We start from the raw sequence: 72,089 nt of genomic DNA, 5'->3' as shown, positions 1-72,089 counted from the left end.
AAGGTTGCCGGCCACGGCGGCGTCGCAAAGACGGCCAGCGCCTTCAAGTGAAGAGGAATTAAAAAGTCACTCGGCACTTTTATCCTTGTCAAATTGTACTGAATTTTATATATAGTTCAAAACGATTCATATTGTTGATATAGAATATATAATGTAATTTGGTGATACGACTGTTGAGTGTTGATACACGAAGTTCCTTTGAAATCACTAGGAGTTGCTGACGATTTACGCTCGGTCGAAAATATTCGGGTGTTATTTCACTATGAATATATTATTCAATAGTACATTAAAGTTGTGTACTTCCAAGGGTAGAGTATTGAGCAAGCTATTGCTAGAAACGAGTGTGGCGAAGCCTTGATGGCAAAAATTACTTGTAGGTCGCAGCAGCACCGTAACTGCCGCACCCCAAACCCCCCAATTGGGGGGGGGCCGAGCTCGAAGGGGGCCCAAAATTATTTCGTGAATTAGCATAAATCATAGAGTATTTTTTGAACATTTATGCAAATTTTTCAATTTTTTTTCGCGCTGCGCGCGGATTCCAGTAGTCATTTGTCTTTATTATTGGGTATTGGGCCATTACCGCGCCACGACCCACCAAGACATACAATCAAGTTTTGGGCCATATAACATGCGACTCCAAGAAGTGTGCCAGAGCGATCGGCAGCGAGAAAACCTTGGTCGAAAAGGTCTATGCCCTTATGCTGATCGAAGACTTCGTTATATAGCCTATACAAAATACATATAGGTTTAATTGTCCATAGGCGCCTAAATGACTGGCGCCGAATGTTGCTGTCTTTGCAATCTGAACCTCACAAGACAAATATCATCCTGCTGGGAAAAATTTTATGCCAGTGAAGAATACCAATTTGAAATCGTGTGCGTCTCTTAGTTTAGAAGCTCACGTTTGGGCGATTCTATATTTTTTGTTATAGCAGACTGGAAGTCACGAAATAACATCATGTAACGAAGTCATATCAACGGGTCCGCCCGCCAAAGATGTTTAATTATTATTTACGGGCCCTCCCGTTTTCAATACACTTCACTCGGCTCTACCGGTGAATCTAATTACGTGAGTAGAGAGGACAATAAATTGATAGCATAATATATATGCAATCGCCGATCTGATTGGCCGATTTTATCATAAATTATCGAAAATTTTCGCGCTTCGCGCTGCCTCACACTGCAGTACGGATGATTTCGTGACAAACGCGAACAACGTGATGGGGGGTCGATTTAAAGTTTAAACCCTATGAGAGCCCAAGACACACGTTTTTGGGGGCCTGACGAGGTAATGTTTCGTTCCTGCCAATGGGTATACGCCCGAAGATGTTTAATTATTATTGAGTCGTCCTACCTTTTGTAACACACCTCACTCAGCTCTACCGGCAAATCTGATTACGTGAGCAGAGAGAAGATAAAAATAGATAACAATATATATGCAATTTCCGATCTTACTGACCGATTATATCATGAATTCTAGAAATTCCCCGCGCGTCGCGCGCTTAGGCGACAAAAGCTGATTCACTAAACAAACTCCCAACAATATGATAAATAGCATTAAACAGGGTATCGCCGGAGGGGGGTCTGGGGGGCGAAGCCCCCCAGAAGTTCGGCCTATAACCCTATGGGGGGCCCAAGACCAAAGTTTGGGGGGGGGCTGACGAAGTGCTGTTACGGCCCTGGGTCGCAGCGCACTATTGAACTAGTGAACTTAAACTATAGTCGTAATTTCATGAAAAAATTGGCATGATTATATATTGTGGGTAATTTCCGTAACCTGAGGTTACGTTTTGCCTCGCCCACGGTGGATAGGAGGAACTCAAACATCAAAATGACTCAAACATTTATCAAGATAAGTTAAAAACTCCACGATCCCGATTGTTTCAGTTTTTAAATCGTTGGTCGTTAAACTTTTCACATTTGAATACAAATTAAAATTTACCGTGGTCGTAGTAACTAGATTTAGGGCGGGATAATAAAGTTAACTGATCCGGGAGAATGCTAATCATGTGATTAAAAACTGCTAATCGGGACGCATTTTAGGCGGAGATAAGAAAGTTACCTGATCCAGAGGAATGCCAAGCGTGTGATTAAATACCGTTAATGGCGACGCGTTAAAGTTTGAAAAGGTTACGTACGATGGCTAGTCGAGGTGTCCCGAGTTTTCAATCAAGTGGCGTTGTCTGTTACATCATAATGCGAAAACGCGCTATATAGGCTGCTAGTTGTCAATTTGTTGAATGAAACAGCAGCCTGCTGATAATGATACTGCCACTGTAATATCTAGAATTATCATCATCGCGAAATGAAAATCGTGTCCAATTGGTACGGTACAGCTAAGAAACGGATTATAGAATATTGATATCGCTCTGCAATGGAGGGTACATAATTCGTATATTGTTTCGTGAAGCCATTACCTGGGAGACAGACAATCGACACGGTCGTTATCGGAAATATTTGCGCGAAGGAATGATACGCAGTGTATGCAGTTTTTATAGATAACTAGTTATAGTTTTTGCCAGTTTGTTAACTCGTCAGATTAACACCAACTTTATGCGCCGCGATCAACCGGTTTCTTTAAGCCTGGGTTGATAAATCCGGACGAACGCGATAATCGACTTCATTGCTAATCCAACTTTATTGTCTCCACCCTCAAGGAAATGCGGAGTGATATTATAGCGATATCTATTGTAAGTATTATGATTTTGATTATAGCTGCTGTGTCCTTTGCAGACGTGGACGAGTAGATAATTCTAGCTGTCCAATTATTAGACAAATGACAGCGCAGTGCCGGTAATCTAATCCTTATGTAATTTGTGAAATGTTTCTATTCTATGCTCCTATTTGAATTCTGTTTTTGCTGAAAATGCTTCAGGAGAACCGTATCGTGCGAGCGGAGACATTTGCCATTCTCATGCGTATATGAGAATCAACTCTGGTTTGATATGAACGGAACGTTGATTCAATTGCCTAGGATTGATAGAATTGCCTCTAATCCTAATCTAATTTTACAAAGCTGGAAGTATTCTAGTTGTCCAACTTCGGTTCATAGCTTTATAGCGTTGTTGGGATTTTATGGACACTTCGACGTGACTCCTGATGGTTAACTAGTGCGTTTATATGAGTGCTAAAATGCAACATGTAGCCTACACTGTGCATTGTACAGTGTACATCTACAAAACACTGGTCGTCGGCTTAAACCAGTGGTTCTTAACCTTGCCCCCAGCGCCCCCCAGGGGGCGCTGGCGATTTTGAAAGGGGGCGGAAACGCTCAGGGGGCGATATGGGGGGCGCTGGGCTCAGGGGGGCGGTATGGGGGGCGCTGGAAAAAAATGGCTTCGCAGTAGATGATGTGGTGCTAGGACATATCCTTAATGAGTATTCAGAGCAAATTAACACCGAAAACTTCGTTACATATAGCCTTCAAAATACATATAGGTTTAATTGTCCATGGGCGCCTAAATGACTGACACCGAATGTTCCTGTCTTGGCAATCTGAACCCCAGAAGACGTATGTCAGTGAAGAAATACCAATCTGAAATCGTGTGCGTCTTTTAGTTTAGTACGATTGGGCGACAGGGATATTCCTGTTGGGCGATATCCCCGTTGAGCGATTCTATATTTTTTGATATTGCAGACGGTCACGCAATAACATCATGCAACGAAGTCATACCAATGGGTTCGCCCACCCGAATATGTTTAATTATTAGTAACGGGCCCTACAGTTTCCAAGAAACCTCACAATGTTCGCTTTAAGTTTTGATGAGTCTGCGCACACTCAACAACTCACTGCGCTGACCCCTGGACAACAGTGCGTATCGACTAAAAAAGGTAATAACTTCGGATTTGTCGTGCGCAACGTAGATTTTCTGTGCGCAGAGACCGTGTCAGCACTGCGCACGTGCGCAGCTTAGAGGGAACATTGCACCTCACTCAGCTCTACCGGTAAATGTGTTTACGTGAGCAGAGCGAGGATAAAAATTAATCTCAATTTACATGCAATTCCCGGTGATATTGACCAATTCAATCATTAATCAGTGAAATTTTTCGCGCTTCGCGCGACTAGGCGAGAATGGCTGCCTCAGTAAATGGACACCCAATGTAGATACCTAATAGGCTTTCAGCAAATAGAGGACAGCCTAATGGGGGTCTGGGAGTGAAGTCTCCCGGAAGCTTGGTTTATCGCCCGATGGGGGCCCAGGACCAACGTTTTTTTTTGGGGGGGGGGGGGGCTGACGAAGTGCTGTTACGGCCCTGGTAACGAATAATTGTACCTGCGGCACGCCCGAATATGTTTAATTATTAATTACGTGCCCTTTATCTTCCTATACAACAGCTCACTCAGTTTATCGCGACTTATATATGTAATTACCACCTATTCATTCATGCATTATAGAAAATTTTGGTACCTAGGGCGACCAGGCCACACAAACTTTGCTGACCATCGAAATCACGATAGGGGATTCGTGGGGGCGAAGCCCTCAGAAGTTCGGTTTATCACGCTATGGGAGCGCAAGGCAATCGTTTTTAGGGGGTTGACGAAGTGCTGTTACGGCCCTCCCTCTTACTCATTGCCTTTATTACATTCCTTACATTATGAAGTTGGGGGGGGGGGCGCTGGAGCACGATAATTTTTGAAAGGGGGCGCTGGAGGAAAAAAGGTTAAGAACCACTGGCTTAAACGTACCACGAAATAGCGGATGAGGCAAAAACAATCTCGGTAATGTCGCGCGAATAGTTACAAAGCGGCTCTCGTGCTTACAAATCAGAAATTCTCTCAAAACGCCATATTGACGCAATCGCGAACGCTGACCTTACGTGATTACTATGCTCAGTATGCTGAGCATTGGTAATATTTATGTGACGTGTAGACGCACGTTAACGCAACGTGGCAGGCTAGAGTTTCCACGCGTGATTAACGTACTCGTATTACCATGGTGGGTAGGTCCTACGCTCTTAGCGAAAAAAATAAGTGTGTCTTTACACCCGTGTACCACCCGTGATATACGGGTGTGAATATACATACACCTGCAAAACCTACTTCAGACCAACTCTACACCACGGTATAATAAAACACAACATTTTAGGTCAAATTACGCTTGTACGAATGTACGTTTAGTGTTAGGAAGGTATATGCACGTAGGCACGTAGAATTTATAACCTCGACATAATTTTGAGGTGTGAATATACAGTCTTTTCGCTAAGAGAGTATATTACTAATTTGCATGGAGCAATGTTCTAAACACCCAACTATTCATGATAATGTGCTTTTCAAAAGTATCAGAATTATAAGCGATATTATCTTCCCAATATTTCATAGACCAAAGCCAGAAATTCAAGATCAGATTGATTCTTACTTGAGTACAGCCGGCTCTAAAAATACCACAACCACACTTATCATCATCACTGAATCATCGTCTTGTAAAATCATAGCTGTAATAATACCACGGTATTACGATGCACATCTGCGGATCGTTAGATACTCGGCCCTATATTCAAAAGAAGCCGGCGGTTTTTAGTTTGATCGCCGCGCTAATCCTCCCTATTACAGAATGTCGCATGACACATTTTCGTCATTTCACTGGTTAATTTTCCAAACCGCTAAAATCGCAGAACGCAAGGTACGCGTATCCAAAGCATAAAATTTTACACGCGATATCAATACACCCTGTCATTTGGCAAGTCGAGTTACATGAAATAAAGTATAGCGATCGAAAGTAAGGTGCAGACTATATTGAGATAAGGTTGCGGTTAAATTCCTTGAACACTCCGGTGATTGACGCCTGCACGCACATTAATCTTTAGCAATTGAATTGTGAGATTCCGATCCCGTAGGTAAAGTGGCGACGGGCACCTTGATTACAATTAGGAGAGGGACTTATAATTGAAATTCGATGTACTGAATGTGAAACTACAAGGAGTTCATCTAAAAGTGCACGATGTCATTTGCATTACGTTAACACCATTGGTATAGGGAAATGTCGACTATAGCCTACTGCTTTCACAAAATGGCCCCCGCCCGTCGATTTTTCACATTTTGTTGCTCTTGGAAACAGACTTAGACAGCTAGCTAATTCTAGTCGTCTAATTAGCTTAATTTGAGCGAAATTTCGCTATTCTAATTCTAATCTAATTTGTGAAATATTTCCATGCTCTCATCTTAATTCTAATCTAATTTCTGGTTTTCCTGAAAATACTACAGGAGAACTGTATCGTACGAAACGAGCGAAGCTTTCTGTTTTCGCGAATTCATTAATCTAATTTAGAGAACATCATTATCCACCGGTTTTTACTTTCTCTGTATATATTCGATGGCTATTTGGTTCTTTCGGTTAATTTACCGAAGATACGGTTCAGATTGATGGTTTCAAGTGGGGGAGAGCAACATACAGCACGCGGCTCGTAGACAGTTGCCATTCAAACATGATATTGTGTCCCGCGGAGACAGTCTATCGCAATCCTCCGCTACTTGCTTATACTATACGTCAAATTATAGTGACTCTTCGGATCTAGATACTCTACATCAGTGGCTCCCAACCAGTGACGAATTCCCCACTGGTTGGGAATTCAATGGTTTCTGGTGGGGAATAGACGCATTTGTTAAACATTATATACTGGATAGTCTACATATTTAGGGAGACACATGCGCGATACCGATACCAGTTAACTGCTCTGGAATGTATGTATCGAAAATTATAAATTGAAAGTGTCCCGGAGGACGCCTAAATGTTCTCTTTTTTAAAATTTGTCGTCCTTTTCTCTGAAAAGGGTTTAAATGTCCCCAAAAATGCGACTCCGACGCGGCGAACATTAGAGTTTCGTAAAAAATCAGAAGCCGATTCAAAGTGACGGCCTTGTTTCAGTCAACACAATACTATCGATCAAAACATTTTCAAAATCACCAGTTTTCTTCGAGATTTCAGAATTTATAAAAAGTGTCCTCTTTTTAGCATTTCAAAATATGGTATCCCTATGTTAAGGGTATATAGGAGTTTTGGGTAGTGGGGAATACTAGGAATAAATCTGAATTGGGGAATGAAAACAAAAAGGTTGGAACCACTCCTTTACATATATTTGCGAGAAAACATATCGACCAAGACAAGCTGCGTTCCAATTTAACTGATGTTCATGTGCGATCTTTACTGATGGTTTGTACTCTATAGGCCTATGTTGATATATATTGATGGGTTCAACTAAATATATATTGAAACACACAGAATCGAGTCCTCAATGCACGTGGTTGTCAAGCTATTTAGCACTGAATATCGTAACGATAGCGCAATTCATGGATGTTGGTACTGATGGGAAGACGTATATTGGCTAGAGTTCGTCGCAGGCGCATATTAAGTCGCAGGAATGTATTTGCATACTATACGAAACGGAAGCTCTCATCCTAGATTATTCCGACATTAGAATAAATGTAGAACTTTGAAATACACAATTTTAAGTCGAAAGTTTAAATATAACTGTCGGGTTCTGATGTACGAGAATTCTTAGAAATCCCGACTTTGATCGCGCGTATATATGTCGGAATAACTTCGTCAGAAGTCAGATGGAACAGGCTTGCCCGTTGCGAATTAACATTTGAATTACATTCACGCAAAACCGCCAGCCGCAGCCCACCTGTTGATAGTCTTAAATCATATTCTTATGTCGAATGCAAAGAAAGGGGATTATGAGCCCAGCGATTCCATGATTTGCGTCACTTGCTATGAAATCTGTTATACTGTCGAAAAAGAAGCATTAATCGCGGTTTGTAGGTGCATTCTATACTTGATGCTATCTCTACGCCGCAGTTGTGATCTGTACAAGACACGCAGGACAATGCGCTGGTGGATTACAACAAAACTTGGTATCGGCACGAGGTTTCTGTTTCAAAAGCCATTTTCATAACTAACGGACATTATTCTAAGTCAGTTCTTTATCATGTCGCATTTTCGTGAGCAGAAATGACGGGGTAAATTTTAGCATTCGAACGGAGGCGTCCACTGTCTAAAGCTCAAAATTGCAGGATGTATCTTTGCGACCGACTAAAAATGACTCTAGCGAAATAGGACCCAAACTTTGTTTTAGCTTGTGGCACATTAGAAAATTTATAAAAATTCTCGCGGCACACTTAGGCCGGGAAGAGTTGATTTACAAAAGATTGATGTAGTTGTTTATATGAACAGAACGTAAGCAGCAGAAACAATGTTGCATTGTTGACAACCATACCCACATTCCGTCATTAATTCCAAGCAGTCACTCTCGTTTAATGCTTTTAATTCCAATATACAAAGATAAGCCGTTTTCACATAGTCACGAGGATGCAAAAATTAACGCAATTTATATGGTTTACGCACCGATCACGGAATCGAATTTGAAAGCAGACAGCGAAAACTCATCAAATTTCTTTTGCACACGCAGCTTTGTCTAAAATGAGCATTTTCGTAAATCAATTAGCTGATATTCTGCTAATAGATTACTTGATATATTATGATTCCACGATGGGTTTTATTGTCACAAATGCTGATTTATCAACTGTTGAAGAAGCGCTTTCAAGTCGTATGTGCTATAGTATTCAGGCATTTCAAAAATATTTGTGCAGTTCTTTTCCTAAAATCCAAAATGATTCGTGGCACACCTGAGAATCTGTGACGACACAGTAATGTACCGCGGTACAAAGTTTGGAAATGACTTACATAGGACGACATATTGGTACAAACTTCGAAAATATACAGGGGGTATTTCCCGCGATCGTTATGAAAATTTCACTCACAAAAGGGATGAAAACGTATCTCAAAACTATTATGCACTCTTCAAAACAAAAGGTGTTTAGAGTAACTACGTCTGAACACCATACATTTGAACTGGAAGTGGAAGTAGCCGAAAACATATCCGCGACCGTGGGTATGGCACAAGTAGGCTAACAGTACTTGGATAGTCGAGAAAAATAAGAGTATTTCGTTAATGACCATCTCTGTGACACTCAGGATATAAAATACCATCGTTGTAATGCGTAAGAATGACCATTCCTCCTTTAAAATTGGTCTTGGCGTATGGTTATGTATTCACATATGCACACTGTAACATCATTCCCCCTTACTATGCCCTTCGCATAATCCCATAATCCACTTGTAATAATAAATCATGTATGCCACGGAAGGAGCAATCCCTGTTAACAGTTTTAATTTTTGTGAAGATCTTCTCAGAACAGTTGAAACCTTGCCGATTTCAGCTTCAGTTGAGTTGCTACTGATAGAAATTCGTCGACCAGGCATTCCGGAACGTATCTGTTTCAAAAAGATGTCACACACAACAGCGGGTGTATCCGGGATGATCTATCTCCAATTAAAGAGTATCTTGTACTTTCAGATCATTATTATACAATTGAATAATATATTCGCATTGAAACCAACCGGAATATTTTCGTCACTCGTCAAGAGCAGTCGTTAGCAACTAGTAGAGAATTGGAAAGAGCATTGTATATCAACATTCTTGTCACCTAATATATGATGCTGTTGATATACACTGTTCTATTCAATTCTCTACTATGGTTGCTGACGATTTCCCCTGACGAGTGTCAGCGGAAAATATTCGGGTTCATTTCAATATGAATGAAATATTCAATCACCTGCAATTAGTATTATTTCAAATCTGTATGCATACGGTATCTGTAATTTTACCTACAAAGTAGGCCAGTTCCAGCAAAGAGCTCACTAAAATCAATGTAGTTTCGCACCGACTTCAATGATATGACAGAAGTGGACGTTAAATACATGTAACACCCACAAAAATTCACGCAGCAGCGTACCAGCTCAGATTTTTGGCTGAGAACGGCGAAATTACACGGACAAATCTGGTGATCATCTCGTAATGAAGTTTCGCCCTTAGCACTCATCGTTTCAATAATCAAAGGTGGGCTATAGTGTCAATCAGTGAGAAAATATGGTAATGTGTCAAAACAAGAACGGCTTATCCCGTAATTAGGTTGACGTGATACACAGATTGAAGACTGCTTCGGCATTTTCGGTGGTCTGAAAGTGATATGGAAACAATACGCCGTCGACATTACGAGTTTATTTGTTTAGTTTGCTGTCGAAATTTCATGGGATTTCCGTATAATGATACGAGCAGCAACGAATCGTCAACTTCATGTATGTGACGATAGCAGATTGGTAAAAAATTGGGGTGATCAAATGCAGTTGCATTGAATGCAAGTTTGGTCGTGTGCAATGAAAACCCACTATTTATCGAAAAGATGAATTTGTCACACTAAAAACCAGTGGCTCCGATCCTTTACTAACCCGCGAAACTAGGGTTGCATTTAAAAAAAAACGGTGTGGTGTTTTAAAACATTTTGTTTAAAACATGTTTTAAACAGTGTTTTAAACAAAGGCCCCTTTAAAACAAAATTGTGTTTTTTTAAGTTGTAAAATTAGGCCATAATTGTGTAAATACTTTCCAAAAAACATGTTGTATGAGCCTACGGACAATTACCACCCGATCTAACCTACGTATATCGATATGGGAAGGTTGGAACCCTCAAAATAGTCGCTTCCGCAGCAATAGTACAGATATTACGTCGGAGGAGCTATATTTATCCAATATTTTTAATTGTCAATGCCAATCCACTATGACGCCACAATTGAATATTCGTGACGTCATGGCTTTAAAAAATAAACGTAAACAAAACAATGAAAACCATGTTTCAAACAAGGGCCTTGTTTTAAACATGTTTGTTTTAAATACAACCCTACGCGAAACACTTACGCTAATTTTGAAGCCTTCATGGAAGGCATAAAAACCAAAATATACCACAATACACGCCTAATACATTACTATAGATTACTGGAGCACAACATCAACTGTGCATCAACGAAGTGTTAAAAGACCAAAACCATAAAATTTGCTTTTCACGTCTGACGAAAACATGATTAAGAATATTTTTTGAAGTGCAGTGTGACTTCTGAAGTTCCCTTTAAGACAGGGGCGGGAAATGTACGACCCGCGACGGGATTTTGAGCGGCCCGCAGACAGTTTTCGGCCTTACATGATAATGTATAGACTTCGGGTCTACATATGTGTGCGATCAAACATTTTTGACCATGAACATGAACAAGACAAAGCTGAGTTACAATTTAAGTCAGTGGTTCTCAAACTGCGGGGCGGGAAAGCCTCTGACGGGGGCGCGAAGTCGTAGTCAACTGGAATATTTTGCACGCTCCGCGCGATTTACCTTCAGCTCATAAATTTTTCTGTGTATATTCCTCTTTTCATATTGAACAATTCTCTCATCAACATCCATGACTTTCCATGCCATCAAACTATCTGTTGAAATTGCTAGCATTCTGGTTGCTCTTTTTGATATTGTGTGATATCAGGATAAGGGGCGCGCAATATTCTTCTCTATCATAAAGGGGGGCGTGTCTGAAAAAGTCTGAGAACCACCGATCTAACTGATGTTCACGTGCAGTCTTTACTCAGGGTTTCTACGTCCGACATACGGCTAGAGTTCGAAGAATTTGTTTAAAACGTTGATCTATGCCAGTGGTTCTCAACCGCCGGTCCGCGACGACTTACCTTAATTTCAAGATGCAATACGCTGAAAGCTTGTCCATTCATAAAATAAATAAAACCTCAAAATTTAAACTGATTGAGAACTTCGTGAGGTAATATTAGGTCTAGAAACATTTGACTTGAAGTTCAAGCCGTGTCATTTGACGACATGCGAGTGACAAGTACGAGATGACTCGCTAAAATGCGCAGTATGCACGATGATTCGTTTTCCATTAATATTATTCGAGTTGGCGTGGTCGGTTAAATCCACGCCATACTGCGCAAAAGACTGTAAACCAGTGGTTCCCAAACTTTTTCGGTGTGAGGGCCAAATTTAGAATTTCAGAGTACGGTCGGGGCCGCACGAATACTACGGCTATGAAACGGACTCAAACAGTCATCATGGGTATTTCGGAGTAGTGTTATTGCCCTGGCGAGATTTCAAAACTGTACACTCTTTACCGCTACTTATCTGCTGCATTGGATGTCCGTTGAGTGAATCAGCTTTTCTCGTCCAAACGCGCGATGCGCGAGAAATTTCTTTAGTTTCATGACTGAATCGGTCAATATGATCGGGAATTGCCTGTATTGCTATCAATTTTCATCTTGTCTCTGCTCACGTAATCTTATTTACCGGTAGAGCTGAGTGAGGTGTGTTTGTAAATGTATAGGCCCCCTCAATAGGAATTAAACATATCCGGGGGTATACCCGTTGGCAGGAACGTAATGGCACTTCGTCAGGACCCCGGGCTCCCATAGGGTGATAAACTGACCCCGCATGACGTTGTTCGCTTTTGCCACGAAATTAAAGTTTATTGAGACAGCGCGACGCCCGAATATTTCGATAATTCATGATAAAATCAGTGAATAAGATCGGGAATCGCGTGGTTCTCCTCTTTGCCCACGTAATCCGATTTACCGGTAGAGCTGAGTGAGAGGTGTCTTGAAACTGCAGACCCCGTAAAATTAAACATCTTCGGTGGGGCAGACCCCTATAGGTATGACTTCTTCACATGATGTTATTTCGTGACATCCTGATGTCTGCTATATCAAAAAATGTAGAATTGCCCAAACCTACTAAACTGGAAGATCACACGATTTCAGTTGTTATTTCTTCACTGGCACATAATTTTCTTTCCTGCAGGATGGTATTTGTCTTGTAGGGTGTTGAGATTGGCAAGACAAGAACATTCAGCGCCAGTCATTTAGGCGCCTATATGGACAAATAAACCTATATATATTTTGTACATATAACGAAGCTTTTGGTATTTCCAAGTTTTTGGTCAACATAAAAGCAGTCCTTTACGGCCAAGGAGTCACATGTTACATGGCCTAAAACTTTATATGTCTTGGTGCGTTGTGGTGCGGTCATGGCCAACGCTGATATGGCCATTTCTATAAATCTTGCGTGTTTTTTCTTGGGGGAGAGTACCCAATAATCAAGATATGCGGCGAAGTGAAATCGCGCCCAGCGCGAAAAATTTTTGAAGAAGTTACATAAATTTTCAAAAAATATTCCATAATTTATGGCAATTCACGAAATAATTTTGGGCCCCCTTCGAGCTCGGCCCCCTAAATTGGGGGGTTTGGGGGGCGGCAGTTACGGCCCTGAATATAGCACTACCAAATATGCTGCTTTTAGCCGACTAAGCAGTATGCATCTCGGCGTATTCAACCGTGAGTCACGTGATGCACATCTATAGTTATCATAGGGTTACTATACGTCCTCTTTTAAGATGATTTGTCCTATTTTTTGATTGTTTTTAAAGTGTCCACGGAGGACGCCCAAATGTCTTCTTTTTTGAGATTTTGTCTTCTTTTTTGAGGATTTTGGTTACATATAGGGTCAAATTCGACTGATATAGATTAAGTCAGCACTGTAGGAACGCTACGGCGGCTATTTCGTAGCTGGACCGGGCAGTTTTTTTTTCAATGTTAAAGAAAAACTGTATTTTCCGGGAGTTGAGCCTCTTTTTCTTTTTTAGTCAAGCGACCACGAGGGAGAGATTTTCCTCCGGTTTTGTAAGTTATCAATACCTGTCTATATCTATAGCTACTGCTCGTTCAACTGGAAAGTTAGGGCACATTGCATTGAAACAGCAGTGACATAACGTTAGCAGTCTATACTCACAACTTTCCTGCAATTCTATAATTAAAAACCACAGAGGTCAAGTCAAGCAAGAGTATTTTATAAATATGTATTTTATTTTTGTCAATAATCGATTTCCTAATATATTTTTGGGGCCGCAAGAAGGCTCTCTGGGGGCCGCGAGGGCCGCACTTGGGAATCACTGCTGTAAACGACTCTCGGCGGTACCACGTTTATCTGGGAAAAGAAATTTCACCTCGACTAAGCAGACTCACTACCATAAAATCACATGGATCCATCATGAACATAATTAATTACGATCAAAACCCTAAAAATGTCACTCTCTAGCACCATATACTTGCAAAAAACAGCTACAAACTTTACATTTTGGGTTGATATCGATTTTTGAAAGTCCACCGGTCCCCCAAATATTTTTTGAAATTTTACTGGTCCGCGAGGGGAAAAAGGTTGAGAACCAGTGACTATACCGCGGATGTCTCATTTACTTCAACAGCTATTGAAGTATACATTGCGTTAATAAATTCATGGAATACTGGTTTTGGTCTCTATATGCTTTAAACTTGAAGTTTAAAAAGAATACGATTTATTCCTCGTATTGGCGGAAAAATCCGTGATTAACGTCTCGATTCAGGAATCCGGCTCGCCAAGTACTTCATTTTCCTATATCCGGCCGCCGACTGAAGAAGTTTCCCGCCCCTGCTTTAAGGTAACAGTTCAGAAATGCGAGGCTTCACCTTGGAAAGTACTATCGTATTCTTCCGTCGAAACCCAGCAGCCTGATGATACCAATTGTTCGATTACAAATGTTGTTATGTTATGGCGTTTCAGGACGGGGTTTACATTTCGATCCCAAAGCTCCCATGCGACCACCGATATGGCCTGCAACCGATATTAGTCATACAACGGCCGTATCATCACAAATGATATGATTGAACTGTGTGTAGGCTATATATCTTGACCTTCAGACATCCCCAGAGACAGGCGCATGGAACACCGGTAAAGAATCACTTCTATAAACTGGGACATGTCTTTAACTACCAATGACCATCGAAACATATTTTAGAGTCATCGGTAAGGAGTGATTTTCGTGCTATCCCCGCTGGCTAACCGGAACAGCGGTTCTAGCTGTTGGTGTTCAACAGTTCATCTGTGTTTTATCCCTAAATGCTCAAGTTATATATGATAGAGATTGTGTAAAGCAAAATAATATTTATTTTTTTTTTCAATCTCGAGCTCGCCCAAGGATGTCAAAATGGTGCGAAATGCGAAAGTTGTGTCGAGTTGCGCATCCAATTACGGTTTGATTACTTTCGAGTGGTGAAGACAAAATGGAAGCGTACGCGCGACCACTTCCCGAAGTGAATGCACGACATCTCGAACACATTTTTAGTAGGCCTACATATTTTAAATTGCATGGATTCATTCCAGGCGATAAGTGGTCGTGACGTTGGTGTCATAGCACGACCCTATACGAAAAGAGACGGGAGTATTTCTTAGCGTTATATGTTTTGAAATCTTTACAGTTGGTATTAAATGATGCGAACTCACAACATTCACCATTCATTCGTTTGGTTGTTTGTTGATGACTATTTTCATTAATTCGTCAATCCAGAACATACAATAACAACAAAGTGATGGAATTATATATTCATATTGAAATAAACCCTAAAATTTTCGGTTGACGGGGTAATCGTCAGCAAATAGTAGAGAATTGGAAAGAACATAATTTGAAACAATCGTTTCAACAAATATTATTGCTGATATCGTACAATTGTTAATATAATATGTTTTTTCCAATTTTCTACTAGCTGCTGACGATTACCCCTAACGAGTTCATACCGATAATATGAATATATTATTCAATTGTATAATGCAGTTCTGTACCTCCAAGAAGCTCTTAAATATATGAATAGTAATAGAATGTTTGAAGAGCTTCTTTGAGGTACAGAACTTCAATATACAATTGAATAGTATATTCATATTGAAATGAACCCGAATATTTTCGGCTGACACTCGTCAGGGGTAATCGTCAGCAACTAGTAGAGAATTCGAAAGAACAGCGTATATCAACAATCGTAACACAAAATATGACGTCACCAGCACGAAATGTCGAATACGAGAGCGTTCAATGTACTATTTTTAGATGATACACGAACTCTTTTTGTTGACACAGCCTTGGCTGGTGTATTTTGATAAAAGAATGTTTGTATTTCTGACCTTTATGTTTGGCGGCATATAACACAGACTTATGTAGGCTATAGCAACGCATGATACAGAAGTCGCAATGAAATGTAGTCATTTTTAGATCAGATACCCAACTTGGGCTACAACATGTAAATAGGATGCATGTGCACTGAATGAAAAGTAACAAAAGAAGATTTAATAATGATCAGCAATTAAAAATAAGTGATATTCAGACCCTATCAGAAATGGTGAAGTTTCTATGTCAGATCCTGGTCCGTTAATCTCGACTACTGACGAGATTACTACACATGACATTACTACACAATGTATTTCTAGCTTGGCTAGAATGGCAACGGGATGTGTTTGACGTGGCAATGAGAAACAGCGTGTTTTGACGTCGTCATCGGCCGGCCAACAGTAGGATATTCGTCAGAAAAGAATCGTATCGATCATCTCGTGTTTGACATTCAGGCCAATATCCAAACGCTCCGATTACATCTAATCTGTTCGTTCGAATTCACAATATTTCTGACCTCAAGGGATATCTGTCAAAGGCGTTGTATCATCACAAGTTATATTGAAGTGATAGTTCTCGACGAGGGACGATTAGATCTATGGAATTTGTTTTACAATATTCCGTCAAGATATACGGTTGCCGTGCGCTACAGGACTGCAAAATATTTGTGTTGATTGTGTGATTCTCTCTATATAGGCGTAAGATTTATCAGGATCTTGACGCAAATTTCAATGAATTATCAATTGGATACAATCCGGTCGTGTAGACGTACGTGGTGATATCGAACAAGATATCAAAATATCAGATAGGCACGGTTATGATCAGATAACTTTTTATCACAATAGCACGTAGCAAAAGAGATATAATCTGTGATCTAACGTTTTAGATATGTTTTGTGTAATTGGATTACCTGTACGAACACCTGACCGCATTAGAACTATAAAAAACGGGGCACATAGGCTATAGGGATTCGAAATGGGTGTATAAGTTTTGCTGAATCGCTTCATCAATTCCGATAATTTCCGTCTTTCATGCCTTCACTCACAACCGTCATTCTAGTGATCCGTAGCGAGTGATACCACCGAGATCCATCGATACAGCTTGGTTCACAAAAATTCTCCCGGATCAATGGTAATTGCATGATTCTATGGTAAATACCGCGATTTTCCGATTTCGCAACAGATTAGATGTCGTGCATTATTCACAATAACATTCCTAGATTTGCAGGAACATTTTCAGTAAAATCTGGATTAGTCCGATTCGCATATGATGACGATAAGCTGAAAGTCCACCGGGCGATAACATTCAGGTTTTACAAGCAATCGTGTTCAGTTATACGAACTTCAATATGATTATGATCATATTGTTCACTTGCATCTTGAAAATTTCCCGAAAAATCATTTTTCTTAATTGTATGAGGTTGATTGGATATGCATCTGCATTCATATTTGTTGTAGTTACAGAGGCGATCGAAGTACTCATAGTTGAAAATGTCGTAAATTGTTACTCAAGTATAGCGAGTAAAGCGATGTTGCAACAAAGTAATTGCTAAGTATTTTTACGGTTCTAGTTTTGCCTAAAAAACTAAGAACTAAGCAAAATTAGTCTAAAATCATGATCTCTTTAGTAAGCAGTGAACGTGGGCAAAGCCTACTTGATACACCCAGACAAAGCAGAAGCGGGGGCCTACGATAAGTTATCGTAGGCCCCAGTAAAAGTAATTCCTTACTGACCAATTGACTAGTTAGACTAAATAAAGCGCATTCCAGTAATTTAATTCTAGTCTAATTTGGGAAATATTTCTGTATGCTCTAATCTTGCATAAAAAATGTTACGGGAGAACTGTATAGTGCGAAACGATCCAAGATCGCCGTACAGGCATTTGCCATGCTCATGGTTAGGAGAATGAAATCCAATTTGATATGGACTGAACTTGATTATTTCCAGATTTTCGCGCATTCAGTCATTTTACTTCTATAGTTTAATTTAGAAAATCTGAAAATTTTCTGGTTGTCCCACTAGGCTCTAGGTATGTTTTACAAGTAGTACTGTTTGTTACAGACAACAAAAGTGAAAGGCTTCAAAGTAAACAATCGTCATGTCCATCCATCAGATTCCAACCACGATAAGGCCTAGACAAGCTTGCCACACCGAGTTACATATCTTCGCTCGCTGCATCCTTATTTTCTCTTACCCCGACGATTAAAGTGGTCCAAATGAAAACAAATAAAGCCTACCGACAACAAGCAACGAATCTAAAACAATAGAAACAGCAGACGTTTCTAATACGAGATGCAACGAAATGAAAAGGGTTCAAATCTTTCACGAGCAATATTCTGTTAACGTGACAAATTTCTGAAAACTTACTAAAATTAGGATTGAGAAAGTTGTCGACATGTAAACAAGCATGATAACCAACGGAATATTAAGAGACGATATTCTGTAGCACAGAAATTATACGCAATTTTCCACCAAGAGTATTTGAAGAGGTTCGTGGAAGTACAAAACTTCAATATACAATTGAATAATATATTCATGTTGAAATATATCCAAATATTTTAGAATGGCACGCGACAGGGGTAATCGCCAGACACTAGTAGAGAATCGGAAAGAACATTGTAATACATATACATACCTTCGATTGTTGATGTACAATGTGCTTTTCAATTCTCTGCTAGTTGCTGACGATCACCCCTGACGAGTCAGCCGAAAATATTCGGGTTTATTTCTATATGAATGCATTATTAAACGAAGAGTTATATTATCAATGAGAATAATGGTTTCGATTCTTTTTCCTAACGCCGAAGCTTTCACAGCACAATTGGTCCTCTAACATCATCCAAAACATGTATTATACAAGCTACCCACGCTAGTGTAAATGTCGTTTCTGCGACGTGAACAGCCCACACAGCCTTGTCAAAAAGTGCAACGACGTACGTACGGACGGAAAATACCAAATTATCTTTATGCGAGTGCAGAACTGTCATTGTTTTATTTGTGGTCGGATAAAAGATACATATTTGAACTTTCCATAGCCTCGTTACTCTCAAAATAAGAGAGCCTTATATTTTGATTGCCAGCCCTAATTGCAACGAATGATGTTCATGAAATTTTTTTTCATGTCCCTGGATGTATAGGTGATATATCGCAAACGATATCTATACTTTTAATTCTAATGTATCACATGTAATACTAACATCGCAATTAATCCACCGATGATACATTTTACGTCATGCCAACATCCGAGCACTTGAAAACGGGCGTTTTATTCTAGTGTGGAAACGTCACTAATACAAACGGAAAGGATTACCCAGATCAGAGTTTAGAACGGGCGTGGAGTAATCGCGGAGACTATAGTCCTTGTAGTGAACCGGAAAACCCAAATACACGCACAAGTTGCAAGTGACAAGTGCCCGTCAGCATTATCTCGAAGAAGAACCTTTGCAAATTAAGAAGATTCTTGGTCGCCACAGCGTAAGTCCACAGTAAACTTTATACTGCACCATGATTTGTCAAATATACTAGATATGACAGACTATTCCCGAAAGTTGCTTTCTATGACGCACATGAAGTAAAGTTGTTTGGAGACTCTTGGACGTACAAAACTTCAATATGCGATTGAATTCTATATTCGCACTGAAAAAAAACGAATCTTCACGGCTGACACTCGTTAGGTTTGATCGTCAGTAACTAGCAGGAAATTGACGATAACATTGCATCTCAACAATCATAATATTTAGGTTGTAAAGAAATCAGATGCTTGAAACTTGACGATGGTTATATATAGGGCTGGGCAAAATCGAGTACCTGAGCGATTCGGATCTGAATCACGCATTATGCTTCGAGTCGAGTCGAGTATTCGAGTATCAGTCATTAAGACGCAATAACAGAATATAAGATGTCCATGTTCAAATTTGTACCTTTTATGCGACCAAAAAGAATATAATGCCTGTTATCCATCACATTAAAGATTATTTGGTATTTTTTCGATCATACCGAAGTCATTGCACTTTGTGACATGTTATGAGTTGATTATGTTTTCAGAAATATGTTATTTCCAGTATAGTTAGTAGCTTTGTACTATGTGTTTGGTATGCTGCGATACGGCCAATCAAGGTTTGCAGCCTTCCGAAGTGGAAACTAGTATCGAAACTACAATTCTCGTTATTAAATTAACTTTCAGAAGCGTGGAGCACATATTTTAACTACTCGAAAAATTGCATTTTAATACTCGACTCGAATCATATTAATTAGTACTCGATTCAGATTCGAGAACTCGAATCAGTCTGCCCATAAGCCCTAGTAATATATCTAACAGTTGATTTAAAGAGCTTCTTGGAGGTGCAGAACATCTATATTTAATTGATTGACACATTGATATTGAAATAAATCCTATTGAATAGTATATTCATATTGAAATGAGCCCGAATATTTTCGGCTGACACTCGTCAGGGGTAATCGTCAGCAACTAATAGAGAATTCAAAAGAACTGACGAGTGTCAGACGAAAATATTCGGGTTCATTTCAATATGAATATCCCATTCAATTGTATTTTGAAATTCTGTACCTCCAAGAAGCTGTTCAAATAAATGCTAATATTTATGGCTGGCACTCGTCAGGAGTAATCGTCAGCAATGAGTAGAGAATTGGAAAGAACATACAGTGGTGATTTTATACCCAAAATTGATTTAAAGAACTTCTTGGAGGTACAAAACATCAATATACAATTGAATATGTTGCCACTCAACAATGCTCTTTTCAGTTCTCTACTAGTTGATGACGATTACCCCTGACGAGTGTCAGCCGAAAATATTCGGGTATATTTCAGTATATATTATTCAAAAGTTGATTTGCAAAAGTTTCCAAGCATCGAGAATGCAACCGTATGCTTTGTGAGTATATGGCTGAAAATTCATGTAGTTATCTGTAATTATATATTTAAAAACACTTGTTACTATGGTCTTGACCCTAGCGTCTGTGTCAACGTTGCAAAGTTTCTGTCACAATGAATCAGAAGGCCACCTTTCCCACCAAATCTGGCGTTATGTAAGACGTCGAGATGAGTAGTTGAGAGATTACACTGTTGCTGAATTTTGGCTTACCGTTCGGATTTTGTTGCGTTGATTACGATGTTTACGCGATAAAGATCAAATTATTTGAAGATCGTGTCGATTTCGCGATAGATGAGACGGAGATAATAATTTGAAAAAGGGCGTAATATGGAGTGAACAAGCTCAAAAAAATTGTCATAATTCGTGGTATTGTAACAAATTGTATTTTAACGATGTTCCGTTGGGTGTAATTTCACGGAAATGTTAACTCATCCTGGTACATGTCTTCTTACGGTGACCAGTTTAAGTTCCCGCAGTGATTAAGATGGCATATGCTTGAAGAAGTTACTCTGCAATGCAGCGGCGTTAACAACGCCGGATTATAAGACGTTTTCCGGGATAATCTGCGATTTACTCGGATTTAATGCATAATTTTCGAGTACAGAATTAATTATTTGAGTGTACCTGTAAAAAAGAATACTTACAGCATGGTGTGGATTAATCCATTCTAAAATAATCAATCTAAAAGCCACGGGATTCAGGAGGCATACCAGCAGCCTGTCCTATCACCAAAGTTACCTGTGTTACATTATATACGAAACACCAAACTTAATTATTGGTTGCGTCCATGATATACCGTTGTGTAGCTACATCTCGACATGATTCCAAGGTGGCAGTGATTACGTATCCGCATTACGCACAGTCGACGTGGCGTAGCACACGGGGAAATAAAGGGTTCCTAAAAGACACACTGGGTAATTGTAATGGACATCAGGAAAGAATCAATTATGTCATATGTCCTCACGATAGTGACGGAGAAAAACATCATAAGATTGCTTAAAACAACAACATCTCAGGACACGAGTCAGTTTAGATAACCCTTGATGTCCGTAATAATCATGTACAACAGTAATTGCAGGGAGCTGTATGGTCGACAGGTGGATCGTTGGCTCTCTTCAAATTTTTAGAGTCACAATTTGCGGTTCATTTGAGGCTTGTCGCTGAGGTGAGGAAGAACGAATTCAGGTTGCGTAACTTCGAGCTAATCGAAGAAAAAAGCGCACAGTCGGAAAAAGTATTTAAATCAGCATAATTTTTCGATAGCCAGATTAATTCAACTCTCATCGGGCCGGGTTGTAGTTTAGTATTATGGAAATAAATGCGTGCGACGCAAGTCGTTGTGAATGGAAGCCGAGATCAGGTTCAAAAGTATATACGAGAGACGTGTGTCGAAATAGCCTAAACCGGCTGCTGCTGAACGCAGCCTCAATATGCGCGGATTGTAGGAGTCTCATAAAGCGGGGAGGAAAGTATTTCACCAAGCGCAGTCACTTCAAAATAAACGGATTATTTATACTTGGTAAGTGAGTATATACGAGCCAAAAATATCGGTAGCTTTTTGTTAATATATAGTCAAAAAATTTGTTCAACTATTATTACCAATCGAAACCACCACATGGTCTTTCCAAACTATACTGGTACAAGCATTATGAAGTATCCAAAGTTTTACTTTGACACGTTATCAAAAGTGCTCCAATACTATCACTATCGACGTTCTAATGGCATAAGACTGAAACAGTTAACCGAATAACTCACTTGAACTTGACCCCCTCCCCCCCCCCGAATATCACTTGAAAATTAAGTCACTAATTTTACTAATAGACTATTGGAGGTATACTGAAATTCAGCATACAGTTCGATAATATATTGGCACAGGTACAGACGAAAATATTCGGGCTTATTTCAAAATGGATATATTATTCAATTGTATATTAGACCTTGGTTAGCCGCGTATATATGTAGAAAAAAGAAGTCCGTCAGCAGACGCATGTTTTTTACTTTTTCGTTAACTATAACTTTCTTTTAGCGGGAATTTTTCTACTTCTTCAATGTTCTCCGTGTATCGGTTCACCGCGATATCGGAACGTACATACAAACATGAACGATCGGTCTACAAGGCGAATAAGACGGTGTGATCCTCGGATAGGACAAATTTCAGTTTTTTTTCAAACGTCTTACTCATTCGCGGTAAGTTCGCACATAAATTTCTATTAGCCATACGATTGCTATATATAGAATTTCATACCGACATACTATGCACCACATGTGTGATTACAACGGTATCTAGATAGCCAACGTGTCACAGCACATACTGACCACAAATATTATTTTTCAGACACAATACGCGCCCAAGTCACATTCGAGACGACACACACCGCGGCGTTTTCCTGAGAATCACGGCCCCGGGTACGTGCATATTCGCAGCCGTTTAATTAGGATATGGTGTCGCATGGAGTTGCTTGGGGACAAAAAAATATTCGATGATAAAACGGACGATATACATAAGGCCATCGAAGGCTCCATCAATTTGATACAAGCGAAGGTATGAATATTTTACTTGAAAATGATTATGAACAGTTGATTTGGGATGATAGTGCTGTAATGTTGCCATGTCAAAGTACAGTTTCTTGTAGTAGGCTTTACTGGCAGTTATGTATTCATTCTACAAGCTCATTCGAAAATTCAGTGGAGTTTGATGCGTCGATTTGTCGAAATATTAAGTCTAACGTAGTGCATCATACACTTTTTCCTCCAGCGTACGTTTTTAGTTGACGCCCCATATATTATACGGGCTGGGGGGGCAGGGGTCGAAGTTGGTATGAGTCTGTTGGGTCCCGTCCACCTTGGGCTTGAAACGAGTCAAACTACAACTAGAAAAAACAACTATTCAAAATATGTATTATATAGTTATCAATCTAAATGTAGCACCTCAATTCCTCCTTTTCGATGCTGTGAAGTTGCATTGAATTTTGTATATCGTTGCTATGTGCGAATAGTAAATTGACTGAAATTGTGGTGTAAAGCTTGTGAGTATTATCCTATTGAATTGAATTTGGGAAGAATAGAAGCAATATTACATCCAGCTGTCAACTTCAATATACATTAGAAGTTGCAATATGCATAGAGGGGTGGTGCAAGACTTAGTAAGCCGTACAAGGCTATTTCTGTACCTTCCTTGTCTAGCGGCATATGCACGCATGGTATGCATATGCGCAGATCGTGTGTATGTTTATCATGAGTCGGTGTATATGCCGCAAAAACATTAAAGACAAAAATACACTACGTCCCATTCCTTGTGAGTAAAAACATGGAACCGAAGCATTCTAAATCAGAGACGATGAGGCAACGTAGTAACAATTTCCCATTACAACAACAAAATGCAAGGATAACAATTTATCCTGTTAGCTCGAAAGCTTAAAACTGGGGTTGTACTGGGATTGGAATAGACTCTCACACTTAAACAGGATATAAAGGGTCCCTTTTGGATTCGAAGATGCCGTGTGCCGTAAGACTATATATGTTTATGCGTAAATCAAAACAATGTCGCTTTTAAACCCAAATATAGTGCAATGAAACTGTTTTAAAGGGGACAACGGGGCCTTAAATAAGGCGCATGAACCACGAGTTCCAAAACTTAATAACTTTGTCAAGCAACATCGCGACCCACCAAGATATGCATCGTATTTCCCGAAACATCTAGAGCTGTGACGATTTTGGTCAAAATTGAATATGCAATGATAACTATATTGAAATACCGTTACAACATCTTTCTTCCGGGCCTCCATACCGCCCCAAATGCCCCCGTAGCGATCTTGAGTATATCCGCCCGCATCAAAATCAAAATCGCTCCTAGCGCCCAAGTGTAAGAAACACTGGTATACTATAAAACTCAAGTGTATAGGCTAGCCGTTTGTTCTGCTACAGTATCACAACAAACCAATGTAACTACCACCCAGTAAAGTTTTGAACATCGATTTCAGATGAATTCTTTGGGTATCGTGTACGATCTGAAAGATTGCAGCCGCGTGTCGAAGCTGGAATCGAACCCATTACGACACCACATCGTCAACGAACTCTACGAGATGCGACAGGGATTTCTTAACATTTGCAAAACCAACATGATACAAGCGCGATAATCGATACGCACTTGTCGCTTATCCCAAATCCCCACTGATTGACGACGTTCAAGTACCTGCGAGTAGTTTCGTTAATAGTAGCTCTATCCGCTACTACGAAACCCGCACCATATTATGTGACAGCTACTGCGGATTATACCTAATTAATTGTTATCAGCGCGTTTCGGAGAGTTGCAATATTATAGGATCCCGATCTCTCGGACGATCAGTGTTATTTCGTGACTGTTACCTATCATCACTAGTTACTACTAGCTTTAATATATTCTCTTTCAAAAGAGGCTTAACGTATTTATTTAATTTTTATCGCCGCGTATCGTACTGTATTTCGTATAAATATTTACTATCAACGTGCATTCTCGTGGCGACAGTCTTAAGGGAGCGTGAGGCCGTGAGAGATTGGTTTTGACGTAATCGGACGAATTGCCAAAGACACAGTAAATATCAGGATTGCCTACTGCAAGGTATATTCGAGAGACATCTAACGGAATATTTGAACAATACTAGACAATTCTACTTGTCTAATGACATTAATTAGAGCGTAACATCGGTAATTTTATTCCAATTTAATTTGTTAAACGCTTCTGTGGTCTAATTTCAATTCTATTCTAATTTACGGTTTTCCTGAAAATCCAATCTTGGTGTACAGCTATTTGTCCTTCTCGTGTTTATGAGAATACCTCAGATTTGATATGAAGTGAACTTGATTTTTATTGTATTTTTTTCCAAGTCGGAATTGAAAGCAATTTTCAAGTTTTTGCAAATGCGGTAATTCGAAAAAAATGTAGCTATGATGAGAATTATTATCAAATTTGGAAACGCTGAAAACATTCTAGTTGTCCAGCTTTGAAGTTCCATTTGTTTTTGGAGATGGAGAGATTTCCACGAATAATATTTCCTCATCACCAATAGATCGATGTAAGGACAGGTATATCTAGATACGATATTCCTGAGTTATGCGATTGGATGCGAAGAGCAATGGTACAGAGATATCAATAAATATTATGCAGCGGAGGTCCAAGAAACGTTGCCACTCGGCCCTTTCGAAATTGCAAGATATACAATGATACTACAATCGCGAGCTATTTCACGCGGTTCCTATGACTATTTCCTGCAAACATACCTCAAACATTTCACTTTTCAGTGTATAAAGTGTAAGAAGTATGTAGGTTTTCTCAAAATCTGTGCAAGTAGAAATGATAGTAGTCTAAAAATTGACCGCTTGAGTAGGCAGTCAAGTAGGCATTGCGAAATCTACTTGAGTACTCCGAAAATGTTGAATTGACAAATCATATAACGGGCTTAAGAACTGTGACTTTCAGAATGACTTTCGCCTTTATGACGACACGCGTTCTGTAAGTATATATAGCTCATCGAATCATTTTCATACGTAAGACATGACATCATCAGCGTCACGATATAAAAGCACCGCGTTAGCTGATTAAAATGTCAATAATATAAATACCAAAGGTGTCGAAATGTTCTGTTGTTTATGATTTGTGAGCATTTTGCTGATCGTGATGAAATGTTATTTTTTGTAATGCCGTTTTTGTACACCATCATTGACCGTGGTTCAAAATGCCAGCATGTACTAAGCACTAAATAATTTTGAATGAATAACATTAGTCCAAGATAGAGTTTAGTATTCATTGGAGTTAATCATGTAGAATCAGATTGGATGCTGAAATATTTACTCAAATGCACTTGCAGTTGCATTCTTCAAGAAGCATTCCTCGCACACAATTAATTTTCCCTCGCGTGTGTTAGCAGTGATTCTCAACCTTTTTGACCTCGCGGACCGGTAAAATTTCAAAACATATCTTGCGGACCGGTAAACTTTCAAAAACTAAAATTCACCCTAAATTCAATCATGACAGCTTAAATGTAATACTGGAAACTCCATTTCATGACGGCTTTTTGATACTTGACGCGTGATTCTATTGAATTTTCTGCAAGGCGAAATTTGCGAAGTCCTGGTCAATTCAAGTAACTTACTTGTGATTGTTCGCTGTCCTTTGAAAGAAATAAGACTTTGCTGTTTGCTATAGGCTCTATTTTACCGCAATGAGTTGATTTATTAAAGTTTGTTGAGAAGTCTCCGTAGCTTTCACATAACACTTATACGAAACGAGCTGCAGGCTACTTTTTGACAATTTGGTATAGCACTTGTACCATTGTGACTAGGGTTGCATTTAAAACAAAAAATCAAATCATGACAAACACGTCTAAGACAAGGCTCTTGATTTAAACATGTTTTTTATTGTGTTTTTTTAAACATGTCATCACGAGTATTCAATTGTGACGTCATAGTGGGTTGTCATTGACAATTGAAAATATTGGGTAGATATAGCTCCTTTGACGAAATATATGTACTATTGCTGTTGAACCGACTATTTTGAGGATTGCAACCATCCCATATCGATATACGTCGGCTATATCGGGTGGTAATTGTCCGTAGGCTCATACAACATGTTTTTTGGAAAGTATTTACACAAATATGGCATAATTTACAACTTAAAAAAACACAATTTTTTAAGGCCTTCGTTTAAAACACTGTTCTTGTTTTAAATTCAACTCTACATATGACGCAAAACTCAAACGGCCAGAACAGACATTTCATTGCCACATCGAAGAATAGTAAAGTTACCACATCATTCGTATTTTGTCTATCAGTAAAGCTAATTCGTCTATCGGAAACTGCTAAAATTGAAGAAATTGGTAGGCTATATTATCAATGCGAGGCATTCGATATCACCCACGCAGAGTTGTGAAAAGTGGATTCAACATCATCTGAACTCGAAACTGATCAGTGAACACAGTGACTTGAACTCGGGCTCGAGTCACAACATTATGACTCGGAGTCGGCAGTCTGCTCCCCGACTTGAACCCGGTGGTGAATTGAAAATGATCCGCATGACTCGAGAGTCAAAACTATAAAAGTGAGGTTGATTTGTGAATTCGGAAACTTGTGACTTGGCCACAACCTGGCCTACACAGCTTTCCGTTACTGCAATGAAGGTATTGAATTCGCGTCGTTTGCTACTGCTATTTCGTAACATTTGATGTTATATTAAGAGGCAGACGTCAAGTGAGTATATTGAGACCACAAGGCGTCTGTTGGAATGATATATAGATGTACATTTGTACAACTCTATAAAGATACCACAATCGTATTCAGCACACGCGCAACCTGACATTCGTACCTCGTTTGATCTTAACTGATAGCTTCCACGCGTCTCTTGGAATTGCGGCCAAATTATCGCGCATTGTTCGCAAAATCTGATACGTGAGCCGCCGATGATGAAGATTTATCGGGCCGAGACTTATAAACGAACACGATAATCCCCTTCTTATGTAACAAAAATAAACATGAGGCGTAATACCACAAGAAATGCGAAGTTTTACGTCACTATTTCGGTAACGATGAATCAAACCGTCTGTAACAATAAATAGAGTAATTGTCGGTAGTAACGCGACTTTAATCCGACATGGACATAAGAATATATCGGAATATCGAGTGATGTCACTACATTATAACTTGGATAAGTCATGAAATTGTCAGTTATCTTTTTGAGAAAGGGTACATCCAGCCCTGCCGAGAATATATCTGCTGATGCCCAGATCAGTTTGATTAAAAAGGAGTGGCAAAAATTAACCTTTCCGTGTAGGCCGTGGTTCTCAAACTGCTGTGCGCGCGAGTTTACCGGGTGGTATGCGACGGATTTTTCTGCAATCGCAAAATCCCTGCTACTATTTATCACCACTAATTCAATAGAGTTAGAAATGCATTCTGTCAGAGTTGGAAAACTATAAAAATTTCCAGCTTTTCCAAACTAGATCAGAATTAAAATTCGCAAAAACTTGGAAATGGAGATAAAATCCGAAATGAAAGAAATGCAACAGGATCGAGTTCGAACCAAAGTTTATTCTCGTAAGCACAAGAATGGCAAATGTATGTACAGCAACAAGCCTGACTCGTTTCGCACCACACCGTTATCCTGAAGCATTTTCAGGAAAACCAGAAATTAGATTGGAAGACGAGAGCACAGAAACACTTTACAAATTGGACTTAAATTTACCGGCATTTCCGTCTGATTACAGTAGAATTAGAACCCAGGATTCTGCAGCTACCAATTTACGAAGTGTATGCTGCAACATTGCCATAATAAATACTTGTTTTTGAAATATGTTTTCTCTGTCATGCAAGCTCCGTGTTGTCGTCCGCTAATGTTTTGGAGCGGGTTTCATTTCGGATTGTCGTGCTTTACTCGTTCAAGTAATCGTTTAGACCAGTGTTGTTTGCGCGTGCGTACGGCATTACCTTGTTCCGAGTGTAATTTGTGTATTTCTATTTAATTACTGCTCGATGTAATCATCATTATCAGTCGCGTTTTCTTTCTCTATATATTCAATTGGTAGACCTGTTTTTGTTGGTTACTTTGCTGTAAGGACGGTTGAAGATTTGCGGTCAAGCATCGTTATAAATCCTACGTTTACTCTGCCCCTGCCTACTTCGTGTCATTATATATTCAATCATTGTAGTAAAGGGCTGTGTTTGATTTATACCGGCGTTACCGACCGTCAAGATTAGACAGGCTTCTGCGCCTATAGTCGCCACACGATCATTTCGCGTGCCTCGCAGAAACAAGTGTTTCTCAAACTGGGGGGGGGGGGCGTGAAGACATCTAAAGAGGGCGCGAAGCCGCCTAAGATAAATGAAGTTTCTTCTAATGTGTGCTGAAAGTTCCGAGAAAAAACAACGTCGAGAATTCAAATTATGCAATGATTTTAAATGTCATATTTGCGACGTATACCATCGATACACCAACGCTATAGATTGTGACTGATACCGGACCTTGCACCGATCATAATATGCCCCTGAATTCAGAGTAACCGGTGAATGCGTGTAGGTGTTAGCTGATGCTTTTATGGCCTGTCTGTAAAGCATCTGTGCAGAGCGCGTAGTAAGGCACAATGTTATGGAGACATAAAATATTTCCATATAAGGTCATGCCATACGCCATGTGTCACTTGCCATTTGGATCATAGAAATGAGGATTCGAATCAAAGTGGCTGAGAACGGGGCCGTATGGCGAGGTGCGGTCGAGTCAAGCCCAAGTCAGGAAATAGAAGATATTAGAAACCACAATCATTAAAATATGTGTACTGGCTACCATTGCACAAGATTGTTTTTGACAAATTATTAAACTGACTACTTTAACCGCGCTGCGCGATTCACCTCCAGCTGATATTTGCATTTCTCCGGATTTCATATTTGAGAGGTCTCTCAACAGTTATAACCTGAAATGCCATCAAACTATGTGCGTTGGGATTGCAATCATTCTTGTAGCTCTTTCAACAGTTTTGACGTGGTGATAAGGGGGTCGCAAAAAAGTTTGAGAACTACAATTTCAGGCAGGCATGGACAACTGCATAATTCTCGTCATCTATAGTTAGACTTATTAGGGAGAAATGCCTGTGGTCCAATTTTAATCTAATTTGTGGTGTTCTGGCTTGATATGAACAGAACTTGATCTTGTTGTTTTTCTTCGAACTCGAAATAATGTTCAATTCTCAAGTTTTGGCGAATTCAGTAATTGTAACTCTAATCTAATTTACAATTAAATAGTATATTCATATTGAAATGAACCCGAATATTTTCGGCTGACACTCGTCAGGGGTAATCGTCAGCAACTAGTAGAGAATTGGAAAGAACATTGTATATCAACAATCGTATCACAAAATATGACGTCACCAGCATGAAATTTCGAATGAGAGAGCGTTCAATGTACTATTTTTAGGTGGTACACGAACTCCTTTTGTTGACAGAGTATTGGTTGGTGTATTTTGAGGGTTCGTGTACCACCTAAAAATAGTACATTGAACGCTCTCTCATTCGAAATTTCATGCTGGTGACGTCATATTTTGTGATACGATTGTTGATATACAATGTTCTTTCCAATTCTCTACTAGTTGCTGACGATTACCCCTGACGAGTGTCAGCCGAAAATATTCGGGTTCATTTCAATATGAATATACTATTTAATTGTATATTGAAGTTCTGTACCTCCAAGAAGCTCTTCTAATCTAATTTGTAAAATCTGACAATATTCTAGTTGTCCGATTCTGCTTTCAGATGTAGAACCTGCGTAAGAACTATCACAGTGATACGTAAGTTTTCAAAATGAATGAAATCAAGTTATCTCAAATTTTAATAATAATATAGTACATAATAATCAATAATCGTTGAGTTATATTTTCATCAGAACAAGTCAGACACAATGTACAATGCGATAAGACGCAATGCGATGTAATAAACAGATAGGACGATGCCGAACGACGCGCAATTGCGAACTGACATCCACCTCGGCCTAGAGTGCCCGGCGTCACAGTTCTTTTCGATATTGATCTTTTTGAAGCCGCTGCCCTTTCCAGTTCTTTCCATTTGTTGTGATTTCTTTCTCTCGTCGGGTCTTTTTCTCGGCTTGTTTTTTGTCGCCGTAAGAACGGTGACGGTGGGGAAGAGGAGCCCAGATAAACGTCAGACGAGAATCGTAAACCGGGACCGCCCGATTAGTAGGCGCTTATCGTCACCACCACGCTATCTCCAACGCCGTTCTCCCATTTCAAGTCGTCAAATATTATCAGTTTGTGTCGTTCCGTGCACGGTTGTGTGCATTTTGAGTAGACCTCGCCAGACTTACTTCCGCGCCATTTCTAAACTACTAAGAATCCAAGACTATGTGGCTAACTGGTTATTTATAAAAGCCAATGAAAATACTACTAGCTACAAGTAGCGTTGAATCGTGTAGGAGAAATTTATTAACCGTAAATTTCGCCGACGATGCAAAGAAGGGACATTTGTTCTTTCAGTAAAACACGACTTTTAATCAATAACGGAATAAACATATGGAAAACGGAAATAAATTCAAATTAATTAAAAACTGGTATTGCTGACAAACTTGGACAAAAAGAAATTTTTCATCTTTTCTAAATTAGATTACTATAGCTACATAGTTTCGTTCCAAATGAGATTCGCATTAGGATTGTTGAATTCGCGAAAACCTGGAAATTTATTCAAGTTCAATTCGTATCAAATCATAGCTCATAAGCATGAGGATGGCAATTGTCTGAACGAACAGTCAGCTTGGGTCCTTTCGTTCTCTACGGTTCTCCTGTTGTAGCATTTACATCAAAACCATAGATTAGATCAAATTAAAATTAGAGCATAGAAAGATTTCGCAAATTAGATTAGAATCTGATTATCGGTATTTAGATCTAATTAGTATATAACTAAAATAATCTAGTAGTCCAAGTCAGTCTGATCTAGAATATCTGATGACTTTAGAATTGACTTGAGAATTTATATCTGAGCCAAGTCAAATTAGGACAGTGACTCGATTACTGTCAAGTTATTCGAAAAATAGGGCTCGACTCATTCTAACACTATGACACACACCTGTATTTGAAGTCAGTCAGTCTGAATCGATAGTAGGCATGTAAATTGTAAATGAAGATAAGTGAAGCGATGAGATCGGGAATACGATGCGCTGTACGATATCTAGCACATGCAGCAGCTTGCGAGACACATGATACACCATATTTAGCAGCGTAACAATATCGAATTTCAATAGATTGAAAAAAGACCTACTTAATCACCTCTTGTCGTTATATTAACACTGTCGTCCTAACTTGCTCATACATTGCTTCATTGATCATTTGCTACCATGTTTTACTTTTTCTTTTTTATTTTCCTTTATAAACGAACATTTTTTACAACCAGACTGTATAGAGTCAAGTATGCCTGTTTGATGCGGGTGTGATCAGACTAGTTGACCTTCACGGTCGTATCGATCATTCTTATCTGATACCGAATACGGTACATGCATATTTTCTGCACCACCATCATTGCCGTCTGTTTTTGTATTTTGGTTGGACGTAAATAAAGATTCTCTTTCTCTCTCTCTCTCTCGCACGGCAAACGGGTTGACCACTACTTTACAAGGGATGTAAATCAAATGAACTTGTATTTTGTGAACAGCTGGTTATATATAGATACGCATGAGTGCTTCTCTCGTTGCCCTCGATCTTCTCTGAATGTCAGACTCGGACGACTAGAAAATTTTAGTTTTTCATATTAAATTATAATTGGAATTATTGAATTTCGCACGACGCAGTCTGCTGTGGTATTTTCAGAAGACCAGAAATGATAGATTAAAATTAAAATTAGAGCATAGAAAAAGTTGACAAATTAGATTACCGGCATTTCTCTGTAATTAGTCTAGCTAATTAAACAACTAGAATTATTTAGTTGTCCATGTCCATTTCAGATCGGCGCTGCGTCGCTGTCGTCAATTAGTAGTAATTACTAATCAGCCGCAATGATGAAACCGTAATGCAAACGAGAGAGTGTGGGTGTTCGATTGAGCGTGTATTTCATCGTTTATTTTGGATATCAGTGTCCGTAGAACTTTCGTTATCGAAGGGTTAGTAGGGTTACCATATTTTAGAAATCTGAAAGGGGACACTTTTTCAAAATTTTCAGACTTGCAAAACCGGAGGAAAATCCTCAAAAAAGTAAACGTTTTCCTCATCGTGAGCGGTTGACTAAAAAAAAAGTTAACTTTCCGGCCCAGCTCCTGAAATACCTGGCGGGGCGTTACTTCAATGCTGATTTACTTTGAGTCGATTTCGCCATATATTTAACCAAAATTCTCAAATAAGAGGACAAAATCTCAAAAAAGAGGACATTTGGGCGTCATTCGAGGACGCTTTCCTAAAAGTCAAAACGTATGGTAACCCTACCTTATAGTAAGGATTACCATATGTTGAGGTCCGGAAATGGGGACGCTTTTACAAATAACAAAATTTGAAATATCGGACGAGAAAACGGGTTTCTTGAAAATCATTACGGAAAATGCAGTTCTGTTGACTAAAAAAAGGTCATTTCCAAATGGCCCGCTCGAATGTCCAGATTTCATATTTCCCGTCATTTATGCCGTGCCAAAATACCAAAGATAGTTTATTTTTGGCAATCTTGGCGCATCGTCATTAATTCATATTTGTAAACTCGACTCAATCATGTATAACGCTGCAGAAAACCATTGAAACATGATTTTCACAAAAACAAGAAGACTAAAATAAATATTTACTGCAAAGCAGCGTGACTCCTGCAATTCAGTTTCAGATACCAGTTCAGTAATGCGAGAAGGTTTCACCTTGGAAAGTGAATTGCAATGACATGCTGGCAACTATACTGGAGATAGAATCGGCATTTCAATTTCGAATCCCAACCACCTGTGCGTACGTAACTGCAACGGCGTACCACAGAATCATGCATGCCTGGTGTGTGTCTTTACCTGTGCCGAAAACCCCGGACCGAATCGGCGAAACATGGTAAATATAATCAATAAATAATATTCAGATTACATTTTCATCTGAACAAGACACACACGATATACAATGCGATAAGACACAATGCGATGCAATTAACAAATAGGAGTAGGGTTGCATTTAAAACAAAATCAAATTAAAACAAAAATGTTTAAAACAAGGCCCTAATTTAAAACATGTTTTTTATTGTTTTTTATTTAAGCCATTACGTCATGAATATTCAATTGTGACGTCATAATGAATTGCCATTGACAATTGAAAATATAGGGAAAATATAGTTCCTTTGACGAAATATCTGTGCTATCAATGTTGAACCGACTATTTTGAGGGTTTTAACCATCCCATATCGATATACGTCGGCTATATCGGGTGGTAATTGTCCGTAGGCTCATGCAACATGTTTTTTGGAAAGTATTTACACAATTAAGGCATAATTTTACAACTTAGAAAAAAACATTTTGTTTTTAAAGGCCTTTATTTAGAACATTATTAAAAACATATTTTTAACGAAGTGTTTTAAAACACCGTTTGTTTTAAATGCAACCCTACTTCCAGTTGTCCTGTCAGCTTCGTCAATCGCTTTCAATTTCCCTAGCTTTCATTTGGCAATAAGAATGTTAGTTGGATAGACTTGCGTAGCATCTTTCAAATCATCAATAATCTCAGTCTTCAAGTCGCTATCTTCCATTAGATTAATTTTGTCATCTATACGTAGGATTTCAAATTCGTCATGGACATCTCGAGCGATTTCACGAACACCTCAATTTCTTCGACAGAGTTGGAAGTCGTGTACTTGAGCTCGAGTGCCTGCAATATTTCGAAAATATCTTCATTCATTCGCTTAAATCGCTTACCGATGACACTGGGCAAATCGGAGTCCCCGTTAGAGCTTATGGCTTTGTCCGCTTCCTGACGTATTGCTTTGAGCTGAAGAATGAATCTTTTCTCTGCTGCTTCCTGCTGCATGAGCATTTGAGCAACCTTCTCTCCGCTTCCTGTTGCTGAATGAGGGACCTTTCCTTTGCTGCCTCCTGCTGTTGCTTCATCAGTGTACATCATCATAAAGTCGTTGGACTTATCGGTCTGAATAGAAAATGGATCGGGCGAAGACCCGGTTGGATCTAGCAACGGTGATGGTGTGGTTTGTGTTCTAGATTTCTACAAATTGTCGGGCTTACACTCACGAGATGTCTTCAGTCTTTCCGATAGCGCGGCCTTGTTTCCAGTAGTTGGCAATTCGAGTGCAGCAAGTTCGATGACCATCTCTTCAACGGTCACCTTGGCAAGTGGCTTGAACGAAGGAGCTAATCAAACTTTCTCGTCGGTCGGAGACTGTTACAGCGGCATGCTGATACTAATAGTTTGTCTTCAAAGAATAGGGCAGTTAATGGTCATTGCTGAAATGGTGCAATCGAAAGCCCAATGACCAAGGAACAAAGCGAATCTCCGTTAAATAGTACGGACTGGATTACTTTGACTTGCTTCTAATCGAAACAAGCGTTGTAAATTGCAGCCGTTATAAATTGTTTCTGCGCGGCACGCGAAATGATCATGTGGCGACTATAGGCGCAGAAACCTGTCTAATCTTGACGGTCGGCAACGCCGGTATAAATCAAACACAGCCTTTTACTAAAATGATTGAATATATAATGACACAAAGTAGGCAAGGCCAGAGTAAACGTAGGATTTATACCAGGGCCGGCCAACCCGTGGCCCGCGGGCCAAATTTGGCCCGCGAGAAGGTTTTGAGTGGCCCGCGAGGTAATTTTCGAAATTAGCAATATCAAAAATGGGTTGCCCATATTGTGAACTTGGAAGACTAACCAAAAATTTGAATAGTCTGGCCGCAACACTTGGTATTTGACGACTAAAATATCAGTTCTTACGCATTGGCAGATCTATGGGCCAGTCGCGTTTTGGTAGATCTCCGTACATCACAAGAAAGCAGAATATTCTGCGGTAAATTTGTCTAAAGTAAAAATTTTCTTCACGCTGATGTCACTCGATTTCTTGCTTTTAATATATTGGCTCACCCCCCGCTGGAAATGAAAGAACGCATGATGTACCAGATCGAGTGTAACTATATTCGCAATTACGAGAGAAATTGTCGTCCAACATGCGACCTTACGTTTGCGCTCGCAGAAAGACCGTCGACGATGAAACCTATAGGCACAAAATGATTGACGCATGTTGGCCGAAGCTTTCGATGCCGATATGTCCAGGCGCCGAATAGTCAAATCCTTGCGAACTTTGCCCAGCGATATACAGCAGACCCGCAATATACTCAAGTAATAATATTATTGACCTATAAACTTTGAAAAATTTTCGCGCTTCGCGCGGCTAGTGGCCCGCGCGCTGGTTCGTCAATTGAATGTGGCCCTTTGGCCAAAAAGGTTGGCCACCCCTGATTTATACCAATGCTTGACCGCAAATCTTCAACAGTCCCCCCGTCCTTACAGCAAAGTAACCAAAAGAACTGGTCTACCAATTGAATATACAGAGAAAGAAACGCGACTGATGATGATGGTTACACCGACCAGTAATTAAATAGAAATACACAAATTACACACGAAACAAGGTAATGCCGTACGCACGCGCAACAGTTTCATTGCGATGTAAAGGCTAATTCACACATGCACGGTTCCCGGCCACGATTTTTGCCGTAGCGCACAAGTACAACACACGCGCGTCCACGTCGTCCAAATATCATATGATCGACCGAAAAGATCATCGCTCCATCAAATATGCCGGACCTGATGTGTGGAACAGTATTCCGCCGGCCATCCGACAGTCGACGAGCATGTCCACATTCAAGTCGAAATACAAGCAATTACTACTAAATAAATACAGTCCATCCTCAAGATTACCGGACCACGACTGACCTATCGATCTCGCTTCCCATGACATGCCGCCCTATTTCTTGTCGCTTTCTTTTTCTATACTGTATTCTTTACTTTCATTCAGGGTGCATGCCTCCTCTTTACTACGCCTAGGCCAAGGTGGGTGTCCGATTCAATTGACAAATCCAAGTCGCTTCGACATCTTCCTGTCTATTCATTGTATCGCATTTTTGTGGTGTATTGAACTGATAAAATTGCTAATAAACCAATGATGATGATGATGACGGTTTTCCATCGTACGGTCGTACGGCCGACTTGCCGTGGAAATGTTCACACATGCACGATTCGTTCACGGCGGCTGTCGCCACGGCTATCGCACGGTTGATTTCTTCGCTTTTTTGCTGCCGTACGGAAAGTTGGATCAAACGAACTTTCCGTGGCTATCGTTGCTGCCGTGAGCTCAGTCGAAAGTGTGGTCCTATGGATTTAGCAGCTTGTCGAGATGAATGTATTGAATAATTATCGAAGGAGAGTGCTTCTATGTTGTGTTCAGGGTGTATATTGGTTGTACGAAGAAAATGTGATATGAGAAGGTGAGTTTACCGGTAGGATGTGTAGATACGTACCAGACGGCATGCCGGTATGATGGTACTGCCATGCAGTAATCTGCACTCTGCAGTAGTAATCAGTCGTTTTGTTATGTATGCTCGCCAGTTGTGGTTATTCTATATTACTATGCGATGATTGTTTTGCGTCTGGCAACGATATTGCGATCAGGCTGACTCAGTTGCACGTGTTTCTACAGCAGTCTGTTTTCTGCATACCTGATAAATCACTGCTGGTGATCACAGGGCTGCCTGCTATTCACTTATTCTAGTTCAATGTGTGCGTCTGATTGAAGGACTGCTACAAGTCATTTCATAACCTTGTTATCCTTGTATATACGAAGTTGATGTTAATATTTGCATTTGACATTTTAACCTAGAATTCCATGTCCTGTGTTGTGATTATCATGTAGCAAATGAGTACCTATAGTTAGTTGATAGAAGCTGGTAATTCATTCCTGCAACACTATTTCATTTTATCAACTAAATGAGTTCAGATTCATATTATATTTATGCATGCATTTTTACTACATAATGGTGTCTTTTCAATCTTACTACATCTGTTTACAGAAATTGTACTCTATAATCCTTTCCACTAGTAAAAAATCAGGCAGTTGTTGATGCCAGCCTACATCAACATCAATTGCTGATGTACTGCAAACATCTGGTATGTCCATTTCCATTCATTTCTAATATTCATTCTAGTATTGCTGCTGTAATTTCATTCGTTGGGGCAAGTGAAAACTCCATGGTCGACTTCGAGGAGCAATTTTTGGGAAAGGGGGAAACATATTCATTTACTCCTAGTTCAAATGCTGCATTTGCACAAGATAGGACGTCATACTAGCAGAAAATGTTTCTCGCATCCAATGCAGAGAATAGGTCGTGATAAAGTATAAATTTTTAGCTTCTTTGTTGACCATACTCATCTGTGTATCACTGTTGCCAACCTGCAGATATTGAAAAAGTTCACTACTCTGATAGTTTGATTACTGCAGCAGAATAAGTTGAAGCAATGATTGGTTAAAGTGACAACATCAGATATTGTGAATTGTGGTGAATCTTTGCATGAAGTGAAATTCCTTATGGCATATTAAATTTCAAAGGCATTGTTGCTGTAAAATAAGCTTTCAAATGTTTTAATATTGGGATCTAGAAACCACTGCCAGAGACAAATGATGTGAAACCAGCTGATGTGTAAACTAGCACTGCTACGTCATCTCTTGCATCCACCAACAACGCGTCATTGAACTCTACAATTGGCAGACAATTAGGATACCAGGGAAGAGCGAAGATACTATGATGACAGACATTTGATGCAGGTAGGTGAAGCTGTGATGTATGACTTGTCACGCTATGCATGTAACATATAAAATATAAATTATATCTTATTCAGGGTGGGATGATGAAGTTTCTACAGAAGAGCACTGACCAGTTTCCTGCACCCTGGACTAATATGATCAATGATCATTTTGCGAACTTTATGGCGGCACAGTTGTGAGTCAACGGAGGCTGTGTGTGCCGCTGCAATAATGAAGGACATTATGCAAACTTTTCCAAGTTTATGATCACAAGAACCAGTTGAAAACTAGCACTGTTATTTCATGCATACTGTTTTGTCTATTATGATTATTACTGCATTGATTTAATTGGTACCATTGTATTGCATATTATTCTTGTTTCTTTCTTCAAATGTATGCATTCTCTATTTGCAAATGTTGCTTTCAAGTGTAATCATTTCATTTTATTGTTCATGATTTCTTTGCATAACATGATTGAAAATTCAATTCTGTATTGTAAGGCACACTTGATTTCTTGGAATGATCAGGAATATGTGAATATTTATCCAAGGTGGTCAGAATATTCAGCGTTGCTACTCATACAAAAGTATTGCTGTAAAGTTTTACTCGCCTTCAAGTAGAATAAGCAATTTCAGAGAGATGTGGAAACTACTTCCAAGTGTAGGAAATGAAGAAATGAAAGGTGATCAAGTAGTTCTAAATAGTAGATGTGGTTGATGGCTCGAATAGTTTCAGCAGAGGTGGTCACTTTTAAATTGCAGGGTTCATCTTTGGGACTATCGCAAACTCACCTGTGACACTACAAATAGGTGCAAATATTCCAAAGTGCAAAAAGTAGGTTAGCTATGTTGTTGCGTGGAAGTGATATAAAACACAACCTAGACAAAACTTATTAGTACTACTTACTAACCACCTGGGCTTTATATAGGCCTGTCATATTTCAATATGTTGAAAAGAGGCATAGCAAACCGGAATGGAATCAAGGTGTACCGCTTGCAACCGTGGTTGATCGACCGCGGCAGTGTGAATATACGTCCGGTTGGTCGTCGCACGGCTACCGTACAGTGATCGCGAATCGTGAATGTGTGAATTGAGTCTTGCGATACGTGCGTTACGCGCGAATTTACCGTGCGAACCGGGTATGTGTGAATTCGCCTTAATACATAGTGCTATTGATAGGGCAACAATCGGTGCAGCAGATCAATTCGTTCCTCACTTTGCGTTGTTTCACTGCGTCTGTCAATAGATAACTAACCTAGTTATCTATAGTCTGTCCTTCGCCCCACCTTTAGAAATATAAATTTGAACAATTAATACGAAAATTGAGGTATTGTTCGTGTAGGAATGTTACGAATTATTCATGAATATCAGTAGAAAATACCGAGTCATTGAAGGTTTCCATAATCTCGATTCTCATATTTCATAACTGCATTCTGTAGTGCCTGATGAGAAGTAGGATTGTGGAAAGCAACGAGCATGTACCCAGTACATATATACTCCAATAAGTGCTCGTTTCTATGGACAGAATGAGAGAAATTACTGATCCCGTGGAAAAATACATTATATTCAGAGAATATGTGGCGTCGCTGTCAGTGTAGTATACTACGGGAATGGTGTAATGGACCACACTTCCCGTCGCATGGGAGAATCCCAGCAGAAGCGCAATTACGAATGGCATGTACAACGTTGTAAAAGTGGGGATCCATGTCAACATCAGTACAAGGGCAATGCAATCAGTTATGGACCTGGCGATGGAAAGTTGCCAAAGTGATAAAAATTTACTTAGTCCCGTAACTACTAGAGACATTAGGCATGACACGAAATCAACGATGGCAATGACACGGTGCACATTTCGAACACCCAAAGTGCACGCAACGTACGATCGAACGTAGGAGGACCGAAAAAATCCGAGAAATATCCCATACCACAGAGCATTCAGCGACGTGAAGAAATTCATTGGATTCATCATTACAGCATGAACTGAAATGATTGATTTTTTTAGAGTGTCACAAAAGTTTCCCCTCTCCTCATCGTTCTCTATCAGACGTTGGGATTCTTCAGATTTGGAATCCTGATCTTTGGGTAGCACCAAATAATGGATGAACATTCTAAATGCAACCATTCCAGCTAACATGACAATAAGGATGTCGTAGCTTAGCGTTGTAGGAGTCAATCTATCAAACATCGGGGCATCGTTTTCGAACTCGTACTTTCATAGAACAATCTCGAGCTGCGCATTGCGCGATGTCCGTTTCATTTGCTGCAGTCAATTCTCCTCCCGAATTTCGAAGAATCGTACCGGGTACGAGATTGGTTAAACCTTGTCCCAGGGTTACAACCGTGAGAAACAGACGAACGTTTTTCTCGCCGTCTTCTGTGAGAATGATGTCGCTATTTTAATGGGAAAGGAAGCAACAACAACAACCGAGCACGTGCCGACCCACAATACTGAATTAACCATACAAACCTAGAAATATCGCAGTTGAAATAGCACCTATAGGCCTACCCATCCAGTATAGAGACTACCCAGGATGAAGATAATGCACACGAAGTCCCCTAAGAGTATGTAACGCCTTGGCCCGATTTTTTGTACTCAAAAAGGATATAGGCCTACGAGTCCGCTGAAGACGTTGGCAACATAATGTGAAGCCAGAGAAATTACCCAGAAACCTCCTTTGACTTGAACAGTACTCCGCAGACTCAAGAAGCAAATTTTTGGCCCGAGGACCATCGCAGTGGCGACAGCAAATATGAACAAAATTTTCCTCGACATCAGTTCAGTTGCACGCTGGGATCTTAAGGTCTACTCTCGGTAACTGCGCCATCGATACGAATAATTATATCCATCGGTCACTTCTGGTATTTGATATTAAAAACATCGGAAATACGTATCAATCGCTAGCGCCACTCCGCTTCCAGATCAATTGAGATCATTCAAATTACGATGCAACGCACAAACGAGTTTTCGTGAAATTCAATATCATACCGACGCTACATGTCGAAATATTATTACTACTCCAGTTTTGCGAATGCCGAACTCCATGCTCAATAAAGACCAGCGGCGATACTACCAAGGATTACCATACGTTCTATTTAAGAGGATTTGTCCTCTTCTTTCAGGGAATTGAAAGTGTCCTCGGAATTTATGAAAAGTGTCCTCTTTTCAGTATCTCAAAATATGGTAGCCCTAATACTTCCTGCTGTCGTGGATCGCATGGATTGTATTGCGGGTAGGGTTGCATTAAAAAAAATCAATTAGAAACAAACATGATTAAAACAAGGCCCTAATTTAAAACATATTTTTCATTGTTTTTATTTGTTTTTTCAAGGCATGACGTCAGGAATATTCAATTGTGACGCCATAATGGATTGACATTGACAATTGACGAAATATCCGTATTTACACAATTATGGCACAATTTTACAACTTTTTTTGAATGGATTTTGTTTTAAATGTAACCCTAGATAGGAGGATACCGAACGACCAGTTGCGGTTGCAGATGCGTACTCTTATACTGGCATCCACCTCGGCCTAGTGACCGATGCGATAGTTCCTATTTCGATGTTCGTCTCTATTCCGCGGCTCATTCTTTTTGTTTCCACTCTTTGTAAGTGCGCTCTCTCCCGGGTCTTTTTCTCGGCATTTTTTAACGCCGTAAGAGCAGCGAAGCGGGAAGGAGAATCCCAGAATAAACTCCAACGCGGAATCGAACCCCGGCCGCCTGAGCAGAAGGCGCAAATCGTCACCACTACACTATCTCCCCGCTGTGCCGGATTATTTGAAAAATGACGTGGCGTCATGAAGACTAAGTTTAAATTTGCGTACATGATTGGGCTAGGGTTACCATATTTTTGTGAAGCAAATTCCGGACACTCTTTAGCGCCCACTAGCGGATTTTAAAATGAGGTATAACTCATTGACCGTCAATATGACGTCACACTAGCAAAGCATTGCCCATCGACTATATACATTATACAGGAATGGAGTGGAACATGGTCATGAATTGGGCCATCTGTAATGTGAGCTCTGGTGATTGCTACTTGCATGGGTCTGCAATAGATTCCTCCACGGACCGGATGAAATGATCTGGCGGGCCGTGTCTGGCCTGTCAGGATTGTGTTTGGCAGCCCTGCTATACTGTTAGGTCGGTGGACCATCTGTATGTGTTTTAATCAGGTCCGAAATTCCCCGCCCGCCCCCCCTCCCTTCCTCCCAAAAAAGCACTGATCTTGGGCCCACAATAGGGTAGTCGATGTACCTTGTTGGTCACTTACTATATGCATTTGACTATAAAATTTTTTGTATGAATTCTGTCAATAATATTGATCCTTCCATATATTAGGCTACTATAAAATGCACCGGGATTTCCAACCTTCTATGGTCGTACTCGTGACCTCATATCCCACTTGAAAATGTTCCGTGGCAAAGTTCAAAACTTGATAAGCTGAATACTAAAAAAAATAAGCTTGCCCAAACTTACTCACAGCCTAGGAAGCTGATTACGTCCAAGATCATCGCGATCCCCAGATAAAGGCGAACGAGCCCAAGATCTGGAACCACTGTCTGTGATTATATATATATATCGGCTTTCAATTAAATAAAAGGGCAAAAGAAAACAGGAAACAAAGGAACATCAAGATATCAGTTTTGGGCCCTTATCAAGCGCCTCCAGCGTGGGCGGTCGTGGGCGTCTTCGAGCGATAGCCCGCGTTGCGCTAGCTCGGTCTCTATTGTTGAGCGCCATGTGGTTCTATTCCAGCCACCTCTGCGCCATGGCTCTGTCGGCATGTGGTTGATGATGGCGGCTGCTGGTTGATCGTCTTGATGCCGCACTAGATGACCGATTAAGCGTAAGCGTCGTTCAGCAGCCAGCAAACGGCATGGGACTGTTTTTGTGAGTTTGCGCAGAGCATTGGTGGATATGTGCTCCGGGTGGTGGATGCCGAGTGCGTAGCGGAGGAGTGCATCGTAGTTGGCGTTGAGTGTCTTAGCCAGCTTTTCTGTCAGCGTGAGTGCTTCTATTCCGTAAAGAAGAACCTGCTCGACAGTGGCACGGAAAATGCGGGTCTGTGATTAAAGCATCCAATCGGCCTTAACCAACTCTAGGAATATACCGTTAGGTAATAATTGCGATTACAATCAGACATATTTCAATAAATGATGATTATTTATATTACTTTTGATTGTATTTTTGCAGAGGGTGGTGCCTGGTGCCCATACCTGCCAGTTTTAACAGTGAAATTCCGGACATGTCCGGGAAATTCTGGACGTATGGCAACCCTAAATTAGGCTAAAGTGATTTTAATTCTACACAGTGTTCTTATGTAGGTTCCTTTGAGCCTTTGACAGTGTAAAAACTCAAAAGAGTTGAGTTTATCAGTGTATGATATTCCACCGACTTTCATAACCCTGTCTCGTTTTTACTTTCGATCTGACGTCAAATTTTGTTATGGAGAAATAAAATATATCTGGCAATATTGTCAGATGTCAAAAGATTGCGCCAAACGTTATGATTTTATCATTTATGTAGTATTCTCGTTAACTTGTTGTTGTTAATCAGTTCATTTTCCTTATCGTTTATGATTTTACTCAATAGTTTTGGCCTAAATTTCGAAGCTGGTGTATTTTTTGTAGATCTAGTGTTATTCAGTTGGCAAATCTAGTGTTTTTTCACGAACTTCGAGTGGCAGCACTGATTCACAATATCACTCTCGTGTGCACTTGATCCTGACGGCATTCCATACTGTGCACTGTGCAGTGTGCATGTGCATGTATCCTATTTACATGATGTAGGCCAAAGTGGGTGTCTGATTAAAAGACTATTATGAGGTGTAATCGTCTGCAACTAGTAGAGAATTTGGAAGAACATTGCATATCAACAATCATATCACAAAATATGACGTCTCGGAGATGAAATTTCGAATAACCGGGACGAAGAGTGCGAGAGTACTGAAAACTGATAGAGCAAAACTATTTCATCATTTTCACACAAAACAAAAAGTAACTGTATTCTGGGCCTAGTTTTGCCTAAAAAACTATTATTTATAGGTTTACCATACGACCTCCTTCAGGAGAATTTCTGCTCCTTTTCCCGGAAATTCGCCCTCCTTTACAGCTTTTACAGCCACGCTAATGGACGCAGGTCCATCTAAAAATCGACACAAATGACGCAAAATATGTGTTAATGCAGATGTTCGGGCGGATCACTCGGGACTCGGGAGTCGAAGTGATGGCCTTGTTTTTAGTCAACACCAGAAAAGTATCGTTAAAAATTGGCAATTCGGGAGTCGAGTCAAAATGATACTTTTTTTAGTCAACATCAACCAGATTTTGAGTAAATGACTCAAAATCAGCTTTTTTCAATATCGGTTAACTACCTGTTGTGATTTGAAAAACGCGCTCTCCTTTCACGATTTTAAAATATGTAAACCCTATTGTAAAGCAGTAGTCTCAAATCATAGTCACTTGAAGTAGTTCAAGTTCAAGTTTATTCATAAAATTTCATCACTTCTAAACATCACAAGACTGCAATACAATGAATGATAGGAAGATGCCCAAACGACTAGGAGTAGTCTTAAGACCAGACACCCACCTGGGCCTAGGCGATGTAAAGAGGAGGCATGCTCATTGCTCAGTGCACACTGAATGAAAGTAAAAGAAGCTAATATAAAGTGGCAATAAGTGACGGAAGGCGAGATCGATATGTCAGGTCGTGGTCCGGTAAATGGTGAGGGCTGACTAGTATTCACTCAGCAGAAATTGCTTGTATTTCGACTTGAATGTGGACATGCTCGACGACTGTCGGATAGCCGGCGAGATACTGTTCCACACTTCAGGTCCGGCATATTTGATAGAGCGATGATCTTTTTTGTCAACCATATGATAGTTGGACGACGTGGACGCGCGTGTGTCGTACTTATGCACTTTTGATACCGAGGTAAAGAAGTCATTGAACTTTTCGGGGCAGTGGCCGCAGTAGAACTGATACATAAACTTTGCAATTTCTAGTTTCCGCATATCTTTTATGTTTAGGACACCGAATTTGCTGAGCAGTGATTTGTTGGGCACACATGCTGGTCCCTTTGCGGACCTGGCTATAATACGGATGACCTGATGTTGTAGTTTTTGTAGCAGCTGCAGTGCCGTTTTACTGGCAGCCCCCTACAGATGATGCCATATTGTAACTTCGATAGGAAAAATGATTTTAAGGGTATCAGAGGAACCCAGATTGGCATGTAGTCTCTAACGCTCTGGAAAGTGTGTATAGGCAAACTTACTCGGTATATATCTAAAAGTAGTACTTTGTCACTGACTACTTGTGTGTGTAAGTGTATAGGGCCGGGTGTCTCGACCTCCAGCAACCTCTCTGGCTCAACGAACCCCGGTTAAGAACCAGATAAGATAATCCTCAGATTACATTTTTATCTGAACAAGGCACACACAATGTACAACGCGACGTAATGAGCAGATATGAGGTGCCAAAAGACCAGTTTCGGTCGCAGTCTCTCAAACTGCTGGCATCCACCTCGGCCCAGTGAGCGATGTCGCAGTTCTTTTTCCGATGTTTTGCCTCAACCCCTGGCCCAATGCTTGATCAACCTGGAGTTCCCTGACCTATAGACTGTTGCTCAGGCCTGCAATTCATCACCTAGTCTTCTTGAACACCTATCCAGTATGATCCAAGCAACTAGCAAACTTTCATACACAGATTCAAAATACGCCCGTCTTCATCAAATATCGACACAATACTCGAAATCGAGATATAATATTGCTGTACACGGAATCACGGCACAGGAAAATATTTACTTTTCATCTTTGACATCAACATAAATGTTTTTTCAACTGTGTAGCGAGAGTTATCAAGGTTTTAGTTGCAGGCAGGATAGAACGCTAGAGTATCCACAAACCTTCACTAGAGCGACATCTCGTAACAACTTCCATGCGTATAAACATGCATTTACTATATCGTGTCAGAGTCCGTTTCTGAGCTTGCTTCAAAGAGCGCAATTACGAAAATCTGACAACAGACAAGGAATAGCTCATGTGGCATGGATGGATGCACGGTACTAATAATCTGGTATACTACTTTGAAATAAATAAATCGCCCATTAGAAGTCAAAATTATCGGAGATTTTCACCACATCACAAATATGGCAGTAAGGAGTCAAGAGCACTGTAATCTGCGGAGGCCAGACTGGGAATATTGCTTTATTTCTTATAGCTCACAGGCGTCCAGATACAGCCTTTCCAGGTAAGTAAACTCATGTCCAAATTCACGGCTGTAAAGCTGTCGAAATCAACGTAGCCTTGGAAACCGGACTCAAGTTATATCTTTTGAATATCGCCTAAATATATCAAGGTTTCTAGTTGAAGTCATGCCCAAATTCATGGTTGTAAAGCTGTTAAAATCAACCCTCTGTAGCCTTGGAAATGGGACTCAAGCTAGATCATTTGAATGTCGCCCAAATATGTCAAGGTTTTCGGAAAAGGTGCAATTTATCGGGATCGATTAAAAAAATCCGATGTAGGCCGGGCTATAATGCTAACACACACACACACACATACAAACAGACATCACAGCTTTCCAGTAAGGATTATTTTACTTTACTGGCTGTTCCTGTCAGCAACCGCTGGCTAGCAATACAACAACCATTGATCATGTCGGTGGCGTTGGTGCAATACTCTCGAATTTTGTTAGAATGCGAAGCGGAGTCGGTCTGGAGTGCGGTGTCATGAGAATAGGAACGGGTTGCTCGAGTTCTGCGGCAGATTGCTCGCTTGCGGCATATTGAAAGCGTATCCCGCCGGGGCTGTGGATCCTGCAATCTGAGAGACGACATGCGTTTTATGTTGGGAAAAATAAATAAATTCTAATTCAGTGTAATTTGGAGAATAACTGTAGCTATAATTCTAATTCAGTGTAATTTGGAGAAAAACGGTAGCTATAATTCTAATTCAGTCAAATTTGTAAAAAACCTGTAGCTCTAATTCAAACTCAGTCTAATTTGGAGAAAAAACTGTGTAGTTATATTTCTAATTCAGTCAAATTTGAAAAAAAACTGCAGCTTTAATTCTAATTCGGTCTAATTAGGAGAAAAACTGTAGCTACAATTCTAATTCAGTGTAATTTGGAGAAAAACTGTAGCTATAATTCTAATTCGGTCAAATTTGGAAAAAAAAATATAGCTTTGATTCAAACTCAGTCTAATTTGGAGAAAAACTGTGTAGTGATAATTCTAATTCATTCATATTTGGATAAAAAACTGCAACTTTAATTCCAATTCAGTCTAATTTGGAGAAAAACTGCAGCTACAATTGTAATTCAGTGTAATTTGGAGGAAAACTGTAGCTATAATTCAAATCCAGTCAAATTTGGAAAAAAACATTAGTTTCGATTCCAATTTGGAAAAAAGCCTTCAAGCCTGTGTTTGTAATACTAAATCTACTCTAATTTCGAAAAAGACGTGTAGCTATAATTCTAATTCTAATTCTAATTCAAATAGGAAGAAAAATGTATAGCTATAATTCTAATCCTAATCTGGAAAAGCTGAATGTTTTCTAGTTGCCCAAATCTGGAGCCAACTTACATTGAAAGGATTGGTTGAAGAGAAACCGGCCTGGTTATTATTCGTTGCGTTAGGTCCTGGCTGCATGGGCCAGCTCTGAGCGGGAGCTGGTGCGCCGCTGAAAAACGGGTTAGTCGTTGAAGCTACGGGCGGGTTGGACGGTTGCTGGCTGTAAGTCGCAAAAGGCGCATTCCAATTTGTGGCCTGTCCGTAGTGTGACGTTGGGGCTGGCTGATTGTATCCTGTAAAATATGGGATCGAGTTTAGCTCGAATACAATTTAGAATTGGTGACGAAATGTCAGTAATCTAATTATTATAGGGTTACCGTATTTTCAAAATCTGAAAAGAGGGCTTGCAAAACCGGAGGAAAATCCTGAAAAATTACTAAATTTTTCCCATTTCATGGTTCGTTGATAAAAAAAGGTCAGCTTTCCGGCTCAGCTCCCGAAATAGCCGCGGGTGAGTTACTTCAGTGCTGATTCGCTCTATCTCAGTGAAATTTTGCCCCATATTTAACCAACATTCTCAAAAAGCGTACATTTGGGCGTCCTCCGAGGACACTTTCAAAGAAGTCAAAAAAGAGGAGGTATGGTAACCCTAAATTATAAGTAGGGCGATATTTTTTCACCTAAAAATCGAAAGATTTTGACCTAATAAGACTTAACTTTGACATAATTTTGCCCTCATGTATGCAAATTAGGTGATTTTGCACATAATGTTAGAATTGTACAACTTATCTCCATTTCTGGTTGGAACTGTCTGTCTTTATGAAGTACTTTAGCAAATTTTTGCATGAAAGAACTTTATTTCAACCAAATCTGGACCTATGAGATGAAGAATTCCAGTAGTTACATCACGCATTATGGTCCAAATAATAAAAATTTGGTGTAGTACAACTAAAGATGCTTTCCTACATTCTCGGGTAAAAAGTGTCTGTCCTCACTAGTAGCTTGTCAAGAATGGAGAAAGAACGTTCAACAGCAGCAGTTGTTGGCTGACAACACTCAAGTTGTGCGCACACTGCTGGTGACAAACCGTGTTGCTTCATTCTGACAATGTTGACTACATCACAATTTTTCATCATGCGCTTCTTAATGGAAGAACCATTTTTATAAGAATGTGATCTCCGATCTGAAGTTTTCACGATTTCACTAATTCTAGATTAAATTTGGAAAAATACTGCGAAACTAGAATTCTAATTGTGATCTAACTTGGAAATAGCTTAGCAGCTATCATTCTGATTCTAGTTTAATGCAGGAAAATACTGTGTGGCGATAATTCTAATCGTAATCTTATTAGCAAAAAGCTGTGTAGCTATCATTCTGATTCCAATCTGATATGGAATAGCTGAAAATTCTCCAGTTGTCAAACACTGTGACAACATTGCACACAAATCATCACTGTCCCACGTACCAGGCGCGGATGAATTCGCTGCGAACGCATTATTATGGATCGGTTGATTGCTCATTCCGGAAAAGGGAGCCATGTTGGCCGGCTGGTTTACTCCCGGCGCCGTCATGCTGCTGCTTGACATCGAGAAGAAGGGTTCGTTCCTGAAAAATCAAATTGTATTCGCAGATTTACATCAATGTTGTGACCAAGCCGCAAGGTTCAGAGTCACAAGTCAATTTGACGTGTAAAGTTTTGACTCGAGTCAAGTCGAGTCAATACACAAAGCGACCAAGTCGAGTCGAGTAATTTTTTCCACATACTTGCTGGCTGTGTTGTCGGTCTTATTGTAGCTCAGATCCAAATCCAAGAGCGCGGCATATTTGTCTGTAGTTTTATTCTCCGAGGCGGCGGGCTGCGCCGTGCTGGGTTTCGAGGCCTGGTTCGTAAAAGATATCGGCTGAGCGCTCACTTGGAACGCCGCGAACGGATCGCCTTGGCTGGCAGTGTCTGAGAGAGAGAGAATAGAAATTGGGATACAAAATCTAAATTGAAATGTTTTGAATGAAAAACAAAAAAAATCTGGTAAAATAGCAAATTGCCAATGACACAAAATTTAAATACCGGCGAATGAAAAAATATCTAATTGACTATAAAAATATCTAGCAACATAGCAAATTGTCACCGCTACAAAATTTAATAAATAAACACATTAAAATGCATAAAAAAATGAATGAAAAAATGGGAATTGAAATTGCCAGCGATACAAAATTCAAATTTAAACAAAAATAGATATTAAAGCAAATAAAAAAATGTGGAGCAATTCAATTTAAATAACTATAGAATAATTTAAATTGTCACTGATATACACAATTTAAATAAGCCTAATTAATTTTTTTTTTAATCTGAAAAATTAGCAAATTATAAACTCACTATTTTGTGACGTGGAAAGTTCCGCGAAAGCTCGATCAAAGTCGGCGAATCCGTCGAACGCGCCCGAATTCTGGCTTTGAACCACATTGTTCGAGACTGGAGTCTGACTTGGAAACGATAAGCCATCCAGAAGATTTGTTGCGGACTGCGTAAAAACAAAATCCGTCAGACAAAGATTTCCACGCATTTAAAACTGGGTCGAATCTATCTTCCATAGGTACGCGCTGCAATGAGACCAACAGGCCGCATACTATACAATACAACAGGGGTCACCAACACGCTGTCCCTGACTTGATTTGAGATTTCGGAAGAACGCTCAGTAAAGCATTTTGAAATGCCGAAATTGAATATTAGTTTAAAAATATTGTTGTTGGTGTTCAAAATAAGCTATTCTCCTGTGCCCAAGATCACTATTATCACTATTCCTCACTAGCTGATACAGCTTCGGCGATGGTAATAATAGCGTTCCATGGTAGAAGAATCAGCTGATATAAATTGACATATAGCATTGACGTGCTATGGCCCAGACACTGCCAAGACCAAGACGCTTAAAAATCTAGCGACAAAAATTTTTAAAACGTGGTTTGTAAACTGTGTGGCCTATTTCATCTCGACACTGAATTCATGCTGCCCGCGACCTCTACCACAGCTGAAAAGTGGCCCGCGGTCGGGTTCTAGTTGTAATGGCTCGAGCCAAATCAAACTCTCAAGTCATTATTTTTAACATTGCATATTAAATTAGAATTGACGCAAAAATTCAACACCACAACGTAGGATTTGAAAAAAATTCTGGTCCAGTAATGGAATGTAAAGACGTTGATTATATTGATGCTACAATACACCAATACAATAAAGCTGCCAATTCCACTAGGGCTATACAGAGCCAGTAGCGTAGACATGTTACATCGTCAGCTGTACAGATCAAGTCAAGAAGGAAGTGACATACCAGGAAAGTAGCTTACCACTGAAAAGCGTCGCTGACATTAATTGTTTTGCGGAAAAATGATTCAGATGGTCATTATGTCGAAATCTGATACCGTGAATTCTGGCATTGGCAAACATTTGTCAGATAATTCCGCGAAAAATTATCGAGTTCACAGATTTTGTGTTGTCGGGAGAGGCGGTTCCACAGTTTTATTTGTGTGCCTTTTGAGTGCCTTTTTTATCAAAATACACCGGCCAAGTCTGTGTCGACAAAAGGAGTTCGTGTACCATCTGTAATAGTACATTGAGCTGAAGCAGTCTCTTCGCCCCAGTTATTCAAAATTTCATGCCGGTGACGTCATATTTTGTGATACGATTGTTGATATACATTGTTCTTTCCAATTCTCTACTAGTTGCTGACGATTACCCCTGACGAGTGACAGCCGAAAATATTCGTGTCCATATAAGTATGAATATATTACTCAATTGTTCTGTCAGATGCCTACAGCATCGAAACATAGGTTCTTCTTACATTGGGGTTTTAGTAACCAAAAGTAAATGTTGTATACCAACAAAATATGATCCTATTTGAGGTAATGCATATTTTAGCGTCATGCGATATTGACTATCCCAGATGCATACGGCTGGATACAATGCAAGCACTTGGAAGAAGTGTATCGTAATCCATTGAAATACCCTTCCACAAAGATTTGCTCTTGCATGAGAGAATGAAAAAAATGATATATTCTTGATCATTTCAAAACTAAACCCTTGAACAAACCACTAACAGAGTTTCGGTGTTAAATATTCACTGTTATTCAGTGATGTCACCAAGGCGGACAGCTAACAGAGTTGAATTCAAGTCAACCAAGCAACACATGAATCTAAATATTTGGTTCCCCTCGAACGACATCATGACGAAGCCAGACACAAACCTATTCGCACCACTGCAAACATATTAAACGTTATGATGTTGACAAATGTTCAAAACTGACGCTTCAAACGACTGCGTGTTTGCTGTATGCATAATTCAGCGCCTGTCCACACGTAATAATCAAGCGATACTAGTAATAAAGCTCATTTTGAAAATAAAATGGGATAATATCCCGTAGGTTGACTTCAATACTGAATAAAATGTCCGATCACAAACCAGATTGAATTTTTTTTTGCCAATTCAGTAATTCTAATCTAATTAGATTCCAATTATAATAGACTTTAAAAAAGCCGGGAATTTTCTATTCGTCAGACACTGCATTGAATTGGTCATTCGTGGAGTTGCATTTTGTCACTTATAACTAGAGCGATTTTTTTAAACCTTAAGTCGGAAGATTTTGACCTAAAAAATCCTAAAAATCTTAATTTTGACCAAATTTGACCTAATGTATGCAAATTAGGTGTTTTCCCATATAAGGTTAGAATTGAACTACTTATCTTCATTTCTGGTTGTAACTGTCTGCCCTTATGAAGTAGTTTGGCCTGAAAATAAACTTTTTTGCCTCAAAACTGACAAATTTCACATGAAAAAACTATATTTTCATGAAATCTGGCCCTTATGAAGAATTCCAGTAGATACATTACACATTATGGTGGAAATAATCAAAAATTTTTGTAATACAACGAAAGATACTTTCCTACATTCTCGGGTAGAAAGTGTCTGCCTTACTAAGTAGCTTGCCAAGAAAGGAGAAAGAACGTTAAAGTGCAGCAGTGGTTGGCTGACAACACTGAAGTTGTGCGAATGTGCGTACACTGCTGGTGACACACCGCGTTGCTGCATTCTGGCAATGGTGTCTACATCACAATTTTTCATCATGCGCTTCTTGATATAGGAACCACGCAATGCCCAATTGCCCACGCAGTCTTGCTCCAGTTGGGATATTGCGGTACGTTGAGCATAACACCATGTCAACCTATTCGTTTCATTTGAATGTTTATGATTCACAATGAGCAGACAATGGGCCGTCTACAACGGTAGGCCTATAAAGTAGGCTACAAGCTGTCAAAGGATAAGTTCATCGGCAGTGCAAACATCTACGATACAAACTAAATGTAGGTTGCAAAAAAGTTTCAACTTTGTAAACAATTTTGATATTTTTTGACCTAACGCTACAATTTTAACCTAATTTTTTCTTTTTTTTGACATGTCAAAAAATAATCGCCCTACGCCCCTACTTATAACGTTATTGGCTAATGAAAGTAGCAACTAGTAACGGTAGTGCAAGACAAACCTGTTTGACAGGAGCGGCCGCGGGTTTAGCCTGAGATTTCACCGGTGCAGATTTTGATGACGTTTTTGCCTTCTCGCTATTTTTCTTCATCCTAGCGGCCACGCTTTCCATCAGTTTCCTTTGCTGCGTCGGGCTTTCGTACCATCGTTTCTGCTCGTACTTCAGCTCCATGAACTGTTTCAACTTGGTTGTGTCAGATTTAGACTCCGGTCTCGCGTTGGATTGCTCATCATACTTGGCCAGGTATACAGCGCGACACCACTGAACAGAAATTGTATAACTCAGTTGATGGGCTTCTTGGGGTAGAGAACTTAAATAAACAATTGAACAGGGTTGTAACCAAGTTGCGAGGTCCCGAGTTACATGTCAATCTCACCTTATAGTTTTGACTCCAGTCAAGTCGAGTCATTTTCAACAAAAAACTGAGTGAAGTCCAAGTCAATGCATAGAGGGTAGAGTCAGAGTCATAGTGTTGTGACTCGAGTCCGAGTCCAAGTCATTATGTTCAGCACTGTTCAGTTCCGAGTTCAACCCACATTTTTCAACTCTGCTCGAGCGATATGGGATGGCCCGCATTCATAATGTCATAATTCTCCTCAGTCCTAACAGTTTCCGGCCCCATTTTCCTAGCAACACAGTGGTTCTCAAACCGCGGGGCCTGAAAGCATCTGAAGGGGGGCGCGAAGCCGCAATTACCAGATCATTTTTTTGCGCTCCACGCGATTTATCTCCTGCTCGTGGTGTTTACTATGTACATTGTCCGAATTTTATATCCGAGAAAACTCACAACAATGGCCATAACCTTTAATGCCATCAAACTATCCGTTTGCTAGCATTCTAATTTTTCTCCTTAATAATTTTTGATATCACGATAAGGGGGGCAAAATTTTTCATTACCGGTATCAAAAAGGGGGGGGGGTGTTTAAAATAGTTTGAGAAACACTGAAGTAGCAGGAATGATTACACAGACGAAATACCAATCACGTGGTGACTTTACTATTCGTCGAAGTTACAATGAAATGTCTGTCAGAGCATCCTTGTCTCCAGTCATATGACTTAGTTCGAGTCATGCCAATTCACTCGAGTACAAGCCTAGTCAATCTCTCGAGTCATTTTACACATTTGAAAAAATGACTCGACTCGAGTCACCAAAAAATCGTGACTCGAGTCATTACAACTCTGTAATCGAATAATATATTCATACTGATATAATTGTAATTCCAGTCTAGTTAAGAAAAAAAACGTCTAGCTCTCTTTTTAATTCTAATGTAATATGGAAAAGCTTAAAATTGTCCTAGTTGTCCAAGTGTGGCCAAGTGACATTTGTTTCAACATGAATATACTATTCAATTGCATAACTCAGCTGACTAGTGTCGTATCTATCAGATTACAGGAAATGCTTGGCAAATCCGAGTAGCTGAATGATTCGATTCGAAATCTAGTATTAGGCGGCGAGGCGAGTAATTGAGTATCCCGGAACACATTATAACTGCACAAGATGTGGAAAGTTGAAATATGTTTCTTTGATACGACGACAAGAAAATACGATAAATCACATTACATATAATTGGGTATTTATTTCATTGCACTTTGTGACAATGCTGCTTGATCAGTGCTTCACAAAAATGTCATATCTACCAACGCAAGTAGCTTTGTACTATGTATCGTATGTTGCGATACGGCCAATCGAGTGTTCAAGGATTCCGCAGTGTATAAGTCTCGTCGATGCACAACTTTTAGTGGCATGAAGCGTATCATTTCCGTAATTGAAAGAATAATCTCTCAATACTCAAATCATAGAATTAAAGTGCGATTCAGCTTCATCGGTTATGTGCCTTTGGAGTCAACCTAGCTTGTGCCAAGAAAGAAGTTTGTGTATAATCTAAAAACCGTATATCGAGCTGAAACCATCTGTTCATCTCAATTACTAGAATTAACATGACGGTGACATCATATTTGATGATACAATTGTTGATACACAATCTTCTTTCCAATTCTCTACTAGCTGCTGACGATTACCCCTGACGGGTTTCAGCCAAAATTATTCTGGTTTATTTCAATATGAATACACTATTCAGTTTTATATTGAAATTCTGTACCTCCTCATATCCATAACTATTTTGATCTGTGACTGAGAATTTTTGAATCATACAAGATACAAGTATACAACTTTGTGCTTGTCACGAGATATGTGACAAGATAGATACCTTGCAAGGAACATCGTCACACTGCTCAATTAGTGATTACTATAACCTAGTGGTAACGTTGTATCGAGTGGTAGTATCGAATGTAAATATGGAATGGCAACGACCGATTTTGCAGCTTCATTCGCTGAGAATGGAGTCAGAATTGTTTTGCGGCAGCAACTATAGGATTTCTGGCAATGAAAAAGTTAGCTTCAGAACCGCGGAATTTACTGAATCTGGTCTTGAACGAAAGCTATTGTCGCACTGATTCCAGAAATATAAATTAAAATATGGTCAGGCTCCGGACTCGACAGAATTCAAATTAATTCAGCCCTCTAAGAAGCCACACCACAAAATAAAGATATCTATATCTTATATAAGATCTACACGATGTATCTCAATCAAGATTCATCTTACCTCGTTACCACGACTTTCCATGAACGATATCTCGGCGTTTGTGAAATTTGTCATAGATATAGACTTGACTCTGTGCGGCGGGTTGAGTCCTCTCCTGAAATGATATTAAAGAGATAAAATTTCGTGGAATCTCGGTGCCTTTTCAATGGGTGAAGGAGACCAATTGGGCAATGGCATTAGATGGTGTATTTCTAATGCACGTAAGTTAACATAGCGCTGCTATGACTACAAAACAATATAAAGTATCTGGCTAGTGGCGATATTAACATTTTTTGTGACTGGTCACTGCAGATTTTGGCTAAAACCAATTCACTGTATTTGTGGTGGTTCAGATGACTCAATTAATTGGCTTGCCAGGCCATGCTACATGGCAACATGCAATAGTCGACGAAGTTCATATATGATTGCGGGCCTCACGGACACTAATTTTAGGCCTGGAAATTTGGGGAACATGAACAGTGAATATTGGAAGAGCCTATAGTGCAATTTTTTACTTACCAGGCGTAAGGCCTCTTAAAAATAGAATGTGTACGCCTATTGGAGCGCTGAAAGGGGAAATATATTGTATTCAACATAGGCTATGTGTCTTATAAGTTCTTGATTACAGTAGGCCTAATACATGTTGATGTAGGGGAAGTTGTAACGAAGTCACAAGGTTCCGAGTCACAAGTCAATCTCAATTCTTTAGTTTTGACTCGAGGCAAGTCGAGTCATTTTCAATTCACCACCGGGTTAAGTCCGAGTCCAAGTCACGGAATAGAGTGTCGAGTCCAAGTCATTGTTGACTGTTCAGTGTTCAGTCATGTGAAACCCACTTTTTAGAACTCTGCTTGGTGATATCAAATGCTAACATTCATAATATACTAATTTTCCACATTTTTTACATTTTCTGGTAGCATTTTCACGTAGCCTACCAGTACTGACAGACGAATTAATAACAGTGTGATAACTTTACTATTCTTCAAAATTACAATGAAGTGCCTGTCTTGGCAGACCCAGTTTCGAGTCAATACGCAAAGTGACTAATGTCAAGTCATTTTTCAATATCAAGAAAATGACTCGAATCAAGTGGGGTCACCAAAAAATCGCGAGTCGAGTCATTGCAACTCTGGATCTAGGCTTATGTACAACTACATGGATTTTTTTTCAAAATGAGCAACTAGAACTAGAACTAACAACTCTTCAAAACTACAACCAAGTGAACCAACGACGATCCATTAACTAAAACACAACTAAATTCAATTCTGAATCAACTCGTCGAATTTTAATTTATCAGAATCGGTTTTTCACATGAACATCAGTACAAGATTAAAAAAGGAGGGGTTTCAACCCAAAAAGCCACCCCTGTCTACGCTGCTGTCAGTAGCGGCGACTCTGAACTATAGCAATGGCTTCAAGAACATCACACAATAGAACACAGGTACGGCGGGTACGCCAGACGCCAAACGAAGAGACGATTTTCTAATTGTTCATCACCAAAATTATTTTCAAATGCGAAACAAGAACTAGAACTTTTCAGAATACAGAACTAGAACTAGAGCAACTCAAATCATTAAAAAAAAGTTAGTTAATCAGATGGGTATATAGGCCTACTTTGTACGAGTTTGCCTATGCCACTAGGCAGGTGATTATTTATAATGGTAAGCATTCAACAAGAAAACAAGTTTGGAATTCAATTACTTACAGCATACCGCCACATGATGTGCAAACAAATGATCCTATTGTGATATCGACGTATGTCGGGCCTCGTTGATCACACTCAAGGCATTTCTTGTTGCTGGGTTGTGACAGGAGATCCCGCAGCGTTTTCATTGACCCTTCCTGTTGCTTTTTCCGAGACATTTCTTAGCCAGCTAGTCACCTATGCGCGATGATTGGCTGAGAATGAACAGTTTGACAACTGACATTATAGATTATTAGTTCATACCGGTAGTCATCTTTTCGTCCACCTATGCTGATCACTGACTACGCATTGATAAGGTTTTCCCACTCAGATTAGCAGCGTAATTACAAAATGCTTAAAATGAGCAATGACCACGGACCAGTCACGCGATTATTTAAACATATATGATCAAAAAACCAGAACCCGGGTTAGCAGCAAATGGAATATCCAGCTGATATTTTCAAGCGGTAAGGAGTGGGCGTTTTGCATCGATGACCATGAAAGAGGGCGTTACCTCTGCTATTGGCATGTTTGAAAAAAGTTATAGTAAAATGTATGATTCAAAAGATCGGAAAGATATATCATTACGTCGATATATGACTGACGGATCAGTGATCACACAAGCTACTCGCACTATTTATTCAGTATCCTTGCAGAGCTGCAACGTCTGCGTGCAGGCAGATCAGTGATTGGGGCGAGATGTTAGGCTACTCAGTACTCACTCTTCCACACGAATATGGTGGGGGGGGGGGGGTATTTTTCTTGACCTTTCCATATTTATCGGAAGTAATTATAGGTTTATATCTTGTTAATGCGGCTATTTCGCAACGTTGCATAGACGAGTGTTAGCTCACATTGAAACCATAGTGTCCTATATGGTGTCGACACAAGCAAATCGCACGGTTCAATGAAATTGTATCACGTCACAGTTTCCATTTGGCTACAGGCAATTTGACGGTGATTTTTGACCGACTTGCCGAGCATCAAATTTGATAAAACGGGTATCAATCGAAAGCTGCCGCCGTACTGATTACGAAAATATAAATTTTATTCCGCTCGCGGCCCTGGAACCCCCACAATCAGCCTCTAATTTTTCATTGTTATGGAGATTGGCATTGGGACGCAACAATGCTGTCTAGCGAAACGAGACAGGTGCTCGAGAAAAAGGGAGCCAGACAGTATTGTTGCGTCTGTCGTTTCGCCAGACAGCATTGTTGCGTCCCAATGCCAATCTCCATAACAATGAAAAATTAGAGGCTGATTGTGGGGGTTCCAGGACCGCGAGCGGAATAAAATTTATATTTTCGTAATCAGTACGGCGGCGGCTTTCGATTGATACCCGTTTTATCAAATTTGATGCTCGGCAAGTCGGTCAAAAATCACCGTCAAATTGCCTGTAGCTAAATGGAAACTGTGACGTGATACAATTTCATTGAACCGTGCGATTTGCTTGTGTCGACACCATATAGGACACTATGTTGAAACCGTAGGGATCAAGATGACCTGGCTCCAGGCAAAATAATTGTTACATTTTTCATCTGAACAAGTCACACACAATGTACAATGCGATGTAATGAGCAGATAGGACGATGTGTAACGGCACGCAGTTGCGATCCTTTGAATCTAACTTAACATCCGCCTTGGCCTGGAGTGCCCGATGTCACATTGTAGTTGACTCTGTCAACGTGAATTGGACTTTAGTGTAATTAGGACTATTGTATGTGGCCAACATAACATTGTATCTTACATTTTGTAACTAGTCAAAGCCAGAATCGTTTTTGTGTATTGCGCAAGTTTTAGAATAATATCTCTGCCTTTTTCGTACCGCGACTATTTCGCGATCCGTATTCCTATTGGCTAAATTTCACAAACTGTGTTACGTAAAACTAAAGTTCTAGAAATATATCTCTGCCTTTTTCGTACCGCGACTTTTTCGCGATCCGTACTTCTATTGGCTTAACTTTACCATCTCTGTTACGTAAAACTAAAGTTCTACATAGAGATTTCTGCCTTTTTCGTGTCGCGAGTATTTCGTGATCCGTAGGCTATTCATATCGGCTAAACTTCACAACCTCTGTTACGCAAAACTAAACTTCTACATAGATATCGCGCTGCCTTTTTCGTACATCGGCCATTTCGCGCTTCTTATTTCTATTGGCTAAATACTTCACAAATCCATTTTTTCGTCCTGCGACTTTTCCGCAATTCGTTTCCCTCATTGGCTAAACTTTACAACCATTGTTTCGTACTACTGTAGTATAAACTTGATCGTTTGATCACGTAAAGTCAGATGCATTTTACCGCTACTAGGACGAACGTCTTTCTTGTCTTTTCTTGTCGTTTCCACGTGTATTGCCACGCAAATACATTTGTGTCAGAGAACTCGCTGTAAATTGAAGAGCTTGCAACAGTAAGGACATTAGGACAACCTAGGACCACACTACTGCTGCAACATGCAGTTCTTTTCGATGTTGATCTTTTTGAAGCCGCGTGGCCCTTTCTACTAGTTCTTTCTTTCCTTCCTTCCTTGTGAGTGCTTTCTTTCGTCGGGTCTTTTTCTGGGCTTCTTTGTCGCCGTAAGAACGGCGGCGGCGGGAGGAAGATAGGAGCCCAGATACATAACACTGTAGGACAAACCGAGTTCACGAAGAGGAAAAGCCCGAGATAGAGCGGTGTTTGCTAGCCCGCCAGCCCTTATCTATTTTGGTGGTAGCGTGGACCCCTGACCGCAAAGTTTGGGAAGTGGATGGTCAAAGCAAAGGTCATGGTTTCCGCCCAGCACTAATCACGGGGCCCCGCAGTACCATTGGTCGACAACATAAATAGCTGTGGCCTATACCCAGATGTGGTCAGTAACGAAGTAGGGGAGATGTGGTACCGATGGATCAAAAATTGGAAAAGGATCGCTGGCCCCGAAATGTTCAGCCGAAAACAGCAGATCTTTTGCTGGCTCAGCACTTTGATACAAGCTCTACCTATCGCGCACATATACATGAATATCCGTCTTTTCAAAAAATATTTATGGACGTTCAAAATTTGTTGCTCGAACGTGTCATCGGTCCCCACCCGGTGGGTCCAATGACACACGACCCGGGGACCTATGACACATATACCCTAAAAAACTCAAAGGTGACTACTTTTCTTGCTCAGTATTATAATCTAAGCTGCAGCAAGCCAAAGAAGAATGTTTGGTCGCAACTGTCAAAAAATAGAATAAATATTAACTCAAATGTTGTCATAAAATCACGTTTCGATTTAGGCTCGAACTTATAAATTTGTGGGTACATACATATTGCCCGAAAATCGACAGTGTGACTTCCAAATACCTCGTTATAGCGATAAAACATCATATGCAATTATTAGATAAAGATTTTCTGTACGTAGGCATGTTTCATTTGTTTCATGATTAGTATGCTTGATTATTTTGCTTGATTTGGCTATTGTATCATCGGTCCCCACCCTACGAATTTTATACATGAATCAAAATAAAGTCCACTCGAGGAAAGTACTGAAAAAAATAATAGGTGCCATTATATAGCCTGATACAAGCACTATACTTCACAATAAAAATGATTGCTGGTTTGTTCGTGTTGAAGGTTACAAAGAAAAATGTATATGTCGATCTAAATTTAGTTTAGACCCCCCAAAACAAAAATCATCTGTGAGAGACCGCATAGCTCGAGCACGTCGAATTTTTTTGTATGTGAGGAAAGATTTTGCCAGCATGCAATAGACACTTACGTGACCTTTGACACGAACCAATCAGGTTGCAGCAGGATGTAAACAAAGAACAAGGCCGGGCAAGCTTACTATGAGCGCTTATGGAAAAGCGTTGAAAAATGAAGGTTTTTAGCAAAATTATATTGAATTGGGAATAGCTGACTTTGGTGAATGATAATAACGTAGAGCTAGTATGTATTTACAGTGTTCTAACCTACAATAAACATGAATGGTGGCAAGCACTCGTCAGCATGGTATGTCCAAATAAATGGATTTCTGACAACTTTTCGGATGAAGCAACTATTGCTGTATTATCCTTAGTCGTTACTATACGATAGGACTGTCGTACCGAATAGCATGTATTAGATTAATCTTGAGTCAGGATATGTGGGGTATTTATTATGTGGGCTTTGCGTTATCTGCGTTCTATTTATGGAATCGTATATAGTACAGTCTACAGTCTGCATCATTATCTAGCAAATTACTGTTACGCTGGACACTTACTTGTCTGCATATTCAATGATCATATTAATATGATAGGCAGTATGATCCGTTCCCAGCTGAAATCGTCATTTTTTGTTCTAGCTCATGTATTGAATCAATCAGGACAAATGCCGGATAAACACTGTGCTAATAGCCTGTGTAACTTGGAGATGGCTACTCATACCGTTCCTGGTGTGCGCTTGTACCTTTCCCAGAGCCAATAACATGCATGGAAGAATGTAAAATCTGGATAAAGGCATGTGGACTTTCTTGTAGTCATCTGAATTCTCATTTTATTAATAAAATGACATATCTATTATTGTACCAAAAATATTGAATCGTGACATAATTAAGATGAAATAATTCTGTGTTTCAGAATGAATCTAATCTGAAATGCAGTGACACTTGATGCCACAATCGACTTGGTGTGTGTCTCGTTTTATTCCACAGTTTTGCTGCATGATGGTGTGGGTTGAAATTGTTGAGAGCAATATATTCAATAATGAGATGAATAGTTGAAATTGGTAGCGGTGATACGTTGCATGAGTCGGACGAGTACGCCTTGATAGGTGCCTGCACAGCAGTGTTGCTCTGTAAAATAAACATATTATATATTTTGTGCAGGCGTGATGGATATCTTTAATGAAGCTGCAGAAAGAGGAAGTCGATGGATAAAACGCAAGAAAATCAAATTTCTGGAAGAAGTAGAAGCACAAAACAGGAAACTCGTACAGGAAAATTACAAATTGATGGACAATTATTGCTAGTGAAGTTCAGTTCTCAGATGATCATCATAATGTCAAAAGATGCGGAGAAGCTGAAATTTTATGCTAGACTACAATAAATTCTTTCTGAATTGCCCAACTTATCCTACTGACGACAAATTTATAGTAGGCCTATTGCTGTAAGCTTCATTAAATTTCGATTTGGCCATGTAGATATGTGGTTCTTAAAAATGCACCATTTGCATTCATTCATGATTTCTCAAAACTAAAATGATTACTGACTGTCAATAAATCACATACAACTTTGAAAGGATTGATGGATTGTGGTGCACTTACTTTTATGCAGGAACTGTTCACAGAGACCATTTCAGATCGAAATATTAGTGAAATATGTGGGTTCGACAAGAAATGTGAGAAAATGATGGAATTCAGCTATGGTGAACCAGGAAATGCTATCATGGCAGAAAAGTGATTCACCATTGAGTCTGAAATCAAGAAATTGAATCTAGATTTAAATATTCCTGCACATGATTTGTATGCCTGAGCCAGACTGTTTCAAAACCAGAAAGATGGTGAGACAACGTATTCATATTGAACAGCTGATCGGAAGAATCAACAAGTATAAAATTTTGTCTGGTGTCCTACTATGCAGCATTGCGTATCAACTAACCAAATATGGACTAATTGCTTACTCTAATTCAAGATTGAAAATTAAAAATGAATGATACAGCATATTCAGCAATTGTGAAAATTCAGTTCCATTGTGAATATCGTAATGCCTAATAGCATGCTACGGATTGTAATTGTGCGGTGCCATGGTCAATGTGTACCAACAGTGCATGTCTATTCATACTATATTCCAGTGGTTTGCATTGAAGCTCATTTAGATGCCCAATTTGTTGAATGAACAATTCTCCAGGTGAAAATGTTGCAGGATTATGTGTGTTTGGTGGAATGTTATAAAACTGAAGACACCACATACGCACCAAAATCTACCTTGAGGCAGGAGTTGATCGGTTGCGAGTACGGTCGAGAGATGGCTTGTCAATCACGATCGAGCTCACTGATGCTGATGCAAATCACAATGCAGTCCTTGTAGCTTCAGGGGCTGGATTGTCTTAATCAATGCATATGCATGAGAGCATATATCAGAACCTAATGTGAAAATAAATCATGGTTACAATATCTATTGCAGGAGTCTCTGACAAAATGTCTTTTTCCTTACTTACCCTGTCTTACAAGTGCAAGACGAATCAATAATGGATTTTCTGAGAATGTGTATTTCCATTGAGTGTGATATCTCTCTTTTCCGCAAGTTGCGATAACATTGGCTGTTCACTAGAATAACACTTCCACAAAGAGTGAATTGTCTCCTCAATCTTTGTCCCTAAGTCGGGTACATAGCGCTCCATGAAATACTTCGTAGCTTTCTCCGCGGTGTTAGAAGAAGATGCTGTTCCACTCAAATCCAGAAATTCGATAGAATCTCCATAGCTTTCAAGTTTCATAATCAATACACTAAAATTGTGATGTGTGGCAGAAGCTGTATTTTATAGCATATATTTCTGAACATGAGATATGCTTGAAAATTTCGCTTTAGACCTGGAGCCTATGAAATCGTCAACATATGCATTACCACAATCCTATAGTATAGTATACAACAATCGTCGCTTAATCCGAAAAGTTGTCAAAAATCCATGCATTTGGACACAGCACGCTGATGCGTACTTGCCACCATTCATGTTCATCCTAGACTAAAAGCTGCAACTACATACTAGCTCTACGCTATTAGTATTCATTAAGGCCAGTCATCCCCAATTCAACGTAATTTTGCTTAAAACCTTCATTTTTCAACCTTTTCCCATAAGAGCTCATAGTAAGCTTGCCCGGCCTTGTTCTTTGTTCACATCCTGCTGCAACCTGATTGGTTCGTGTCAAAGGTCACGTAAGTGTCTATTGTAGACAAGTTCACGGAGTGTAATCATAGAGTTATCATAGAGAATTTTCAAAGTATTTTCGGTCCCAGTGATCCATCGGTACCACATTTCCCCTACTTCTAATTTTCTGAAGTAGGCTACTCAAGAATAGTTTTACAATACTTGGGTACTTGCTAAAGTAGAAATAATTTACGCTACTTCTGCTTCTACATCGTAATAGTTTGTGATCTACATACTTACTTTTCGCTATTCTCAGTTTGTCAAGTATAGTAGTTCAATCCTCCAGTCAGAAAAATAGGAATGAATATACAATTTAAGCCGAAATACATCAAGATGTGGCCTACACAGTGTATAGCGTTACGATGATTACTGAAGACGATCGCAACTGTGGGCTGATTTGTTGAATTGATGCATTTTTAAGACATGACAGGTATTGACTGCTTTCTGTAGGTAGGCTTACCATATTTCGGAAATGAAAAAAGAGGACACTTTTTCAGAAATTTTAGACAAGCAAAACTGGAGAAGAATTCTCAAAAACAGGTAAATTTCACCCGCTTCATGATCGGTTGACTAAAAAAAAAAAAAAAAAAAAAAAAAAAAAGGTCATCACTTACACTCAGAGCCCAAAAACACGTTTTTCAGTCCACATTGCCAGGTGGATGACTAAAAAAAAAAAAAAAAAAAAAAAAAAAAAAGGTCATCACTTCCGCTCAGAGCTGAAATAACCCCTTTTCCCTCCGAAATACCCGCCGGAGCTTCACTTCTGCGCTAATTTGCGGCATATGACTCGCGATTTCCTCTAAATCTGACCTAAATTTTCAAAAAAGAGGACAAAATATCAAAAAAGAGGACAAAAGGGCGTCCTCCGAGGACACTTTCAAAAAAGTCAAAAAAGAGGACAAATCCTCTTAAAAGAGGACGTATGGTAAGCCTATCTGTAGGTTAATAATTTAATCGACCTTGAGTTAACTTCCGCGGCAATGACTTCCGTTGCTGCAGTGCAGAGAAAGTGGACGACGTGGGCACATTAGTTTGACGATTCACTTTCTCGTCGAAACCTTCACTTCTGATCGATTGAAAATCAAACCACATTACTCACAATGCGTCGCGAAGTGGTCGTTCATGAATTGTCCGTGCTGCGTTAGTCACACGCAAGTTTCAACACGGAAGCTAGCACGAAACCAGAGCTGTTCATAACTTCTGGTAGCGACAACAAAACAATCAACGAAAACGCAGTACTGGCGTCTCTTGCAGCTGTAGTTGACTCGATGATCAGCAGATCGCTTCCCCGCGACTTCTCGCAATTACCAATACTTGTATATTTACCATTCTAGAAGTTATATCACTATTCTTTTGTGTACTACATCTACCTTACTGTGACGTGTCTATCATCAATCGTACATGTCTGAAATTATTTTCCTGTGAAATGTATAAATTTTTAACTCTCTGTCCTTTTCATGTTACCTTCTGTTACATGTTCTACGCCAAAGTGTACAGACTATCAAATATGCCGGACCTGATTTGAGTAACAGTATCTCGCCGGCTATCCGACAGTCATCGAGCATGTCCATGTCCACATTCAAGTCGAAATACAAGCAATTTCTACACAATCAATACTAGTCAACCCTCAGTATGACGGCCCACGACCTGACATATCAATCTCGCCTTCCGCCACCTCATTTTTTTCGCTAGTCTTATGTGCAATAGGGCTCTTCAAAAATGACTTTTTTTCTCAAATCGTAATGGCCACTCGATAAAATTGTTAGGTTACCTAATTTAAGCCTACATACAAAATTTGGATCAATTCCACCCAGTAACCGCTTTGCTACAGGAGAAGAAAGTTTCTATTTATTATGTAAAAATAAATAATAAAAAATTTGAAAATCTTCGGTTCACCCCATGAAAGTGTTAGGCTATCTATAGAAACGATGCTCACCAAATTTGGTTCAATTCCAACGAGTGGAAGCGGAGTTATTGCCGTCGAAAAATTTGGATTTGAATAAAATAGTATTTACGGTGAGCACAACTATAATAAATAAACAAAGAATCGCTCACCGTACCCGTACTACTCCAAGTCGTTTCGATTCCTTCGTATCTTCAATTTATCTCAGTCTTGTGGTGTTTTGAATTGATAAAAATTCTTAATAAACTGAACTTGCATTTGTCTGAGTCATTCACTTGCTTTATGAGAAGGAACTCTGATCTCTACGCTCATTTGGAAAAGCTGAACATTGTGAAGTCCGCGTCAGCTACTAATATCCATTTAAAAATCAGGTGCTTCATAAAGATATTCAGTACTTTATTTCTGAATTGCATATAATGTAGTAACGTGTTATACACCAACAAAGAATACATAAATGAACATGACATGAGGTGATATCAGTAACTTCAATCAAAAGAAATAAGTGCCTCTTCTGGGACTGCATTAGATGGCGGCTTGGCAGGATTACTGGCGTCATTAACAAAACCGTTCGCGCGCTGAACAGACTTGCCTTCGTCTGTTCGAGACATGTTAAAGTCATAGCTATTGAACAGTTCCTGCGACCAACTATCGTTACTCGGGCTAGGTAACTTCTGGCTTGAAACCGGGGTGTTTAAAAAAGAGTTTGGCTCACTTTTCGGGGACTTTTCAAACGTCAAATCAATCAGAAGCTCTTCAATGTTTGACTTAGTAGGTTTGTCAAGGTAAGTTGGTTCAGGTCGAACTGGTTTATCAAGACACATGGGCTCAAGTCGATTGATACTATCAGGTTCATCACCGTCAATAATTTTGAAACGGGTTACAGTTTTGGAAGTCTTAGGTGGTGGTGGTCTTGGAGGCCGCGGCGGTCTTAAACTTGCAATGCTTTCACTCAACGAAAGCTCCTTGCCACCTTCTTTCGGGGCAGATTTCAAAGCGTTTTTCACTTCTTTCATTCCATGCTTTGCAGAAGACCTGGCCATCTTCATGTTTGCTTTAATATCCAACAAAACTTTATCGCTTGTACGTGAAATCCATTCTTTATATACAGTCATAGAGTCGTCGTACTCGTTCTGTAATTCAGAGACTTCTCTCTCGAACAAATCATGAAAACCAATCCCGTGGTTTAACATGTAAAGTCTTTTTTCGATAAATTGCCGAAAAGATTGCAAGTGAATAAGTTCTTCCGCAAAGGACCGTTTTCCTCCAGCTTTAAACGAAGTAATGAATTTGTCTTCGTCGAACGAAATAGTTTCGCCCATTCTGAACCTCAACGCGACTCTGTAGCCACCAAAAAGTATGGCTTGAGTGTGTAAAAACACACGAGGCAAGTTCGTCCCGACTGATATGTTCGGTTTGCCGAGCTGAGTACGCAAATATGTCATTGCCTCACTTGGCAATTTGTGCGCATCGTCATACGGTGAAAATACTGTATTTTCATCGATATTGACCACTACAACACCTTCCAACGCAGGAGTATCTACGATTGTTTTGTACAACGTAGAATGCATTCCGATTATAAACGGCATTGGCGCGGTGCAATAATCGACAATATGTCGATGTAATAAAGGTATGAATATATGTTGCCATGCCAGAGGACGGATGAGACTCTCAGACGCAAACACACATCCCGATATAACACTCAAATTCGAGGAGGTGAATATAACACGTCTTTCAAACATTAAAGCCGCGAAAATCTCAATCATGTTTTTTGGGTTCGTCGAGGAGATATATTCCATCATATTACGGTTTTCTGGGATGGACGGTAAAGCTGCATCATCAGGTACTGAAAACGTCAATGAGGTTGTCAAGGATACGATATCATTCGGTTTAGGAATAGATAATTTGAACAATTTTTCAATGATTGAATTTAAAGTCACGGTATCTTTTCTGACATGTAAAGTGCACAGGCAGTTGAGACATTTGTAAAATATTTCAAACCACGGGAATTCGCTAATGAAACAGTAGCAAAATTTGCTACTGCCAGATTCGATCATTTTACAAAATCCATATTTTCGACTGGTGTCAATATCAGTAAGCATGAAGGTAAAATGTTGACTTTTCAACTCTGCCGCGTATCGATTATGCACGATAGGGAAACAGAAGTTCTGATATTGCTTGAAATCCTTATCATTGCACCCGTCTCCGGGATACGTACATCCCTTCGTAAACGTGCCATCTTCACGCAGCTCAACTATGAAGAAACAGATATACACCTGCTTGGGAGGTTTCTTTGACTGTTCCATCCATCAAATTATCGTACAAAACACTTATCTATTCATCGGAGAGAAGGAGAACTTATTATATCATCGCAAAGAAATCAAATATGAAATATGCAACACAAATTTTATAAGACACAGTAGAAGACTTGCAGTAGGCCTACATGAAAGAGTTAGCTATAAATAAATAGTAGTATTATATGCATTTTATTTGACTCTTTGAGGTACAGAACTTCAGTATGAAATTGAATATGGTAATATACTAATAATTAATTAATTATTAATTTTATAATACTAATAAATAGACCCCATTATTTTCGGCTGACACTCGTCAGGGATAATCATCAGCGACTAGTAGTGAACTCAAGAGAACATTGTAATCAACAATCGTATGCTTAATAGATAGTTAAACAATAATTGCGAGATAGGCTACTGATAGTAATGAAGCTCACAGTGCTTAAAGTGATCATGTCTACTGCATCTGTGCATCAAGAGATACATAGGTAGAGAGAGAGAGAACTTTGTTCATCATAACGCGAAAAATAGCAAAAACTTCAGACACTGGTACATAAAGAAATTAACAGAGAAGTTGATCACAGTATGTTGAAGAATAAATGAAATTGTAAATGTAGGCTACTATACACAGACACATATAATGTAGCCTAGATGTTTTTTATAATCACGAGATGATTATAAACGAGTGATCTGTTGATCATCGAGCCTACCGCAGCTGTTATCAGTAAATTGGTTATAAATTGCATACACTGCACATAGATGAAATACAATTAGAGCATGGTGGGTGCAGCAAGTAAAATAGCCAGAAAAATTGTTTGATGAACATTCAGAATTCGGCCTCAAGATTTGAGAATGTATGATCGATACCAACGATACGTAACACACTTGATAGCAGGATGGGCTGGACAGCTAACAGAGCAAATTGTGAAACAATCCATGGTATTATTGGTCACTTCTTTGGGGTAAATTAAGTCGCTTTGGAGGTTGTCTGTACCGAAGTGATTTAAACAACATTAAGGACTATGCACCCGCCTGACAAAACACAAGGCTATATAATACCACAGTGGCAGTGAAGGAGCGACCACTATTCGCATTGCACATCGCATTCAAAGTTGTCTGGTGGTCACCCGGTTGGAATCCTGCGGTGCTTTTGGCGCAATATATTTGGTGTGCCAAGGCCAAGCATACCGTATCTAATACCATCTTGCCCCGATTTATATTATGCTGGGCATATTCTCATTACATTATTCACCATTAACAAGAATTTTTAATAATAACAGACTGGAACACAGATCTTAACATATCGTTGCTGGAAAACCAAACTGTGCTATGTCCATTTGGGTCAAGTGTATAGAATACGGCCACCTCGAGAAAGTTTTAGGGAATTTTGAGTTTTACCATATAATTTGGATATAGACCAGTTTTGTTTCCAATTTATCTAGAAACTTCAAGTTCATATGTTTACTTCACTAGAAATCCATGCCCCTTGGCAACTTGGAACCCATTTAAAACGAAAGATCTATGTATAATTTATAAATAGTGACAGAAAAAAAATCAAAAAAATGAAAATTGGACATAGCCCAGTTTGGTTCTCCAACGACGATAGTCCCATGTTCACTTGGAACATATTTGATACACAAAATTGGTAAAATTACCATAGTTACTTAACTGGTCAACTGAAACTAAAATACTCACAATAAACCTTACCTATGCTCACTTGCTCAGACGCTCAAAGCTCAACCAGCTGACTTCCGAAAACCACCTCATCGATGAATGAAAATTTCGCCCTGTGCACACAACATATTTAGATATTATAGCAAATATGTTTTCCTTGTTTCGTAGCATATTTTCGAAGCAACAAAGCCACTACTTCGGCGGTCGTTGTTAATACGGTCACAAAGACCGGTGACTTATTGTGTCTGCTTTTATCCTGAACTATACAGACAACGTAAACTCCAGTCGGAGTAATATCTCTGAAAATATTAATAAGCATCCACCACTGGTTCATTGGGACAAAAGACGCCTGGAGCTTCATAGGCGTAGCCAGCATAAAAAATAGATGATTTGTGACATAGCGAACAAGGATGACATTACACTGTCAAGTCGATGTCGTTATACCATTACCATAGTGTCCTATATGGCTTTGACACAAGCAAATCTCACGGCTCAGTGAAATTTTATCACGTCACGATTTTTATTTGGCTACAGGCAATTTGACTATAGATAACTAAGGTAAACCGTAGATGCGACACTAACGGGCGTCACGTGATTTCGCGCTCTGATGACTGTCTACGCAGCTCGAGTTGTTTTGCTGGGCGCTTATGGAAGGGGATGTTAATTTCTGCATTTAAATAGGAATATCTATCCATGAGGTTAGTTTAGCGAGTAGCTACTCCGTGTGGTTACTAACCAAGATTATTGGGTTGATGCTACGTAATCAAAGCTAGCAAAACGAGGAAATGAATGTCGTAATCATTGAATGTATGTGGCTGTTTTAAGTGGTCAGTGGTCTGTGGTCTTCATTAAGCAATAGATCATCCAAGATGACATACAAATGCCTGCATTTGATTTACATGATGTTCATGTTTTCATAGGATTTCATATGGCATTTATATGTTTGCATATGTTTTTTACAGCAAATTTAGTTACTGCGCTGTCAACTATCAATTATATTATGCCAACGCACTGCGCTCTCCCTGGCTGTAAGTGG

General features: G+C 39.6%; 4 protein-coding genes and 3 long non-coding RNA genes across 10 annotated transcripts in view; 4 read left to right on the top strand and 3 right to left on the bottom strand.

The window, feature by feature from the left end:
* LOC145448506 (troponin T, fast skeletal muscle isoforms-like) overlaps window positions 1–291 on the top strand; it is a 9,086-nt gene extending 8,795 nt beyond the window's left edge. Inside the window, exon 8 of the mRNA XM_080326900.1 lies at window positions 1–291. This exon is cut by the window's left edge and continues 66 nt beyond it. Coding sequence (XP_080183026.1) covers window positions 1–51 — 51 coding nt within the window. The 3' untranslated portion in view covers window positions 52–291.
* Window positions 292–20,859: 20,568 nt separating this feature from the next.
* On the top strand, window positions 20,860–25,227 carry LOC145447749 (uncharacterized). Its single transcript, XM_080326009.1, has 4 exons — window positions 20,860–22,259; window positions 22,767–22,927; window positions 23,076–23,282; window positions 24,721–25,227. The coding sequence occupies exons 1-4, from the start codon at window positions 22,049–22,051 to the stop codon at window positions 24,874–24,876; spliced, it is 735 nt and encodes a 244-aa protein (XP_080182135.1). The 5' UTR covers window positions 20,860–22,048; the 3' UTR covers window positions 24,877–25,227.
* Window positions 25,228–37,420: 12,193 nt separating this feature from the next.
* On the top strand, window positions 37,421–39,498 carry LOC145448260 (uncharacterized). Its single transcript, XR_013917848.1, has 3 exons — window positions 37,421–38,378; window positions 38,868–39,033; window positions 39,108–39,498. It is a non-coding gene; the product is annotated as an uncharacterized LOC145448260 (long non-coding RNA).
* Window positions 39,499–47,722: 8,224 nt separating this feature from the next.
* LOC145448256 (uncharacterized) lies at window positions 47,723–58,770 on the bottom strand. Its single transcript, XM_080326621.1, has 9 exons — window positions 58,585–58,770; window positions 58,342–58,518; window positions 56,658–56,751; window positions 54,055–54,315; window positions 50,903–51,047; window positions 50,293–50,479; window positions 49,994–50,133; window positions 48,601–48,821; window positions 47,723–47,839 (listed from the first exon to the last, which is right to left on the bottom strand). Exons 2-9 carry the CDS (start codon window positions 58,497–58,499, stop codon window positions 47,744–47,746), a joined length of 1,302 nt encoding a protein of 433 aa, XP_080182747.1. The 5' UTR covers window positions 58,500–58,518; window positions 58,585–58,770; the 3' UTR covers window positions 47,723–47,743.
* A 1,092-nt stretch (window positions 58,771–59,862) lies between these two features.
* Window positions 59,863–63,558, top strand: LOC145448259 (uncharacterized). 3 transcript variants are annotated; one of them, XR_013917847.1, is made up of 3 exons: window positions 59,863–62,165; window positions 62,626–62,779; window positions 63,148–63,558. It is a non-coding gene; the product is annotated as an uncharacterized LOC145448259 (long non-coding RNA). The 3 variants fall into 3 exon arrangements; XR_013917845.1 differs by lacking the exon at window positions 62,626–62,779; XR_013917846.1 differs by lacking the exon at window positions 59,863–62,165 and having other exon boundaries at window positions 62,517–62,779.
* On the bottom strand, window positions 62,946–65,197 carry LOC145448262 (uncharacterized). Of its 2 annotated transcripts, none has more exons than XR_013917850.1 (2): window positions 64,235–65,197; window positions 62,946–63,114 (listed from the first exon to the last, which is right to left on the bottom strand). It is a non-coding gene; the product is annotated as an uncharacterized LOC145448262 (long non-coding RNA). The 2 variants fall into 2 exon arrangements; XR_013917851.1 differs by having other exon boundaries at window positions 64,245–65,197.
* A 2,266-nt stretch (window positions 65,198–67,463) lies between these two features.
* LOC145448253 (DENN domain-containing protein 1A-like) lies at window positions 67,464–71,227 on the bottom strand. Its single transcript, XM_080326618.1, has one exon. The coding sequence runs from the start codon at window positions 69,389–69,391 to the stop codon at window positions 67,574–67,576; it is 1,818 nt and encodes a 605-aa protein (XP_080182744.1). The 5' UTR covers window positions 69,392–71,227; the 3' UTR covers window positions 67,464–67,573.
* Window positions 71,228–72,089: the final 862 nt, after the last annotated feature.

Source organism: Botryllus schlosseri, chromosome 10 (genome assembly GCF_051294905.1).
Source record: "Botryllus schlosseri isolate E-star chromosome 10, Bs_hap1, whole genome shotgun sequence".
NCBI lineage: Eukaryota > Metazoa > Chordata > Ascidiacea > Stolidobranchia > Styelidae > Botryllus > Botryllus schlosseri.
Note: the sequence above shows the minus strand (reverse complement) of the source record. Positions and strands in the feature narration are given on the sequence as shown.

Coding starts and splice junctions, on each gene's coding strand:
- LOC145447749 (XM_080326009.1), top strand. CDS start 22,049: ATGGAAATAAATGCGTGCGACGCAAGTCGTTGTGAATGGAAGCCGAGA. Junction 22,928..23,075: donor AAACGTCTTACTCATTCGCG/GTAAGTTCGCAC, acceptor ATTATTTTTCAG/ACACAATACGCGCCCAAGTC. Junction 23,283..24,720: donor TCAATTTGATACAAGCGAAG/GTATGAATATTT, acceptor CATCGATTTCAG/ATGAATTCTTTGGGTATCGT.
- LOC145448256 (XM_080326621.1), bottom strand. CDS start 58,499: ATGTCTCGGAAAAAGCAACAGGAAGGGTCAATGAAAACGCTGCGGGAT. Junction 50,134..50,292: donor ACCGACAACACAGCCAGCAA/GTATGTGGAAAA, acceptor TTGATTTTTCAG/GAACGAACCCTTCTTCTCGA. Junction 47,840..48,600: donor CTTCAACCAATCCTTTCAAT/GTAAGTTGGCTC, acceptor GTCGTCTCTCAG/ATTGCAGGATCCACAGCCCC.
- LOC145448253 (XM_080326618.1), bottom strand. CDS start 69,391: ATGGAACAGTCAAAGAAACCTCCCAAGCAGGTGTATATCTGTTTCTTC.